At 42.1% G+C, this 60,948-nt stretch overlaps 2 long non-coding RNA genes across 2 annotated transcripts; both read left to right on the plus strand.

Annotated features, from left to right (window-relative positions):
• The first annotated feature begins 16,703 nt into the window (after positions 1 to 16,703).
• On the plus strand, positions 16,704 to 28,979 carry LOC117502128. Its single transcript, XR_004558190.1, has 3 exons — positions 16,704 to 16,833; positions 22,445 to 22,450; positions 28,967 to 28,979. It is a non-coding gene; the product is annotated as an uncharacterized LOC117502128 (long non-coding RNA).
• Positions 28,980 to 40,760: 11,781 nt separating this feature from the next.
• Positions 40,761 to 60,132, plus strand: LOC117502157. The gene is made up of 3 exons (XR_004558200.1): positions 40,761 to 40,842; positions 41,972 to 41,979; positions 60,122 to 60,132. It is a non-coding gene; the product is annotated as an uncharacterized LOC117502157 (long non-coding RNA).
• Positions 60,133 to 60,948: the final 816 nt, after the last annotated feature.

Here is a 60,948-nt window from a genome sequence, read left to right on the forward strand (position 1 = left end):
GGTGGTGGTGGGCCAGCAGTACCTCCTCTTCAGCGGCCCACACAACAGTTCAGCTTAGTTTAGTACGTTATCGGTCTAAAACTTATCGGACAGTAATTCATTGGAAGATAATTAGTCCGATGATGGTTTTTAAATTTATCTAAAAAGATAATCCGATAATGAAAACATTATCTTCGATAATTATCTGTTATCGGATTATCGGAAGTGTGCCCACCACTGCCTATAAATGATAAATGTTGTATGGTTTTCTGAAGGGTGTAAAAAGCCATATTCATTGGTAAAACATCTTGATAATGATTTTATCATATACAGTGGTCCCTCGTTTATCGCGGGAGTTACGGTCTAAAAATAACCTGCGATAGGCAAAATCCGCGAAGTAGTCACCGTTATTTTTTACAATAATTATAGATGTTTTAAGGCTGTAAAACCCCTCACTACACACTTTATACACTTTTTTCAAACAGGCATTAACATTTTCTCACTTTTCTCTCCTGTGTAAACACTCAAAGTTCAAACCTTAGTAGAAAAAAAAATATAACGTTTTCCTATAAATAATTATGATGGCTTTTAGAACTAACAAATTTAATTTTAACCATCAACCTATGAGGTTGGAAACATAAGAAATTATTAATAGTGACTCACCAGTATTTCACAGTTCCTCTGACCGCGCCTCTTCGTTGTGGCGCTGCTCCGCTGTCCGGATTGGCTGATTACTCGGGTGGTATGAAAAATATTACCTGTCCACGAAAAGGGTGTATTGCTATTTATTCTTTAGTGTTTTATCCAATCATATTGGCGTATCATTTATAGGTATATGATAAACGTACATACACAAACATATGCCCATTTTAACATGTATGAAAAAGGGATAGGAAGAAGTAAAACGTATGTAATCGTACCCCTTCTCCAGTGTTCATTAATTACCATTGATAATTGTTGATGTCAGAGGAGAACGGGCAGACTGGTTGACTGGGTGACTGTGTGACGCCATCATGTCCATGTGGATCAACATCTCTGAGGAATGTTTCCAACACCTTGTTGAATCTATTCCATAAAGATTTAAGGCAGTTCTGAAGGCAAAAGGGGGTCCGACCCGGTGCTAGCAAAGTGTGCCAAATAAAGTGGTCGATGAGTGTCAATTGAGAATTTAAAAATTTCAGTATATGTCTTTATAGTTTCCAGAATTGTACAAGCTCTTATGATATTCTATTCAGGCTCTCTGTATGTGTGAAGAGAAGATGATGTTACTGATACAGAAAACGTACAGTATTTCAACACAATCCCATTTTAATATCATGCACTGACATCTCTACCGTGGCTTACATGGGGGAAAAATCTGCATGATTTTTGCAGTAGAAAGTGTCTTTTTAACAAAGTATTAATCTTTCATTTTCAGTCCCTTTTACAGCAGCACAAGCTCAGATAACATCTGTATTAATCTGTCCCTTGCAATGACATTTAACCACTAAAACATAAATCAACAAGTCAAACTGTACTAATCTTTCCTGTCTCGCCCGGACAATTTCTTCAGTGGAAATCAACATTTTATAATTACTTCTTGTATGCATCTGTTAATCCCCAAAACGTGAATCAGCAAACCATTAATTGCAAAACGTGAATACTGAAAAAAAAATATCTCCCAAAACATGAATGCAGATCTCGCAAAATGTGAATATCATTCATGATATATATGTTTTTTCAGTTTAAGTAGTTTATGGATTTCAGTTTGCAGGTTAATTACTGCAGGAAATCTTGATCGCAAACCCAATCTCCACAATTTTTTTTTTTTTTTTTTTTTTGCGGGGGTTACTACAGCCAGCAGCTTTTGCTTCTGGTGTCAAACACCTGGCCCCGCCCCACTGGGTGTGTCCCACTCCGGGAACAGTGTCAGGTGAGGACTTTGAGTGGGACGGTCCACCTGTCAAACTCACAGAGGACAGAAACCTTGTGAAATTGTGAAAAACTTTGGAAATTTTTTTTATCTGTGTCTGGTCCAATCTGCTCAAAACCTGGCATGCAGGTTCAGCTGGGGGTCGAGCAGTCTGTACTTCATTATCATCCTGATTGGGGCAGAACACTGAAAGTTATTGGGGTCAGAAAAATACCTATTTTGCTTTCCCTACTGGACCTAGCTGAGCCAAATTCGGTACATAGGTTTGGCTGGGTGTTGCCAGGTACATGCTTTAATTACCACAGAAACAGGCTGTGACCCTGAAAGTTATTGGGGTCTGAATCATCTAAACATATACATCTTAGTGTTAAGGCAAAAATATGGTGTTAACATCACCAGGCGAGATCACTGTGTTAACCTGTCCTGTCACACCCCAATAAATTCTGAGGTATAAATCAGTAACTTGGCACAAAAAATGCAAAACACTTGGCGTTCATCTGAGTGAAAAGGCAAAAATATGGTGTTAACATCAAAATTATCAGTGAAGATAAAACATTGCAACAGAAAAAGAGAGAAATTATTCTATTCAGGCATTTATTTTCTTCAACTTATGTGTGATTTCAGAAAGGAGGACAGAGCACTTGTCGGAACTTGGTTATGTGAACTGTAGGAATGAAGGGGAAATTCCGATCTGTGTGTTTAGACCACAGTCGCGTTGGTAGATATCTAATACGTATCTGATGTATTTCCACATATGCACAGGGCCCAAACTTGATCTGATAATGAGCAGTGCAATGTGCATTTTTTGCATTTCATGTTTTCTCTGTGCATATTTGATACGTGCCACATGAGCAAAAGATCTGAATCGGCTCACTTGTACGTGGTCGTGTAAACGCTGAAGCAAAATTTAATGTGCGTGGTTAAAGATCCGTCACTGTGAAACATGCATGTAATGAATTTGCTTTATTGTCACAAGTACGGCTGTAAACACGTCAGTTTTATTAAATCTAATTCTCAGCTTTGGTGAATGAATGAGTGTACCCGTTCAGTGTTTCAGCTTGTTAATCATGTCTTTCAAGATTTTCTATGTCAAAAAGAAAGACTTTGATGTAATTCTACCCTCTGTATACTAAAGAGAATTTTGTGAAGCATCCAAAGGAGTGCTGAGTTGTAATTTCCCTCATGGAAGAGGAAAAAATAAACTTTCTCTGCTATAAAAGCTGGTGGCCACTGGGTTCACTGGCACCACATCCATTAGATCGAAGCCATTTATAATGGCAGACAATTCATTAGACAGCAGAAAGCAATCAAACTAGGTATCTGTAATTAACAGTCATCTCTCCAATCGCCTCCACGCCATTAAATACCACACCGATATCTGGGCCTTGTATCCCCATTATGCACTACTTAATTAAAAACGCAAATGAACGTAGCTCTAATTACCCATTAATTGACATGGAACCAGACAAAACACTGTGCATGTGCATGCATGTGTGGGTGTGTGGGTACGTGCACATTTTTGTGCATCAGAGCAACATGACTAATGGATGAACCACTGAGTCGGAGAGACTTTATGCAAAAATAAATTACTGTGAAACACGATTAATGAAAACTTTGTTAATGTCAGTCAAACTTAATGCATAGTCTGAGTGTATTAACGGTCGGCACAGATTAATCAAGCACTTGTAATTCCATCCACTGTTATATTTCCTGAGAAAATTGTAAATGAGGTAAGACATTCTCCTGTAGTGGCTTTTTAATAGACATTAATCATTTTATGACTTTTTTGGTGATATGACCCCAGGATGGATTCTGGATGTTGTTTATACTTCCTGTTATGGAACATGTTTGCAATTACATTTCCAAAGAAGATTTAAAATTTTAGTTTTGAGGGCGGGAGAAAAAGTATGATGTACATCGGCGGTTCTATAGTGAGCCTCAATGGGGCTTGTAGCCACCCATTTGCCATTAAGCAGCTAATGTTTTCAACCTCAATTTGTCTGACTTATCTGATCCTACAGTGCAGCCAGGTTGTAGAACATATACTATATTGTTTAAGCATCACCAGTAATGATGTAAAAACACCTTGCAGACATCAAATGAGTTCAAATAACTTTTAAAAAAGGTACAAAAGATAATCACTTGAAGTGGAGGCTACTGTGGGCACAAGCTCATTGAAAGTGGATTATTAGATAAAGATTGCTTCTCAATTTCTGCTGTAATATTCATATGGTAGGGTCAGAATTTTGTGTAAACAGGAAGGCATGGGTTCATGTTGCCTTGTATCAACAATTCAACTGGTGTAATGGTGTCATGGCAATATGGACTAAAATCTCCTTCCTACATGTTACTGAAGTGAGGAGGCTCAATAATTAAGCCCTGAGGAACCCCTTGTCTTTGTTTGCTCAAATTGATGGCAACTGTCATGGTCAGCTATGTCAAATGAAGTGTGAAACTCTCATAATATAAGTGCTAATATTGTTCTAGTCTGTTAAGATAAACTGAACTGCCCTTGTTTCATCAGTTTCTGTGTAGTAACCATTAAATGCACACTCTTCACACTGAATTCATGATTCATGAGTTAGTGATGGCTTTTGCAGATTCCTGTTGAAGTGACAGATCATCACTATTTGGTAGTTTTGTTGAAGATCATCAATGCCAAAAGGATAAGGGAGGAATATTTGAGGAAAAGAGGGATTAGACATCATTGTTGTTGGAGAGCAGGGTTTATCTGAAGATAGTGTATAATACAAGAGGACTGGAGTTCATAGTAAGACTAAAACTGATTTGTAGATTAATGAATGGGACTCTCATCTAGTCCTGCACTCACTAAATGGCACCACTTTCTCCTTAAATCAGACATGACATGTTAAACAGCCATTATTGGAATAATAAATGTGAAATAAAGCACTGTGCAGAAGGCAGTCAGTCCTCATGCTAAGAAGAAAACAGTGGGTGGGTGCACAAGTGATTGATTGAAGCCAAACACAAAAGCCGTGAAGCAGCTGTTTGCTCTATGGATCACGTGTGCCAATCACCAGCAGATCTTGTTCTGTTCAAACACCAGCTCACATGGGTCTGTGGGCTGCAGCAGTGTCTATGTAGCCCCAGGTAACAGTCTAAGATATACCCCGTGCCCAAGCGGTCTAGCCTGTTTTCTACTTCAGGCTAGTCCCATTTATACCCCAGCCTATGAGTTAGACTAGGCTATTTCATACCTTGCCCCCATCCCAGCACACACTTATTCACTCAACCTTTGAGGTCAAAAGATACTTGTGAAGAGCTTGTGGACATGAGGTCCCTGGACAGAGGTCCTTGGACATTAATCCCATTTTAGCATCTCTTCACTGGCTTCCTGTCTCTGTGAGATCAGATTTTAAGGTCCTGCTACTGGCCTATAAAATTGTTCACGGACTGGCACCACCCTACTTGACTGATGCATTTAAACCCTACGTACCGGCCCGGGCTTTGCGTTCACAGGACGCAGGATTGCTTTTTGTCCCTAGGGTGAATAAAAAGTCTGCGGGAAATAGAGCCTTCTCCTATCGTGCCCCGGTCATGTGGAATGATCTCCCTGCGTTGGTGAGGCAGTCGGACTCTGTTGAGACTTTTAAGTCTTGATTGAAGACACACTTGTTTTATATGATTAACATATTGTTTACTTTGCTTTTTACTCTTATAATTTTTTTACCTTTTTTACTTTTTTATTATGCTTTTAATCATGCTCTTTGATCCTTTGATTTTTCATTGTTGAGTTGTTTCCTGTGAAGCGCCTTGAGGCGATGCTGTCTTGATTTGATGCTCTATAAGTTCAATAAATTTAATTGAAATTGAGGTGTTTGGTGGTGCTGATGACTTTGCAGTAGAAGAATGGTCCAAGTCTTCAGGGTCCTGGTGCTTCCTGTCTTACTGTATTGTTTTGAGACCAGGATGTTCACCAGCAACCTAAAGTGAAGACTGGATGTTTTTTGTTTTAGGTCTCTTTGGAGGATCTTTGGGAACCACTGGATTGACTTTGTGTCACATGAACAGTTAATTAGGGAGAGTCAGATGAAGAATTCCACTTGCATTGTGAGGGAGCCTCAGCGACAACATTTTGGTCATGTGATGAGTTTCTCTGAGCTTGATGCAGCACATCTCCAAAAGGAACCACCAAAGCCACACCCGTATTTATCCTGGCTGTGGCAGATAGATGGCTACTTTCAGAAGGTGGAGATAGACTGGCTGTCTGCCTAGCTGGTTGTCAACCGTGACTGAAGGCAGTTCCATAGTGTGGTGGATATTGTTGTGAAAGTGTAGTGACACGGACCCACAACAGGGGGCGCAAATGAACGGCCAATAGATGAGCCAAAAAGTAACAATTTAATGTTGTGAAATGTGCACAACGGAATACAGACAATCTCAGAATATAATTACAGTCAATCCACAAAGGTGACGTGTGGGCAGGCTCGAGGATAGAAGACGTCTGTCCTGAGAAGAGCCGGAACCACACGATTTCCGCCGCCACAGAACCTGGTGAATACTGGAGCCGCCAAGTCCCGAATTCCCAGGTGATCACCGTCCCCGACTGTCAGATCTGGTACTGCTGGCGAGAACAAAGACAGTCAAGTGTGGGTGTGTGTACACCCAGTAACAACAACGGTGGGAATGCCACCTCCACCTCTCACTCAATAACTTGCAGAGTACTGTAGATTCCTCAGGGGAAAAGAGTGCCTTCAGCGCTCTCTCAGCTTTCACCGACGGAGGTACCGGTACTCCTGCAAACACTCACAATATACAAATATTGTAATCACAAACGGCTGAGGATATTACCTCCGATGAAGTACGATATCTTGGCGATGAGGTGGAGATGACGTCTGGGTTTTATGGAGTGCGATGATGAAGAATGAGTGACAGCTGTCAGGAGTTAATGAGTGACAGCTGTCACTCCCGGCTGTGTCCGTGGCGGCAGCGCCCTCTCGTGCCTGAAGCCCGCACTTCAGGCAGGGCGCCCTTTGGTGGTGGGCCAGCAGTACCTCCTCTTCTGGCGGCCCACACAACAGATATAGCAATGTGCAACACCAGCTCATGCTTCCAGACCAACATATACCCTGGGGTAATATGTTATACTTGGCCAGGCTATATCTGGGTACAGTTTGGCAGTAGGGTTTTTCTCGCCTGCTTTGCACGGCTCCCTCTTTCTTGTAAAAAGAACAAGTTTTTGACATTCTTTTGGAATTTCCACAGTCGGTAAATAGCTCCTAAATCTATTAGGATTTCGGAGAAAATCAAATGTTTCGTTCACTCGGCTCCCCGAGCTTCTCTGTCTTGTCTTTTACCAGCCCGTCTTCTGTTGATTTTCATGCTTGTTTGTTATTTGAGATCCACTCTGTCAATCTGTCAGATGTCTTTGCCTATTTTTCATTCTTCATTCTGCTGTTATCTGAAAGCCAAGCGAGGAAAAAAAGACTTTTAAAAAATGTATATCCATATTTGTCAATGTTATCTTGACACGAAAATGATTAATTCATGTGTAATAACAGAACAATTGAAGTTTAGATGCAAAACCCAGTAAGTCCTTTCTTCAAATGGAGAAAAATGCAGTTGAAAATTGAGATTTAAAATAAACCCTATGCGGAAATGCACACAGACTTTCATCAATAACATGAAAAAAGTTTGTTTAATCACATAAAAATACAAATAATGAATGTTTCTGAGTTCAATGGTACAAATATTTAATTCGGTGAGAGATGGAATGTTCCATCTTTCAACAAATTAAATATTCGTTCCATTGAAAGATTGTGAAAACATTTATTATTTGTTTAATATAATGGTTAAAATAGATCCTTTTCATTTGATATTATATTAATTTATAAACAACAGAAAAGGAACTTACATTTTGGTCTTGTGCTTTGACATCAACAGTCCAACATGAACTTTAAAGAGTCCAAAATTGTTTTTAGTCAACCTTGAAAAACAATTAGATAGTCCATATAGAGGGTTTTCAATCACGTGACCGATTTGGTGCAGGACAGGTGCCGTCTCCATTCTGGATTACAAGGAGGCTGGCGCGTGATAGAAAAATGGAGAGAATGTACGGTTATTACGATGCTTTAAATCCTCGAGATAAAGCTATTTATCATGATAGATGTGTAGCAGTTGGTTCAGTGGATCCGTATCTTATACCAGATAGTGAATTTAGTGGTGATGTAACGAACTGTCCGACAGTGTCACACTGCGATATTGTGAACTATAGGAAGCTGCCGACCAGGTCAGCCTTGCCGGCTTCCTGCAGAGCATCACAGCGGAACTCTGAAAGCGGAGGTCGTCTTGAAGACCTGACCGATTTCTCTCACCAGGCACTAGAAGGGCAGCTTGTGGATCAGCAGCTCGGTGCTCGAGGACCACAATGTAAATAAGCATCCGTAATGGAAGCATTCTTGTGTTATCCTCGGCAGTATTTTTAAGTATTCTTATATAATTTTATTGCTGAATAAAATAAAATAAAATTCTAGGAGCAGTGGATTTCTGTTAGCGGTGGATCTCTCTCAGCGCCACGGTGCCGTGAGGCTTCTTCACACCGACGTTGAAGCTTCTGCAATTGTTCGCCAAATGCACGTAGCGTATCACAGCGGCCACCGCGTCGTAATCCAGAATGGCCGCGGGACACAAAATGATGTGACTGATACGTCACATGAAAACCCTCTATACTTAAAAAAAAAAAAAGTCTGTGTAATTCCTCAGTCCAGCAAAAAAATCGCATCAGAAATATGTCCAGGTTTTCATCCTAACAGCTCTTCATGCCTCCAGACGGTTTACAGAGTAGTGGATTTGTGTGTGTGTGTGTGTGTGTGTGTGTGTGTGTGTGTGTGTGTGTGTGTGTGTGTGTGTGTGTGTGTGTGTGTGTGTGTTCGAAAATTAGCACCATCCATTATCTTGTGAAGAAGTAGCACCATCAATTAGCTTTTGAAGAATTAGCACCATCCATTAGCTTGTGAAGAATTAGCACCATCGATTAGCTTGTGAAGAATTAGCACCATCCATTATCATGTGAAGAATTAGCACCATCCATTAGCTTGTGAAGAATTAGCACCATCCATTAGCTTGTGAAGAATTAGCACCATCCATTAGCTTGTGAAGAATTAGCACCATCCATTATCATGTGAAGAATTAGCACCATCCATTAGCTTTTGAAGAATTAGCACCATCCATTAGCTTGTGAAGAATTAGCACCATCCATTAGCTTGTTCAAATTGTCATCCTTCAGCAAAACAAACTCTGCCATGTTTAGATAAGCGCTGCCCCCACTAGTGTGTGCGTGAGCGGGGTTTGCAGCGTGCACTGGTACAAAACGTATGGAACCAAATTTGCACGGTAAATGGAAGGCAGCACAAATTGGATGAATATTCCATGTCACGTGACATACAAAGCACCAATCAAATGACAAGGGTCCTCTCAGCTGTTATATAAATATATACACACATACATACATACCCACAACACAACAATAAAAAACATTAAGTTCAGGTACAGAAACAAACTTAGAGATGTGTTGAAACAATCTATAGAGGTAACAAGAAATGATTGGAAACACAAAAATGTGCATTCACTTGTTTATGCCAAACTGTAAGTGATTGCTAAAGAATCCCATTGGATGGGTGGGATGTGATCAGATATAATTCGAAGATGCTAAAATTTTCCTCTTACCCTTGAACAAACCCACCTTCTCTTCTCTCCATCCAGCTTGTGAACTGGAGAACTTTGATCTCTGCCGGTCAATAACCCAGTACACCAGAAGGCGCGCCTGGTGGGCAAACCTCATGCTCTCTTATGTGGCTGACTGCCCATCAGTCCGGCCTGTCTGCAGACACAAAGTGAAGTCAGGCACAAGAGGCTTAGTGTCCCAAAACCCAAAGTCTGAATTCCGGCTTCCAGCTCTGGGAATGCTATGCTCAGGCGTTAAGTCAACTGGGCCTCATCCAAGCTGAAATATTTGGATGGCCTGGGTTCCTCTGGCAGAGCATCATAGGACCTCATGTCAAAAACAAAAATTTGGGGAGGAGAAGAGGGGTGTTTTGAATGTGGGGAAAGTGCATAAGCACATTTCAACACCAGTTCCTTCATTCTGACGCTTCATTTTTACAAACTTACTAACCCAGTGGTCTCAAACTCAAGCCAAGGAGGTGACATAGGAGAAACTATCTTATGTAGGCTGTTATGAGACAGTATAATAACCTTTGGAGAAAATATTGAAGTACTGTGCATCCAGAAAGTATTCACAGCACTTTATTTTTGCCACATTTTGTTATGTTACCGCCTTATTCCAAAATGGATGAAATTTATTTTTTTCCTCAAAATTCTACACACAATACCCCATAATGACAATGTGAAAAAATTGTATAAATTAATGGTATTAATGGTGGGTCACAGCTTATTTAATGTCGCAGGTCTCATGGAAAGTACAGTTTTTATTTATTTTCTGCATTATACAGAATTGCAGCACTAACCCCAAATGTCTGTCAAGCATGTAAGACATAGAGAAGGTAGCTGAGTAGATAAGGAGCTGATCTTCCAATATGTATACCTGGTCTCCAATCTTGATCATGCTACCTTTCTGTGTTCTTGGACAAGACACTTAATCTACACTGTCTTAGTCCACCCAGCTGTGAATGGGTACCAGCCTCGGCTGAGGCAATAGCCTGTGTCAGAGTGGCTTCCCCTCTAGGGGGAGTTGTAGACTCTCATCCACTTGACACTACAGAAGAGACAGGTACTGGCACCAATGGGCCTCAGGGCCTATATAGGACTACTTCATTCGCCTAGAACGCTTTGAGGTTGGGCAAAGTATACTCCAAGTGGGATAAGTCCGACATCCGTTTTCTGGAATGCAGTATTAGTCTGTCAGTAACCTCCCTCTTAACGAGAGCGAAAATAAGCAAATCTCACCTGCTGGGACCATCACCAGCCTGACCGGTGATGGTCCCACATCTGATCCAACCAACTTTAAAAGACATGTCTAACATGCGTTTGCAGCATCTCTGTATCTTGACAGAATATCATGTGTACCACCTTCTGCAGATCTATCATATGATGAACCGTTGTCATGACGACCAGGTACTTCATGCCACTTGCTGATGAATTGAGGATTTCTTTTCTCTTCCAGTGTGTAAATTCATCCGGACCGTCAAATGTCTTTAGTAATTGCGCGCCACTAAAAGCATTACAGTATATAATGTTCGAGCAACACATTCTCATTTGGAGGCATCTGATAGTGACATTCTGTCAGAGCAGTTTGGCAACAGTAAATCTATATAAACACTTCCTCGCTGTGTCAGGAGAAACATGACAGGAAAATTAGAGGGAGCACTCACTGCGTGATGTTTGATTTGTTGGTTGTGGTTGGGATTTTGGTAAAGTTTAGGATTTCCGGTGATGGATGACCCATCAATTAGACCTCTGTTGATCACGTTGATAAAACTTCTATTTCTACCATTTTTTGACCAACCACACTTGGGGCAGAGGCAACGGATGCACAATTTTCATCACGTAAACAGCTCTACTCACTGTGTGCCTGTGACATGACTTAGTTTCAATGTTGCTTATAGGTTTTGTTCATCAATAATGTAAATAAAGTTCAAAATGAGCTTGGAAAAAAAACCTGTCATACTCAGGCAAACTAACCAATAAAAACATGGGATTGGTGCAACTTTGTGTTGAGTCAGAAAGTCACAAATTTTGCTGAGCATGCCCCATCCCTCTAAGACAGGGGTGGCCAAGTTGGGTCCTCGAGAGCCACATTCCTGACACTCTTAGTTGTCTCCCTGCTCCAACACACCTGAATCTAATGAAAGGCTCATTAAAAGTCTGCTAACGAGTCTTTCATTGGATTCAGGTGTGTTGGAGCAGGGAGACAACTAAGAGTGTCAGGAATGTGTCTCTCGAGGACTGAACTTGGCCACCCCTGCTCTAAGACAATGAAAACCAGGGTTTCACCTCTCTGTGACTGTCCCAACAGCTATCTGATGAAACAAGTGCTGACCTTCAGGAATAACTGGGCAACTTTTAGCCGCATTCACAAAGTATGACTATTTTTGACAACCCTGTGGGTCACATAACGAAGGTAGAGCAAGGTAGTTCAGTGGAGAGGAGTTTGGCTACCAATATGTAGACCTGGCTTCAATTCCTGATCATGTTACCTGTCTACGTCCTTGGGAAAGACACCTAATCTGCGTTGTCTCAGTCCTCCCAGCTGTAAAAGGGGATGGAACATAAATTCCAAGCCAAGGGGGAGTTGCGGGCTCTTATCCAGTTTAGGCAATGGTATCTGGCAATATCATCAATGGGCCTCAAGGGCTATATAGGACTTATTTGTTCTTCTTCCACATCCCAATCCTGAGGTTCCACTGGAATGACTGTCAAATGAACAGTGACTTTGGGAGAGTCAGATGAGTAGTACTTGTACTTGTACTGTGAGAGATTGTCAGGTATACCATTTTGGCCATATGGTGCGTTACTCTGGTTGTGATCCACATGCCTCAATGTTGAGTATCCCAGCAGCTGGAGAATCCCAAGGGGATGCCCAGGTGTCACCTGGGTGCAGCAGATAGATGGTTATTTTTGAGAAGTCTGAATGGACCAGTTGACTGCCTGAGGGTTTTCCATCCAGGACCCATGGCAGTTGTGTGGTCATTCATGCTACCACCAACATAGCAGGTTAACCAAAGATGCTCAGATTATGTTACACAAAGCCTTGTTTGATTAACTGTGATTGCATGTCCATAACTGCTGGTAATCTCATACATATAAAAGAGGATTGCCTTGCGTCAGTGAAAAGCTGGATTATCAGGCTCGGTGTTGACAACTGACTGGACACAAATGCAGAACACAAACTCACTGATCTGTAGGCTTAACTCTTTTACTGGGTTGGTTAGCGGGGTCGGTACATGGTAAGGCAGTCAGACAAGAGCAGAAGTACAACAATCATCAGGCGAGAGACATGGTTGAGAAAAACTAGCAGGTGGTCAAAAACACAATGAGGCAAAACAAAGCAAGGCAATGGTACAAGAGAAGGCTGGAAAGAAAACTCAAGGCACATCGATCTGGCAAAGGACCAGAGCAAAAACAGAGTCTTAAATACACCCAAGTGATGAGCAGCAAATCAAGGACAGGTGTGAGGGGAGGCGACTAGAACAGGGGAGTGATCAGACAAAGGAAAACGCCCACCACCAAGAGAAAGACAGAGGGAACCCAAGCAGAAACCAACAGGCAAAGAACCGACAACACCCAAAAATAAGACAAAATGTACAATAAAACAGAGCATAAACCCAAAACCTGACATGGATGTCCAGCAATTTCTTACTTTTAAACTTGGACAAGACCGAAATGATGGTTCTTGGTCCAGCGAGACATCGGCGTCAGTTTGGTCAATTAATGCTTAACCTAGATACATGTGTCATACATCACACTGGCGAAGTGAGGAAGCTTGGGTGATTTTTGATCCTATGTTGTCCTTTGACCTAAACCTGCGAAATATAGCGAAGATTCATCCCATCCTGTCTATGGCTGATGCTGAGACTGTTGTGTTTACTCTGCTGATAGTCAGAGATAGCCCAAAATACAGGCAGCAAAACACAAGGACTATGTGAGGAGCTCGGTGTTTTATTTACTTAAGTGTCCAATGTGATAATCCACCCAAACAGTACAAAAAACAGTAGCCCGCACCTCCTGAGCAACAGGCGTCATCAAAATGCACATGAACAGGAAAAACATGCGGGGAACGATAATTCAGGAACGGTAAAGTACTCACAGATTTAGAGCGCAAAGACCAGCAAAGGCACATGAAAGAACGTAGCACGGGGAGACAAACTGTTCTGAAATAATAACCGGTGCAAAACTAAATAATCATCCTCATAAAAATAATGTGGACAATAAAGTGAAAGCCAGACATTAAAATATGATAACCAGCAAACAGAAAATAAATCCCGGAAATAAAAGATGTATGGGACAAAAAATGCAAAACATTAAGAAAAAACAAGGTGACTAAATACGATGACCATCAGACATAACTTATAACAACAGATGTGGACTAAAGAATAAACTGTGCGCATTGGGAGCAGGTGGATAACAGAGGGACTGACAATTATATTAAAGCTAGTGGCAAACCCATAACGGACTAAAAAAAAAGTGTAAATGAAAAAAATAACTAATCAACCAACTGACATAAGGGAAACACAGACATGGAAAAGAATACTAAGGGTGCGTGCAGCAGAACAAATCAGAACCACAGCAAAAACAGTAATCAAACATGAATGACAGGACATGCCTACATACCTCAGGAACATGAGGAGACACACCTACACACTAGAACTGAAAATAAGGACATGACAAACCCCAATAACAAATCTAACTACAAAACACAGCCAAAACGGGCTGATAACTGAACTCCAACAGAGACCCTGATTCATGCGTTTGTCTCGTCTAGATTGGACTACTGCAATGTTCTATTTTCTGGTTTACCGCAGTCCAGCATTAGGGCTCTCCAACTGGTTCAAAATGTGGCTGCTAGACTCTTGACAGGAAGTAGAAAGGTCGACCACATTACACCCATTTTGGCTTCTCTTCACTGGCTTCCTGTCTCTGTGAGGTCAGATTTAAATGTTCTGCTGTCAACTTATAAAATTATTCATGGACTGGCACCTCCCTACTTAGCTGACCTAATCGAACCCTATCTACAGGCCTGGGCTCTGTGTTCTCAGGGCGGAGGGACTACTTTGTGTCCCAAGAGTGAAATATAAAGTCTGCGGGTCATAGAGCTTTCTCTTATCATGTACCTGTTTTGTGGAATGATCTCGTTGTGTCAATAAAACAGTCAGATTCTGTGGAGACTTTCAAGTCCAGACTTAGGATGCATCTATTTTTCCCAATCATATGGCTAGCATATACTGACATAGTGTGGTACTATGCTTCCTATCTCTTTAAAGTAATTTTATTAGCAACGGAACAGGTCTTGGGCTGTTTATCTAAATATTATTAAACTTTATCTAAATGTCGTGTCTGTTAGTGAAGCTTAGGGCTAGCGGCCGGCAATCACCGTAGTAAGTTCTCTGTTTTCCTGTTGATTTACTGCTGATGAATTATGCCTTAGGTGTACTTTTTTCCAGCTGACTGATTCTGGTATTGTTAAAAATGTTTTTTATTACTATGACCTAAGCAGTGGGTCACCCCTTCGAGTCTGGTCTGCTTGAGGTTTCTTCCTCAAATCTTTATCACTGTCACCTGTGTGCTTGCTCTAGGGGTTGGTAAGGTTAGACCTTACTTGTGTGAAGTGCCTTGAGGCAGCTTTGCTGTGATTTGGACTATATAAATGGAATGAAATGAAATGTCTCTTCTGCAGACATAACTATCAGTGTAGTGACATTTTTAACACTTTTTAATGTTTTGTGCACGCTGAACAACAAAGCAGAAGCCAAAGCCGTTACCGTTGATGTCAATGTTTTATATCTTACTCTGACACACGAAGCCCGTCGATGCCCATTTAGCGAAACATACTCGCTTTCACTCAGGTTTGACATTTAGAAAACCCATAACAGTCATGGTCATTGCCTGTAAAGAGCAAAGTGATGGTGGTGCGTAATGTTAGACCACTGTGCAGATCACCAGAACACGCCCCGTCTTCACCACACAGTGATAAAAATGTGTTTATACACAAATGCGCTGTTTGGGGTGGGCATAGATTTATTGTCTCCACACTAAATAAACTGCAGCCCCCCCATCCTGAGTGTCACCGCAGCGGCTTCACCTGTCACCTGCCACCCTCAGGAACATTAAAACAAACAGATTTTTATATGCAGATGCTTCCAGCTATTATTCTACATTTTAATGTGATGTATGTTTGTGGTCTCCTGATGGTAAATGCAAATTCAAACCACCTGATGCACAGCACATTGTGAGGGACAATATGTCCTTTTTGCATGTTGGACACATCTTGCCTTTGTGCAGGTATTTGTTGTTTGTCCACTGGTAGATGCTTTTCTGGCCAGTACTGCAGTGCCATCTAGTGGTTAGCAGCTGTAGCATCAGCACTGATTAAATGTCTGAAAGTAATAACCAGCAGTGCTGCAACAAAAAGGTCAGACGTGGGAGCCTGAGCCAGTACCTCGTGGTACCATATCCATCACACTATGGAACCACATTGGATCCTGAATGGCAACCATCCAAGCAGAGAACTGGTGCATCGACATCTTTCCAAAATACCTTCTATCTGTTGCAGCCAGGTGTCATGTGGGTGTCCCCTGGGCCTTATCTAGTTGTTGGCGCCCTCAATACTGAAGCACCTGCATGCTGGATCCTGCACAGAAAAATGCACCACCTGGCTACCACTCCTCATCTGGGACATTCCAGCAGTACCCATGGATCCAGCGAAGAGACATAGTACCAAAGATATACTGGTTTGAGTCCAAGTCTTACAATCATACAGTAAGACAGGAAGCACTTGCACCCCAATGACTTGGACCTTCATCCTCCTGCAAAGCTTTCAGAGAACAAAAACTAATTTATTGTGACTGACTTATTTCTATTTTTATTTGATAATGTGACAACATAAGGGCCAAAGAATGTCTTAAAATAGTGAAATTTGAGCTGTATTGACATTATAACAGTAAGTATTGTTATGTATGCGGTACATTGTGATAGCCTTGGAAGAAATACCCTGTGCACTGCCTCAAAAGTTCAGATTTGTTGAATTTTGATTGTGTACCACAATGACCTTTGTGCGACCAGCAAACATACGCTCATAGGCCAATTTATTAGGTACACCTTGTTAGTATGGGGTTGGACCCCCTTTTGCCTTCAGAACCGCTGTAATTCTTCATGTCATAGATTCAACAAGGTGTTGGCAACAGTCGTCAGAGATGTTGGTTCATACTGACATGATAGCATCAGCCAGTCGCTCATTCAACCATTCTGTACAACTAATCTGTACATTCTCCTTTGACATCAACATCAACAAGGCATTTTTGTCCACACAAATGTCACTCACTGGATATTTTTTCTTTTTCAGACCATTCTCTGTAAACCCTAGACATGGCAGTGTTCTATGCATTTTGACCTCGGTTATATCAGATGGTTGTCTAATCACAACTTGACTTTTTGGGTTTTGCAAATGGCTTTTTTTTTACATATGAAAAAAAATTACATATTTTACAAAAGCACATTTACTTGTAAACATCAACACACACCTCACATTAATGTCTTTGGTTTTACATAGAATGAATGAGTCAACCAATCAGCGTTAGCGGAGGCTCATTTTACCCATAATCCCTTTGGCATCTGTGTGTGTTTGTTACAAAACTTCAGAATTAGTGCATTATTTAAAATAAAAAATTATGTATTATATTTTAACTTTGTACAAATTACAGAATTGTCATTAATGTAGTTGTTCTATACAGAATAATTTGATTTATAAATCAAAACCATAAGTCAAAACTGCTTTATTTTCCAAGACCTCTGCCTCATAGCGGAACTGCTGTATGCGGTTAAGGGTTTTTTTTTTTTTTTTTTTTTTGTGAGACAACCTGGTGGTCAGGCTCCCTTTGGTAAGGCAGAGTAAAACATGTAGCAAATAGGAGCTTACAGCAGGTGGAGCAGTCCATAAAGACAGCAGTGGTGATTCATTGTTTGGGTTTGTGATTGCGGTGTTAAAACTCAATTTTGAAAGTTATCGGTTATCAGTTAGCTGTAGCTTCCGGTAAATTTTAGGGTGGTTTATCGATTTAGCTTTATAAAAGATAACTTTTCAGTTAGCTGCTTAGCTGTTATTGAAGCTAACGTTTTGGTTAGATGTGCCCACCACTGGTCATGATACTCTGGGAGAAAGCCTGTTTGCTGTTTTTACAGGCTGCTTGAACATGTAGATCTATTTCTTACATTGGAAAATGTCAGAATACATTATTTTCAGAAGATAATAGACTTTTTTCTAATGTGCCAGAATCGTGAGAGAACTGTGTGAGGAGCTCCGTGACACCGCTTGGCATCTTCTTTGGTGGAGTAGACTATAAAGATGTAATCTTGGAAATCATTCCGCAAGTGATGAGTGCCCTGTTCATTTTTTTTCCTCTTTTGTATTTTGTTCTCATCAGTGGAGCTGGAAGGCTCTATTTTTATTTTACTTTGACAGAGTCTGTCTTGATGTGTATGAGTCTGTTCTGGAACAGAACAGCACCGTGCACCTCTCTGCTGTTTTTCAGGCACGCAGATGTATTAAACAGTTATGTTCACGATGGATGTGCACACGCACTAAATTTTGTCACAGTGGAAAGCAGCTGCTGTTTTTACCATGACTGCATCAAAATGAACAGTTATCACTTAAAAATGAGTCATCATAACACAACATGAAACATTCCAATTATTCTGCAGCTCTGTTCCATTCAAGCGCAGGGATGTTTTGTTCAAACGCTGTCAGAAACACTCAGATGCTGTGTTTTGGTGCAACATTTCCTTTGAAATATACAAGAATGGAAATAATGCACGCCGCTATCCAGCACCAAAATCTCAAAGAATGAAAGTATGTTACCTCAAGAATTTTGATTTCCGTTCTGCCATTTTCTTCATAAAAACCTCCCTGTTCCCTGTCACAGAGACTGCAGCATTGTTTTTAGCCTCTGATCTGGTCAATCCCGTGACAGTCAGCGTCGATCAAGTCGGGTGTGCCTCGGCCTCCGTGACGCTCGGCGCTGGCGTGCCTCCTCTCTGGATGGACTAGCGATCACAGGGCCCCACACGTTGGGATGTTTTTCTGGCTGCTCCTTCTTGCCTACATGGGCTGCAGTCACCACCAAGACGAAACAAAAAAGGCAGAGATCGTCCTCTGATCATTGGGCTTCGTGTAACACTTGTGTTTTGTCATGGTTTGTGTCATCTGGATGTAAACAGGACAAAATAAAGAGCTGAAGTTGTTTATATGAAATTTCCCTGAAAAAATGGGTTTGCACACGGTCAGATTCCCACCAAGTCTCATGCTAAAACATCACAAAATGATGCTGTAGCAACATTTTTCGATTATCTGGGGAGAACCTGCGGTTTTATATGATAGAATAATCGGAACTTGGAAACACATTTTGACAGAAATCCATTTACAGATGGAGGTTTTGCAGCCCTACATACAAAGAAAAGACGTATATACCACAATCAGATAAGAACGGTTTATGACAATCTTGGGTAACATATGGACAAATCAACAAACATTCTAAATAGTGATAATACCACAATCAGATTATCTTAAACTTAAGCCGGTGTCGCCAACCGAACAGTCCCCCTAAAAATCGGTCCCCCCGATGACGCTGTTCACCGATTATCAACCTTGTTTCTGCTTCAAACTGCACTCCAGTCATCATCTATCTCAGGGACAGATATCTGAAGCTTTCCACATAAATTCAGCATTATTTCATCATAAAGGCAGCGGAAGTGATCAGAGCTAAACGGCTAAACGAGCTGCTAGCTGATGCGTTCAGTGTGCATCGGTCATTTCAAAGTGTCACAGAATTTTGCCTCGTTTCTACTTAAAACAGCCTTGTTTCTGCTTAAAAGTGACTTTAGAATGATTTAAGAGGTTTTATCTTTATCATCTGATGGTTAATAATCCCATTAATCCATTTGATTGTGTTGTGTGGGCCGCTGAAGAGGAGGTACTGCTGGCCCACCACCAGAAGGCGCCCTGCCTGAAGTGCGGGCTTCAGGCACGAGAGGGCGCTGCCGCCTCAGGAACAAGCCGTGGTGACAGCTGTCACCCATCATCCGTGACAGCTGTCACTAATCAACACATCTGGTATAAAAGCAGGAAGACACCTCCACCAAACTGCCGAGATATCATCTTCATCTGGAGGTAATACTCTCAGCCCTTTTTGTGAGATCTATAAATCTGTTATTGTGAGTGTTCGCAGGAGAACCGGTCGTTTTTGCGGAGGCTGTGCAAGACGGCGCTCCTTTTCATCTGAGACCGCTGCAACGTGTTGAGTGAGAGGTGGAGGTGGCATTCCCACCATTGTTACTGGGTGTTCACACACCCACCCTTTGACTGTCTTTTGCTTTCTGCCAGCAGTACCAGATCCGACACGCCAGGAAGGTGGCCACCTGGGGACTCCGGGACTTGGCGGCTCCAGTATTCCTCGGGTTCAGGTGGCGGTGGAAATCGTGTGGTTCCGGTTCGTTTCCAGACGGGCGTCTCTTATCGTCGAGCCTGCCCACACGACACCTTTATTAATTGACTGTTGCACATTCTGAATCTGCTGTGTTTGGTTGTGACATTCACAACAGTAAGTGTTATAATTTGACTCCTTCCATTGTCCGTTCATTTACGCCCCCTGTTGTGGGTCCGTGTCACTACACTTTCCCAACAGGATATCTCGGCCAGCGTCATGGACTCCGAGGGGCGTCACCAGGCTGTTGAACAACCAATGGGAGAGCAGGGAGCGCAGGCATCTGCAGGAGGCGTGATTGGTGAGCTACAGCATATTCTCACCGCCTTTACGGCTCGGATGGATCAAATAGCCGAGCAAAACATTCTCCTGAACCGCAGGGTGGAGGCTCTCTCCGCGCAAGTGGCAGCGAGCGCTCAGGGCGCTGCTGCAGCTCCTCCTCCTGTCGATCCTGTGCTAGATATTAATGTTTCAGTGGTGGTTCAACAACCCCTCCCACCATCCCCTGAAGCATACATAAGCCCTCCTGAGCCGTACGGAGGTTGTGTGGAGACGTGCGCGGACTTTCTTATGCAGTGTTCGCTCGTCTTCGCACAACGTCCCGTCATGTACGCGTCAGACGCAAGCAAAATAGCTTATTTGATCACTCTGCTTCGGGGAGAGGCACGCGCTTGGGCTACGGCGCTTTGGGAGCAAAATTCACGGCTCCTTCACACATACACTGGGTTTGTGAGGGAGTTTCAGAACTGTGTTTTGATCACCCTAACAGGGGAGAGACCGCTTCAACCGTGCTGCTGTCGATGAGACAGGGACGCCGGAGCGCAGCCGCTTATGCAGTCGACTTCCGCATCGCGGCTGCGAGGTCCGGCTGGAATAATGCTGCGCTCCGCGCCGCCTTTGTAAACGGACTGTCGTCAGTCCTAAAGGAGCACCTAGTGGCCAAGGATGAACCGCGGGAATTAGATGGGCTTATTGATCTCGTTATATGGTTAGACAATCGGTTGGAGGAACGCCATCGGGAACGAGACGAAGGACGTGGCCGGGCGCGCGCCGTCCCTCTTCCTTCCGGGTCCGAGAAAGGTCCGCCCTTCCCATGCTCCCTGGCCTCTACGTCCCGTGGGGCGACAGCTCCCCCTGCTGATGAAGCTATGGACACGAGCAGGGCCACATTTAGACCACCTAATAGACAGAGGAGGTTTCCACGCGGGGCGTGTTTTGTTTGTGGCTCAATGGAGCATCAATTGAGCGATTGCCCCGAACAGTTAAACACCAACGCCCGCCCCTACAGACTGGGCTTAGGGTGGGCCAAAAAATTCACGTGGGACACACACATATTGCCGCACGACTCCCAGTTACAATCCTTAGTGGGGATTTAACCCTTCAGGCCTCAGCACTGGTAGACACAGGGTCAGAAGGGAATCTTTTAGACAGCAGATGGGCCAGGGAGGTAGGACTCCCTCTGGTCGCGCTACCTACACCATTGCAGGTGCGAGCACTAGATGGCACCCTACTCCCTTTACTCACACACAAGACACCACCAGTAACTCTGGTAGTGTCAGGGAATCATAGGGAGGAGATTGAGTTTTTTGTGACTCCTTCTACCTCCCGTGTGATTCTGGGGTTCCCCTGGATGTTGAAACACAATCCCCGGATTGATTGGCCGTCCGGGGTGGTGGTACAGTGGAGCGAAACCTGCCATCGGATGTGTTTGGGATCCTCGGTTCCTCCCGGTTCCCAGGCTAAGGAGCAGGGCCAAGTTCCCCCCAATCTGTCGGCGGTGCCGGTTGAGTACCACGATCTTGCTGACGTTTTTAGCAAGGATCGGGCACTCAGTCTTCCCCCGCACCGTCCATATGATTGTGCCATCGATTTGTTGCCAGGCGTGGGGTTCCCGTCCAGCAGGCTGTACAACCTCTCCCGACCTGAGCGCGAATCGATGGAGACCTACATCCGGGACTCCTTAGCTGCCGGGCTGATCCATAACTCCACCTCTCCGATGGGAGCGGGTTTCTTTTTTGTGGGAAAAAAAGATGGCGGTCTTCGTCCATGCATTGATTATCGGGGGCTGAACGAGATCACGGTTCGCAACCGATACCCGTTGCCTTTGTTGGATTCAGTGTTCACCCCCCTGCATGGAGCCAAAATCTTCACAAAGTTGGATCTTAGGAACGCATACCACCTAGTTCGGATCCGGAAGGGAGACGAATGGAAGACGCCATTTAACACCCCGTTAGGTCATTTTGAGTACCTGGTCATGCCGTTCGGCCTCACTAACGCCCCCGCGACGTTCCAAGCTTTGGTTAATGATGTCTTGCGGGACTTCCTGCACCGATTCGTCTTCGTATATCTGGATGATATACTCATCTTTTCTCCGGACCCTGAGACCCATGTACGGCATGTACGTCAGGTCCTGCAGCGGTTGTTGGAGAACCGGTTGTTTGTGAAGGGCGAGAAGTGTGAGTTTCACCGCACTTCTTTGTCCTTCCTGGGGTTTATCATCTCCTCCAACTCTGTCGCCCCGGATCCGGCCAAGGTCGCAGCGGTGAGAGACTGGCCCCAACCTACAAGCCGTAGGAAGCTGCAACAGTTTCTCGGCTTCGCAAATTTCTACAGGAGGTTCATTAAGGGGTATAGTCAGGTTGTTAGCCCCCTGACGGCCCTGACCTCACCAAAAGTTCCCTTCACCTGGTCGGATCGGTGCGAAGCCGCGTTTAGGGAGTTGAAACGCCGGTTCTCGACTGCACCGGTCTTGGTGCAGCCCGATCCTGGTCGCCAGTTTGTGGTTGAAGTGGACGCCTCTGACTCAGGGATAGGAGCCGTGCTATCCCAGAGTGGAGAAACCGATAAGGTTCTTCACCCGTGTGCCTATTTTTCCCGCAGGTTGACCCCAGCAGAGCGGAACTATGACGTGGGCAATCGAGAGCTCCTTGCGGTGAAAGAGGCCCTTGAGGAATGGAGACACCTGCTGGAGGGAGCGTCTGTGCCTTTCACGGTTTTCACTGACTACCGGAACCTGGAGTATATCAGGACCGCCAAGCGACTGAACCCCAGGCAAGCCCACTGGTCACTGTTTTTCGGCCGTTTTGACTTCCGGATCACCTACCGCCCTGGGACCAAAAACCAAAGATCGGATGCCCTGTCCCGGGTGCATGAACAGGAAGTCAAGACCGAGCTGTCGGATCCACCGGAACCCATTCTCCCGGAGTCCACTATCGTGGCTGCTCTGACCTGGGATGTGGAGAAGACCATCCGGGAGGCCCTGGCACGGAGCCCGGATCCCGGAACAGGGCCGAAGAACAGACTATACGTCCCACCAGAAGCCAGAGCTGCCGTTCTGGACTTCTGTCATGGGTCCAAGCTCTCCTGCCACCCAGGGGTGCGTAGGACCGTGGCTAGTAGGTCCGTTCTGCGCTTCTGGTGGGCGTCCCTGGAGACTGATGTCCGGGCTTACATCCAGGCCTGCACCACCTGCGCCAGGGGCAAGGCTGACCACCAGAAAGCACAGGGACTTCTACAGCCACTTCCTGTGCCTCACCGCCCCTGGTCCCACATCGGTCTGGATTTTGTCACGGGCCTCCCGCCGTCCCGGGGACACACCACCATACTCACGATAGTGGACCGTTTCTCCAAGGCGGCTCACTTCGTGGCCCTCCCGAAGCTCCCGTCGGCCCAGGAGACGGCGGATCTCTTCGTCCACCATGTTGTCCGGCTGCATGGGATACCAACAGACATCGTTCGGATCGCAGTCCCCAGTTCTCCTCGCAGGTGTGGAGAAGTTTCTGCCGGGAACTGGGGCCACTGTAAGCCTCTCTGTCTGGGTATCACCCGCAGACTAACGGACATGGTCGAACGGGCCAACCAGGAGTTGGAGCAGGCCCTCAGGTGCACGACCTCCGCACAACCCGACGGCTTGGAGTGAACATCTGGCCTGGATCGAGTACGCTCATAACAGCCAGGGTGTCCTCTGCCACCGGCCTCTCCCGTTTGAGGTGTGTCTGGGGTACCAGCCCCATTTGTTTCCTTTGGTTGAGGGAGAGGTCGGTGTGCCCTCGGTCCAGGCCACCTGCGGAGATGCCGTCGGGTGTGGCGCACCGCACGTTCGGCCTTGTTGAGGGCCCGGACGAGGGCTAAAGCCCATGCAGACCGTCGACGGTCCCCGGCCCCTACTTACCAGCCCGGGCAGGAGGTGTGGCTTTCCACCAAGGACATTCCACTCCAGGTCGAGTCCCCCAAGTTGAAGGACCGATTCATTGGACCCTTCCCCATCCTCAAGGTCCTCAGTCCTACCGCAGTGAGGCTCCAACTCCCGGCCTCACTGCGGATCCATCCGGTCTTTCATGTCTCCAGGATAAAACCGCATCACACCTCGCCCCTCTGTGCACCCGGTCCAGCGCCGCCTCCTGCCCGTATTATCGACGGGGAGCCGGCTTGGACAGTTCGCCGGCTCTTGGACGTCCGTCGAATGGGCCGGGGTTTCCAGTATTTGGTGGACTAGGGAGGGGTATGGACTCGAAAGAACGCTCCTGGGTGAAGAGGAGCTTCATCCTGGACCCGGCCCCTGGCCGATTTCTATCGTCGCCACCCGGACAAGCCTGGTCGGGCGCCAGGAGGCGCCCGTTGAGGGGGGGGGTCCTGTTGTGTGGGCCGCTGAAGAGGAGGTACTGCTGGCCCACCACCAGAAGGCGCCCTGCCTGAAGTGCGGGCTTCAGGCACGAGAGGGCGCTGCCGCCTCAGGAACAAGCCGTGGTGACAGCTGTCACCCATCATCCGTGACAGCTGTCACTAATCAACACATCTGGTATAAAAGACGGAAGACACCTCCACCAAACTGCCGAGATATCATCTTCATCTGGAGGTAATACTCTCAGCCCTTTTTGTGAGATTTATAAATCTGTTATTGTGAGTGTTCGCAGGAGAACCGGTCGTTTTTGCGGAGGCTGTGCAAGACGGCGCTCCTTTTCATCTGAGACCACTGCAACGTGTTGAGTGAGAGGTGGAGGTGGCATTCCCACCATTGTTACTGGGTGTTCACACACCCACCCTTTGACTGTCTTTTGCTTTCTGCCAGCAGTACCAGATCCGACACGCCGGGAAGGTGGCCACCTGGGGACTCCGGGACTTGGCAGCTCAAGTATTCCTCGGGTTCAGGTGGCGGTGGAAATCATGTGGTTCCGGTTCGTTTCCAGACGGGCTGTTGGGAAAGTGTAGTGACACGGACCCACAACAGGGGGCGCAAATGAACGGTCAATAGATGAGCCAAAATATAACAATTTAATGTTGTGAATGTGCACAACGAACATACAGACAATCACAGAATATCATAACAGTCAATACACAGAGGTGACGTGTGGGCAGGCTCGAGGATAGAAGACGTCTGTCCTGAGAAGAGCCGGAACCACATGATTTCCGCCGCCCCAGAACCTGGTGAATACTGGAGCCGCCAAGTCCCGAATTCCCAGGTGATCACCGTCCCCGACTGTCGGATCTGGTACTGCTGGCGAAGAACAAAGACAGTCAAGTGTGGGTGTGTGTACACCCAGTAACAACAACGGTGGGAATGCCACCTCCACCTCTCACTCAACACGTTGCAGTGGTCTCAGAGGAAAAGGAGCGCCGTCATGCACAGCCTCCACCAAAACGACCGGTTCTCCTGCAAACACTCACAATCACAGATTTATAAATCTCAAAAAAAGGCTGAGAGTAGTACCTCCTATGAAGTATGATATCTCGGCAACGGGTGGAGATGACGGTCTGGTCTTTATGGAGTGAGATGATGTTGAGTAGATGGGTGACAGCTGTCAAGAGGTAATGAGCGACAGCTGTCACCCCCGGCTGTGTCCATGGCGGCAGCGCCCTCTCCTGCCTGAAGCCCGCACTTCAGGCAGGGCACCCTCTGGTGGTGGGCCAGCAGTACCTCCTCTTCTGGCGGCCCACACAACACGGGCGTCTCTTATCGTCGAGCCTGCCCACACGACACCTTTATTAATTGACTGTTGCACATTCTGAATCTGCTGTGTTTGGTTGTGACATTCACAACAGTAAAGTGTTATAATTTGACTCCTTCCATTGTCCGTTCATTTACGCCCCCTGTTGTGGGTCCGTGTCACTACACTTTCCCAACAGATTGCTTTGGGTGAAGAGACTCCATCTCAGACGTGCTGCTGTGGTTCGAAATGACACATGCACAGCAGAGGTGGGCAGATCGATCCTAATATTGATAATATCGATACCAATGCTGGTATTGATATTGAACGATCCTTGTGTAAAAAGATCAATACTCAAGCTTTTTCTCTCCTGCACGCACTGACTGCTGTGGATGCAAATTCATCAAAGTCTACTCTCTGTAAGAGCAGCGCTGCGCTGTGTCACACAACACGGAGCAGCACACCCTCCCCCCCGGTCTTTTGTTGTTGCGCCATCACATGGCTCAGTGGCGCCAGCCAACAGCCATGCAGGTAGGATCAGTCTGGTCTGCCCACTCAGCGCTCTCCTCGAGTCAGCCCTCTGCCTCAGGAGATTTTGTTTTAAGTTGTGTTGAGTGATATTTTTTTAAACAAAAATGTTGATTGTGATAATAAAGTATTTTGTTGTCACGTACAATGTTTGGCGAAATTCTATCCTAGGTCTTTTGGATCCTTTGGATCTATGAAGCTTAAATATGAAAAAGTATCGGTATCGGTATCAATATCGGCGATACTGGGCCTGTATTTACTTGGTATCGGATCAATACCAAAATTCCCAGTATCACCCACCTCTAATGCACAGATGCAAAAGGTGGACTGATTTTTAGGGGCAGACCATTTGACCTGAGACACCAGTCTTGGATAATATATGAACTAACAATTATGTCAAGAAAGGAGTAATAATATCACATTCAGAAAATGTCAGGAGTCTCATGGATAAAGTATGAGAACATGAATAAGCATATCAAGGAGTGATAATACCACATGCAGAAAACCTTAAACCCAAGACAGTCTTGGACAAAGTATGAGCAAATTAACAAACATGTCAACGAGTGGTAATGCAACTCTCAGAAAACTTTAAAAACCGAAAACGATCTTGGACAAAGTAAAACCTTAAACCTTTTGGACAATCAGACTAGATTCCTTAAAGCAGGGGTGGGCAATTAATTTTTACAAGGGGCCACATAGGGAACCTGAATTATGTCCAAGGGCCACACCATCGATAACTCGGCTGTCTCCCATTACAAATTTTTACAAAAAATTACCTATTTAACAGCTTTTATAGGTCATTTTTATTATTGTAATAATATGTAAATATTTAAATATACCTAAATAAACCTCTCTAATGATTTGCAACACACAAGCTTGACATTTTTAATATATGTAATAATAATCACAGACCTCATGAGGGCCGGACAGAGACATGCAAAGGGCCGCATGTGGCCCCTGGGCCGCAGTTTGCCCAGGTCTGCCTTAAAGCCACGATAACCTTGGATATCATTGCATCACGCTTCCATCATCCACACAACGGCATTCAGAGAATTTGAGAAATGTGGTAATGTATCTTCTTATCAATAGTAGTTTGGAACATTCAGTGGAAAAAGCAACATCAACAAAGAAATCTAGTTTCCCTTACTGGAATGTGTGACAGGCTGACAGTTAGCAATTAATATAAATCATCAAGATAAAGAAAATCATTTGAAAGAGCATTTCCTTGGAATTTCAAGAATATATACACACATACACATCATGGGGAGGTAATGATCTAATGGTTGAGACCAGAGGATTCTCGGTTCAAACCCCAGCCAGACCGGAAAATTACTAAGGGCCCTTGGGCAAGGTCCTTAATCCCCTACTTGCTCCTGGTGGCAGCACCCTCACATACTGTAAATGTGTGCGTGAGTCTGTGTCTGTGTGAATGAGTGAATGTGAGACATAATTGTCAAGTACTTTGAGCTTCTGATGCAGATGGATTAGTGCTATATAAATGCAGTCCATTTACCATTTTTACATTTGTCTTCACAAATTTATGGATGAGTAAAATAGAGAGAAAAATGACTATGTGCAAAAATGTCAAAAAATGTCAATTGCCATGGAAACGGTCATGACCTTGACCTTTTACAGCAATGCCAATATCATAATTGTGTTTGCCATACGCAGAAACAAAGGAATCCATATCTGATTTGTTGTCATACCATTTTTAGATTTTATTTCACTGTTCTGCATTGGTTCGTACGCACAATTTTCTCAACCTTAGTTTACATTATGTGCAATAAATTGCAACATCTACTCTTCTCAGACAGCCATCACATATCCATGAGAAAAAGTATGGTATCCTTTGTCACGTTTTCTGTAACGACTAACCCCTCTGACTGACAGTCGAAGAGCGTGCTTCTCCATCTTTTAAGCAATATTTCTCAAGAATGTGTCAAATTTTTATTCACTGGATGCAATGTTGACACATGTTGGTTAATATACAGTAAAATATATATAAATTTTCAGATGCAGCTATTTGGCTGTTATATAAAAATTTGATGTCTGAAGTAAGTGCAGCAAATGTGAACAAGATAATAATGGTAAGACTCAAAGCAAAGAAGAAAAGTTAAAATAGCACCACCAACAATTCTAGGGTGGTAAAGAGCTGCACAATCCAGTGCACCACACAGAACACAATATTCAGTTCACATGCCTCATGTATAGAGCAAGGCATACGTATGGTGCATCCAGAAAGTATTCACAGCACTGCACTTTTAACGCATTTATGTTACAGCCTTATTCCAAAATGAATTCAATTAACTGTTTTTTACACACACAATACCCCATAATGATAATGTGAAAAAGTTTTTGTTTTTTAGGTTTTGCAAATTTATATATATATATATATATATATATATATACTAAGAAATCACATGAAGCACAAAATTGACCTTAGCTTTATCCAGTTTCCACTGACCTTCTTTGAGATGTTTCTACAGCTTAATTGGAGTTCACCTGGGGTCAATTCAGTTGATTGAACATGATTTGGAAAGACACACACCTGTCTACATATAAGATCCCACAATTGACAGTGCATGTCAGAGCACAAACCAAGCATGAAGTCAAAAGAATTGTCTGTAGACCTCCAAGACAGGATTGTCTCAAGGCACAAATCTCGGGAAGGGTACAAAAACACTTCTGCTGCTTCGAAGGTCCCAGTGAGCACAGTGGCCTCTATCATCCATAAATGGAAGAAGTTCAGATCCAGCAGGACTCTTCCGAGAGCTGACCGCCCATCTAAACTGAGCAAGTGGGGGCGAAGGGTCTTAGTCAGGAAGGCGACCAAGAACCCAATGGTCACTCTGAGTTCCAACACTCCTCTTCCAGAAGGCCAACCATTTCTGCAGCAATCCACCAATTAGGCCTGTATGCTAGAGTGGCCAGACGGAAGCCATGCCTTAGTAAAAAGGGACATGGCAGCGCACCTGGAGTTTGCCAAAAGGCACCTGAAGGACTCTCAGACCATGAGAAACAAAATTGTCTGGTCTGATGAGACAAAGACTGAACTCTTTGGCATGAATGCCAGGCATCATGTTCATCACCTAGCCAATACCATCCCTACAGTGAAGCATGGTGGTGGCAGCATCATGCTGTGGGATGTTTTTCAGTGACAGAATCTCTGAGGCTAGTCAGGTTGAGGGAAAGATGAATGCAGCAATGTACAGAGACATCATGGATGAAAACCTGCTCCAGAGCGCTCTTGACCTCAGACTGGGGCGATGGTTCATCTTTCTGCAGGACAATGACCCTAAGCACACAGCCAAGATATCAAAGGCGTGGCTTCAGGACAACTCTGTGAATGTCCTTGAGTGGCCCAGCCAGAGTCCAGACCTGAATTTGATTGAACATCTCTGGAGAGATCTGAAACTGTCTGGACACTGATGCTCCCCATCCAAACTGAAGGAGCTTGAGAGGTGCTGTGTAACTGCCCAATGATTGGTGCACCAAGCTTGTGGCATCATATTCAGGAACACTTCAGGCTGTAATTACTGCCAAAGCTGCATCAGCAAAGTATTGAGCAAAGGGTGTGAATACTTATGTACTTGTGATTTCTTAGGTTTTTTTTTAATAAAAGGGGGAGGTCACCGGGGCCCTTAGGTTGAAACCGCGCATGTGCGAAAACACACACACACGGTCAGCCTTATATATCACAATCTGCTGTATATACACTCAACAAAAATATAAACGCAACATTTTGGTTTTGCTCCCATTTTGTATGAGATGAACTCAAAGATCTAAAACTTTTTCCACATACACAATATCACCATTTCCCTCAAATATTGTTCACAAACCAGTCTAAATCTGTGATAGTGAGCACTTCTCCTTTGCTGAGATAATCCATCCCACCTCACAGGTGTGCCATATCAAGATGCTGATTAGACAGCATGATTAGTGCACAGGTGTGCCTTAGACTGCCCACAATAAAAGGCCACTCTGAAAGGTGCAGTTTTGTTTTATTGGGGGGGGGATACCAGTCAGTATCTGGTGTGACCACCATTTGCCTCATGCAGTGCAACACATCTCTTTCGCATAGAGTTGATCAGGTTGTCAATTGTGGCCTGTGGAATGTTGGTCCACTCCTCTTCAACCTCTGTGCGAAGTTGCTGGATATTGGCAGGAACTGGTACACGCTGTCGTATACGCCGGTCCAGAGCATCCCAAACATGCTCAATGGGTGACATGTCCGGTGAGTATGCCGGCCATGCAAGAACTTGGACATTTTCAGCTTCCAAGAATTGTGTACAGATCCTTGCAACATGGGGCCGTGCATTATCCTGCTGCAACATGAGGTGATGTTCTTGGATGTATGGCACAACAATGGGCCTCAGGATCTTGTCACGGTATCTCTGTGCATTCAAAATGCCATCAATAAAATGCATAATCCATAACAGACGTCTGCCCATACCATAACCCCACCGCCACCATGGGCCACTCGATCCACAACATTGACATCAGAAAACCGCTCAGCCACACGACGCCACACACGCTGTCTGCCATCTGCCCTGAACAGTGTGAACCGGGATTCATCCGTGAAGAGAACACCTCTCCAACACGATCTCCCTCAAACCTTGCGACATCTGTGGCATTGTGCTGTGTAATAAAACTGCACCTTTCAGAGTGGCCTTTTATTGTGGGCAGTCTAAGGCACACCTGTGCACTAATCATGGTGTCTAATCAGCATCTTGATATGGCACACCTGTGAGGTGGGATGGATTATCTCAGCAAAGGAGAAGTGCTCACTATCACAGATTTAGACTGGTTTGTGAACAATATTTGAGGGAAATGGTGATATTGTGTATGTGGAAAAAGTTTTAGATCTTTGAGTTCATCTCATACAAAATGGGAGCAAAACCAAAAGTGTTGCGTTTATATTTTTTATACACACACACACACTACATCACAATGGGCTCCTGAGCCCATGTACCAAGTTTGATTTTTGATACATCAAAGCAATTTTGAGATATGACCTCACTTCCTATTTGGCAGCCTTGCCACCAAATTCAATTGTCTATGATGAGTGAATGCTTTATATATATATATAGGGGGAAGTTGTAATCAAGTGAGGAAAAACAATCCAGTTCATCATGGGACATTTTAGGACTTTTGGACCTTTAATTTCCTGACCAGGTGGGACGGACGCGACCTAAACTGTACCAGTCTCTTGTGTCAAGGGAGTGTCAGTTACAATATTCTGACCATGTGGCACATTTCTCTGTGCATGATCATGCAGATGTCTCAGTGTTGAGGGCGCAGAGACTGGATAAGGCCAAGGAGATGTGCACTTTCCACCTGGCAGCAGCAGATAGATGGTTACTTTTAAGAGGTGTGGATGGACTGGAATCTGCCTGGGTAGTTTCCATCCAGGACCCAAGGTGGCTCAGTAGTGTGGTGGATGAGGCACGCTCCAAGACCTGACCTCTGTGGTTAAGCCCCACATGACCACGGAACAAAACTCGTGCAGACACCAGCCAGTGTCATGGGCTTTAAGTCAAAGTAAATTCAATTCCATTGTGCTGAGACATGAAGCAGATAGACAACTGTGTGTTTTTATGAGAGTTTAGGAATGTGCACGCATCTGTGTTGTGCAAAAGATAAATTTTGGCTTTAACAGTGACAAGCTTAATCCCGTGCCTTCACTCTGACCGCCAGACACCCCTTACATACACACAGAAACACACAGAGCAAACATACATCGTTTCTGTGGGGTGATTTTTAAGATGAACAGACATAATATCGTCACTTAAATTTTTTCCGGAGGTGATGCATCCTAAATATCTGTAATTTTAACCGGTTTCAGTGCATCACATTAAATGAGAAGGACCTGCTGCTGGCCACAGCTCTCCATCTTCATAGAAGACTTTTACAGGCAATAATGATGTGATGTATGTGCAAACCATTCCAGTGGATGGACTTTACAGAGCAGAGAATCCAGATTTGGATTTTTGTGACATACGTTCCAAACTCACAAACCAGCCATTTCAGACTGAAATTTTGTTTAGAGAACAGCAGTTTTCTTCACAAACAATTGTGGAACTTTGAGGACATCTAACCTGAAATCCAAAATATATTTAACTGTTAAAAGTAGATTAGCATTTTTGCACAATAAGACCCCTTTAACAACCTGTTTTGATCTTTTTTGTGCTATTTTACGCTAGCATTCAAAAAGCAGAGTTGTTGAGATTAAAAAGACAGTTTTGTGTGTATTTGAAATGCAGTCTGAATGCCCCTGATATTTCCACATTTATAACATACATCCAGTAGAGGAGGCCCCATTCTGCTGAGTGATGCACCTGTTCCTCGTCACAGTGTGTGCAGTTTTATGCAACATTATCAAAAACTCTGCATGTGTGCATGCACTGATCAGAAATGCACCCAGACATACAGAGGCCACTCTTCACCCTTTCAAAATAGTTTATGTTCCCAGACCCAACTGACCAAGCAGCTTATTATTTGCAACTGTCCACCAGGTGGCAGTAATGGTCTTTTTTAATGATTCTCTGCTCAACAGGCCTTTGTGTGTAACAGTACCACTTAAAGACTTCATTTTCGTTTTTTGCAGCTACCCTGTTATTACACATACTATTTTCACCAGCAGCTTATTGTTATTACTTTTAGTTTTCTTCTTCTACTGTTTGATGGGTGGCAATAATCCACCTCAACTTCCTGTAACTGAGCCAATGTTTATGTCAGTTAAGTGGGAACTACAGTACAGATGGGTCATGGGGTCATTTTCATCCAGACCGAGACCTCCTCCTTTTGGTATAGCACCAAATGCTGGACCTTTGATCCTGACCACGGTCCAACGCAGCTTTCACAACGGCTAATTTGGCCCAGACCAAACTGAACAGTCCAACAGTCCAGACTACAATGAAATAGGTGTGAAAACAGAGTGAGGTTTCCACCCAGTTGGACGTGCCCAGCAAAGTGTTTAAGAAGATAATCAAACTACCTCAACAGGATCCGTTCCATGTAAAGGAGCGGCGGATCTACTCTGAAGTCTTTCCACATGTCAGAGCTCTGTGGTGATTTATAGACAACAATGGGAAGGAAACTAAATTTAGCTGCTGGTACTCCGTCTCACGCCTTCAAGCAGCACATGACCACAGGTGAGGATTAGAACATAAATCACTTCAGCTTCAGCTTCTGAATCAGGTTTTTCTTCACCATTACCGTTGACACCTCAAAAATCTACACTGCTTTTATGGATTTGTGCATTTCTTTAGAGCCAGTTGGACAATGCTGATTCCCAGTGGCAGGCACAGTACCGCTAATCTGCTAAACCGTAATTAACAAAGCTAATGTTTTCGTTAGCGGATTAGCTTTTCAGCTAACTTTGAAAACCATCAGCGGACCAGTTATCTTCCTCTAAATTTAGTTCTGCTAACTTTCAGTCCACTAACATTGTTTGTTTTGCTGGTAAAGTGAGTAAATTTAATGCTCAAAAACATTTCTAAACCCTAAAATCATACTTGTTAGTTCCTGTTTATGAAGGCAGAGAGCTAGCTAACACTTCTAGTTCACAGGTCAAAGCGCAGAAGCTGTGCTGTTGTTGCAACATAGAGCCAAAAGAAGTTACACTGTGGACAAAAACAGTATGTACGTAAGCAGCTCAAAAGTCAATATTTTTATTTATTTCTTTTTTGTGCATTTGTTTCATGTTTGTGAACACAATACAGGTGAGCCGTAGCTCCGTTAGCGCTTTATAAATATATAATATAAAGTGTTACTTCTAATACTGTGATTTACTGCTTTTGATAAAGATGCTGACAGTGTTTGGGGTTTTATTTTTTATTTATGTGTATTTTGTGTTTGTCATCCTGCCCAGCAGCCCCTGCGGCGCTTAAACTCGAAACTGGCTCATCGGCAGCCAACAGTGTAATCCCATGCAGTCAACTAAACACTAGCGGTAACTTCCTGTATTTTTTTTTTTTTTTTTTGCGATTTAGCATTATAAAAGTTAACTTTTCAATTAGCGGTTTAATGGTTATAGAAGCTAACTTTTCAGTTAGCTGTGGCCACCACTGCTGATTCCTGCAGCAACTGTAAGAAAGCAAACATTCCGTTGAGAACATTCCTTTTGGTGAGATACACAAAGACTCTCCAAATGTTGTTTCTTGCCATCATTAGTGCTATCTTCATCTCTATGTGTAGATAATACATGCCCAAGACATACTTTCCAAGTTTTTCCCTCCTTGTCTCGGTCCCACCCCTGGAGCAGTGGGCCGTCAGAGGCCATCTTGGTCCATCTGCCTCCAGGGGTAGTCGTTTGATCTGACGTCAACTTCAGATTAGATTCCTTCATATTGCATAGAAGCTCCTGTAGTCACTCACAGAAGGGTGAGTTTCAGGGGTAACTTGAATTCTGGCTTCAAGCTGGTTGCAGGATTAACATTACATTTTATCGCATGGGTTAAAGTTCTCCGTCCCGAAAACGGATTTCCGTCATTTGGAAAATTTATCCACATATATGTGTGCACACATGGTGTCTTGCGTGTTTTGGGGCCGAAATATGATACTCTCACTGTCAAAGCACATCCCATTCTGTGCTAATCAAAGCAGGAGCAATGTTAACGTGGATGGCGCAGCACCACGGAGGAAGGGACTGTGTGAATTTTCACTCCTCTCCGCTCTGTTTACTGCTTGCCATGAGCCACGGTTCTTCTCCTCCCTGTCTTTGTGGGAACATTGGCACACCTTCCCCAAGTACAGCAGGGCGTGGCTTTGCTTTGAACCAATGAAGCAATGCTTCAATCTTCTGCCTCTGGGTTCTTTGTTTTATTTCGCTTTATCTTATTTTTTCCCCACAAAAAACCCTAAAGAGCATATGTCTGTGAGTAATCTTTACCTTTTTATGTTAAAACGACCTGTTATGGTCTTCTGAAACATTTGATAGATGTATTTTATAACTTAAAAATGAGACCAATGCTAACGCATTAGCATGTCTATGGCGTTCTCAGTGTTAAAGTTAGCATTAAGCTGTTCGCATCTCAGCACATTTGTGCACATTTGTTTTCTGTTTAATAATTAACGGCTCAGCGTTTGTTGTGGTAAAAGAGTCAAATGTATTACAAATTGTATTTTTTATTTATTTTTATTTATATATTAATAATAATAGCAGCAATAATAATAGTAATAATAACTAATAATGCTACAATATAATTTTAGAGAAACAGACAAAAACAACCTGATAAAACAAAACACAACAGAAAAGATAAAACCAACTAACAATGAACATAAATAAATAAATAAATAAATATAGAAATAAATAACTGTTTCCTGTGAACACCTAGTGACTCTTAAACCTCCACTTCATCTCTGTTTTATTTAAGTTTAATGACTATTTGTTTCGGTTAAACCACATCTAAGCTGTGTTTTTACACAAGAAAAAAAATAAATAAAATGCAATAAACTGCACATTTGGGTCTTTTTTCATGAAAATATCTTATTAAAGATCACATATTACACTTTAGTCAGACCTTTAAAATACTTTTGTGGACTCTTGCTGTAATATGTTGTCAGTGGTTGAGATAGTTACTGTAGGCATCTAAAAATGCTCATAATCGGGTTAAACCTGACGGAAATCTCTTTGTGGTGTGTCGGTGATGTATGTATGTGCAAAATAAAACAAAACACTACTCCAGGTATGTTTTTGATGAGAATATAACATCATAACTTTGTTTCAAGGTCAAACATTGATGTTGCGTGATAAAGGCCTCTTAATAATAATTCTCTTAAAGAAATCATGGCAAAACTCACATGTAAGTAAAAAAGTCAGCCACACAGCACCCTTTTGGCGCATTTACCGGAATAGAACTGATCAAAATACTACAGAAGACAAAGAATTTTTACTTGACAGTTTGAAGTGAGTTTTCTTTGTTTCAGTGGGCTTCATACCCATTAAAATTCACTAGAATATACAAAATTTGACTTGCTCTTTTAAAAAATTTCTGGGGGTGATCCCTCAGACCCCCATAATTAATACTGTGTTTTTACTTCACAGTTTAAAGTGAGTTTTTTTTATTTCAGAGGGCTTCATACCCATTAAAATTCACTAGAATATACAATATTTGACTTGCTCTTTTAAAAAATTTCTGGGGGTGATCCCTCAGACCCCCATAATTAATACTGTGTTTTTACTTCACAGTTTAAAGTGAGTTTTTTTTTTATTTCAGAGGGCTTCATACCCATTAAAATTCACTAGAATATACAATATTTGACTTGCTCTTTTAAAAAATTTCTGGGGGTGATCCCTCAGACCCCCATAATTAATACTGTGTTTTTACTTCACAGTTTAAAGTGAGTTTTTTTTTATTTCAGAGGGCTTCATACCCATTAAAATTCACTAGAATATACAATATTTGACTTGCTCTTTTAAAAAATTTCTGGGGGTGATCCCTCAGACCCCCATAATTAATACTGTGTTTTTACTTCACAGTTTAAAGTGAGTTTTCTTTATTTCAGAGGGCTTCATACCCATTAAAATTCACTAGAATATACAATATTTGACTTGCTCTTTTAAAAAATTTCTGGGGGTGATCCCTCAGACCCCCATAATTAATACTGTGTTTTTACTTCACAGTTTAAAGTGAGTTTTTTTTTATTTCAGAGGGCTTCATACCCATTAAAATTCACTAGAATATACAATATTTGACTTGCTCTTTTAAAAAATTTCTGGGGGTGATCCCTCAGACCCCCATAATTAATACTGTGTTTTTACTTCACAGTTTAAAGTTAGTTTTTTTTATTTCAGAGGGCTTCATACCCATTAAAATTCACTAGAATATACAATATTTGACTTGCTCTTTTAAAAAATTTCTGGGGGTGATCCCTCAGACCCCCATAATTAATACTGTGTTTTTACTTCACAGTTTAAAGTGAGTTTTCTTTATTTCAGTGGGCTTCATACCCATTAAAATTCACTAGAATATACAATATTTGACTTGCTCTTTTAAAAAATTTCTGGGGGTGATCCCTCAGACCCCCATAATTAATACTGTGTTTTTACTTCACAGTTTAAAGTGAGTTTTCTTTATTTCAGAGGGCTTCATACCCATTAAAATTCACCAGAATACACAAAATTTGACTTGCTCTTTTAAAAATGTTGTGGGGGAGCACCCCCCCCCCCCACAGAATCAAGACTACACCCCGCCCCCACCACACTTTTATGTACCTTTATGTTCAGGTTTTGTATTCTTTTCATTCTTTGTCTCTCTCTCTCTCCTTAGAGACTATTTAAATTAGATTTGTATACTGTATAATGTGTTTATTGTATTTATCGAGGAAAAAAGAGTGTGTGCCCCCACTACGCCACATTTTAGGGAATTGCTGGCATTGATTTTTGCCAGGAAAAAAATTCAGTCATATGAAAATTTATTGCTTTAACCCGTGTTTTATCATCATTTAAGCCCCTTTCACACCGGACCAATGTAGAGTTGCGTACTGCAGCATACCAACTATGCTGAGTTTATGCAGCCCTACAGCGAGTTTATGCAGCCTTACATGGCAATACGCTGAGGGATGCAAAGGGGTTCACGAAATGGACGCAAAAAACATGTTTAATTTTTTCACGGCCTTTCACGGCAATGTTGAAGGAGTCTGCACCAGGTGATCTTTTGTAATCCGTGGTCAAGGTTTATAGCGCCTCTGTTGGCCTCATGGATTATCAGCAGCTGTGTGGTCCACTTCCATCTGATGCACACAGGCACCTTTCTGACCTCTTTCAGTCGTGTGCCTGGAAAGTGATGAATTAAGGTTCTTAGACACAGCAGGGTCAAGTTACCTCTGATGTTGACACCAGTTCTGGTGCCTTTATCGACCACTTACCACAACCATAAGTACACACTCGACACACACACTGTAGTCCCACAAATGTCAAAAAAGTTTGATTCTTTGGCCATACATATCATTACATCAAGATGTGAAAAGGAGAATTGTCTTTCTCTAATTTGTGTCATCAGTCACCTTTGGAGTGATGGACCCGTGTTCCTAATCAGTCAGGTCCACGAACATCTAACGTCTACATTTATGTATTTCACACTACAGCTGCTGGCGCTGGATCTCACAAAATCTGTTTCTCCTTTGGAACATTGGTGAAGAAAGAAGGTGTGAAAACTTTTTTATTGCATATCAGTAATAATCTTTTTTTTTTTACATAAAATAAAGGATTTTGAGTTAAGTTCTGTCAGCCCAGCTCAAGCCTTGCTGCAATTCTTTAAGCTATAGGGAAACATGGACTACTGCCCACATGGATCACATAAATCACATGTTTAATCTGGAACTAATCATGGACATTGACAGACATTAGTGAAAGAATGTTTTATCTCTTTATCTTTTTTACCTTGGTGTAAAAGATTCTGCTCCCACATACCCACATCCCACTTTTTTCTTTTTATTGTTGCTGTTTGTCAGTGAATTTGTTTTCAGGATATTACAAAATCCATGAATGGATTTCAATGCAAATAGAGTCAATATTGAACCTATTTAACGTTGGTGCAGATCTGGATCTGGATCGTGGGGTGGGTCTCGCGTTTGACCTTTATGCCTTTGATCTTGATGCTGCTTTTGATTATTGAGTGTCGACGTCTGATCTTTATTGCTTTCATCCTGTAATCAGGACTGCAGAAGACAAACAAATGACAGTGACAATATTGAGATGAGGATCAAAGTTCAACATCAAAGTTTGGCAATCATGATCTATGTTTTCCACCCAAAAAAACTAAAAACTCAGCCATCAGGATCAAGAGTGAGCATCAAGGATACCATGGTTTTCTTACCACACTTTGGTTCAGAACCAGATAATGATCTGGATGTTGTAGTCAAAAATACATTTTGACAGTGATGATCCAAATTAGCAGATTAAGCATTGGAATTTGGTTTGGGCCTTACGTTTATGATAAATGGACTTTGGACACTGGTGGCAGTGTATGCTCTATGAAGTTCCCTACTTTAAGAATAAGAATAAGATCAACTTTATTATCCCGAAGGCAATTATTTTGCAATAGTACCGAACAGTAAACAGTGAACATTTTATTTTATACAATAAGTACAACAAATTTATGCAAAATGAGTAAAGACATTTTCACAAGATGTTCACCAATATTGCACATAACTGAGGAACTGAATAACTCTGAATAGCCCTGTCCGTTATGTATTCATCCTGCAGTCTGATTGGCACAGGCAGGAAACACCTCCTGTGGTAAAGGTGGACGATACTGGGAATTTTGGTATTGATCTGATACCAAGTAAACACAGACCCAGTATCGCCGACATCGATACCAATACCGATACTTCTTCATATTTAAGCTTCATAGATCCAAAGGATCCAAAAGTCCTAGGATAGAACTTCGCCAAACATTGTACGTGACAACGAAATACTTTATTATCACAATCAACATTTTTGTTTAAAAAACACAACTTAAAACAAAATCTCCTGAGGTAGAGGAGAGCGCTGAGTGAGCGGGCCAGGCTGAGCCTACCTGCAAGGCTGTTGGCTGGCGCCGCTGACAGCGCAACAACAAAAGACCAGAGGGGGGAGGGTGTGTTGTTCCGTGTTGTGCGACACAGCGCAGCGTTGCTCTTACAGACAGAGAGTAGACTTTGATGAATCTGCATGTGCAGCAGTCAGTGCATGTGGGAGAGGAAAAAAGTAGCTTGAGTATCGATCTTTTTACACAAGGATCGTTCAATATCAATACCAGCGTTTGTCCCGGAGGCTGAGCAGGTTCCTCAACATCCTCCTCTCTGACACCTCCACCACTGACTGCAGCTCAACCCCCAGCACAGAGCCAGTTTTCCTCTTGAGCTTGTTGGGTCTGATTGTGTCAGCTGCCTTCAGCCTGCTGACCCAGCACATCTGCAACATATTTTTGCAGACATTGAATGGAGTCTATTATTATTATTATTCAATCAATATACTTTATTGCAGACTCATCTACATAGCATAATAACAATACATAGCGATCCATAGACTCAAAACTATATACAAATTCTAAAACATCAGTTAGCCAGAGCTGATATGTAACAGGTTAAACAGGTGTTTTGTAATTCAGGATACGTAATAAAGCATTGCCACAATTATACCATTCTTGGAGACCTCCAACCTTGACATAAATTTATAGATGAGCTTCCGTATGACTGCTTGACAGCACTGTACAAGACCCGTACACAGTAGACTTGTACTCTCGTACTTAGATAATCATAGAAACATCTTTAGCAAGTTGTGATAAGACACATACAGTCTGTTCATGGAGGCTCTTTTGTAGTTCCACCATAACTGCGCTGTGTACAATGGGGAGCGGTATGACCGAAATAGGGTTAATTTGACGTCCCAAGAACACATACGGAATTTGCGCAGTATAGCATTTCCCTGTGAATAAAGTTTTCTCATCTGTCTTCCAATGTCAACATTGTCAGACAAGATATTTAGTCTTGTCAATTTCTTTCACAATCTCACCACACATCTTGAAATTAGGCATTGTAACGCCTCTTAGAATCCTTGATCGAAACACCATTACTGCACTTTTCTTAGTGTAAAACTTCACATCATGTGGATCACCGAATGTCTCACATGCCTGAAGGAGCATCTGGAGCCCACATGCAGATGGGGAGAATATAACCAAGTCATCTGTATACATTTAAATGATTTACCAGCTTTAAATCCAGTCAACTCAAAAAGAAAAAAAAGTTGCATAAGTCAAAAATGATTTAATCCTAGTCTGGATCTAAATTGTGCATTAAAAAACACATTACAAAATGGTACGATTTTCAAAATAAGATGACATGTTGAAAATCACATGCGCATATATATATATATATATATATATATATATATATATATATATATATATATATATATATATATATATATATATAAAATATGTGCATTTTGAGGCTCAGCTGTCTTTTGGATGTCACATTTTATAGTTGCCAGTTTTTCTCCAGCAACAGCAGCTGCTGCGCCGTTGATTGAAAAAGCATGAAACTCGCATGTACAGCCTCACCCAATAACACTTCACTTAACTCATAGCATGTTAAACATCACCGATACACCAGTGACTTTAGGGAATTAAATCGCACCAGAACTGATTGTGGTAATTTTGAACAGCTGGAAAAATCAACACTTTGTTTCACGTGAAAATCTGCAGAAATCATTGTAACATCGACTAATTGGAGGGAAACTGTAATACTGCAACAGTGCAGCAGCGTATTCCAAGATATGTGCACAAAGAAAAGAAAATATAAGTCACCTCTCAAGTTGTGTTTGAGTGAAAAGGTTCTCCAAATGACAGAGAAGACGAGAAGCTTTTATCTGGTTCTACTTTCTGTATGACGATTTTAAGCATAATTTTATTGCGGTAAGCAAAATAACACAACGAATGCTTAAATGTGGCAAAATTAAACAATGCGCACAGCTGTGCATGTGCTTATGTTTATTGTGCAACATCTTTATAAAGTTGATGAGGAGGAGGAAGATGGGACATGATTTCCTAGTGGATGCAAAGACTGTGGCTGAGAGACAAAAAGACGAGATTGGACAGATATGTCAAGCAAAGCAACCAGTTTTTTAAATGAAATTCCTTTGCACCTGTTTTCAGTCTGAGTGAAGTGTATGAGATAATAGTTAAAAACATGATGTTTGACTTTAATAATGTCCTTCAACAGGATGATGAGTCACGATGAAAGATAGCGTGTCGTTTCCTCTTTCGCCCACAAGTCTGGAAGTGATTTGTGTCCTTTTTCAGATCAGGAAGGTTTGGTGTCAGTTTGTTCAGTAAACGACGGTGAAGCATCTTCAACGCAGACGCCATCTTTCCATCCACATATCAGGGCGCCGCGGAGAGACGAGGCAGTTGGAAGTTGCAAACACTTCTGGCAGCTCACAGCTCAGGTATGTGTGGTGAAGAAAAGAAGGAATTAAACGACACTGAGGGGAAATGAAGCAGCTCTCGGAACTAAACTGAGCTGAGACTTATTCAGGCCCCCTCAGGGGAGCCTGGTTCTTTATGGTTAAACACACAGACACACACTGCGTTGGCAGATTCAACACGATGTTCCTCAGTCTGAGCGGAAATCCGCATCTTTATTGATCACTCACATCACGGAGGAGACGTCGCAGCGTGCCAAACCAAACACATGGCATCACAACGTGGCACAAGACAAGACCGCAATACCAAGCAGCTGTGAAAGGTACTTTATAATTCCACATAGATAAAGACGTGTAAATATACGTCAAATAATATAATAATACGTAAAATAAAAGTGAAGCCCATCTTAATGAGATGTGGTAGGAAATAGTTATTTACTTTGCAATTATTAGAGGAGATCGGCGATTATTTCATCACCTATGTCCATTTCTGTCCAAGATGTCCGAGACGACCACAAGCTGGTCAGGGAAGAGTTGGTTTAATTTTGAGGTAAATCCTAAATGTTGGCAGAACCTTTTTAACATTTTTTAAAGCATTGTCAGATCAGTCAGGCTGCTGTGAAAATGAAAAATATAACACAATGCTAAAATGCCCTCGGACATATACGCATTGTGTTCTTTATAATTTGCCATTGTTTAGTTAATTATTAAGATCCTATTTTACAATTTGTACAAGTTCAATAAAGCCCCTCTATCAATCAATCAATCAAAAACGATATTTATGTTTTAACGGCGTCTGCAGGAGGCCTTGCATGTGCGTGTACATGAGCTTTTGACAAGAGCAGAACTTGTGTAAATCAAAGAACATTTGTAGATCACCCTCTGTGCATTTGCAGGTATTAATGAGACAAGTTTAACTCCATAGGAAGTTAGCTTTGAATTAGCGGACATTAGCGTGCATGCTAACATCAACTAATTGTCTTGTAAATCATTTCAGAGGTGTTATTAGGTTCCAAAAACAGTTTTCAGTTTTAGAAGTCTTTATTTCTCAGTAGCTTTAACATAATATATGAGAAAAGTGTTATTCCTAGCCAAAACCAACGAAACATTCGCAGCTAGCGACACCAGGAAGTGATGTCACCACAATAACGTCCACAAGATCATACCATAAAAATAGGAACAGAATGTGAATTTTTAACCTCTTACAATCTCTTAAAATAGTTCAAGGTCTGTGTCCTAAGAATGTTCTCTGTGAATATCGGCCTGGGGTAATGATAATGATTCATGATGTAACCTGGAAAAACAATGGGAAAAGCACATCTCTCTGACAGAATAATAATAAAGATGAAGACCCTTCAGTGTTACAAGGACCTTTGTGTATATAGGATTAAGTTCTTCTACAGCAATAGATATGTTCAATGAAAAATATGTAAAAATAAATAAAACAGAACCAATGAAACAACAAAAAAAAAGTAGATGGAGATATATCACATAGGCATATGTAGATATAGTAATTTTTGCTACAAAGAATAAAAAAATGTGTAATGATAATAACAGAAATAACCACAAAAATAATAATTGTTTTTCAGAAATGGTCTGCCTTGCCATGCTAAAGTTAAAATTAAAAAAAAAATTACTTTTGGAAATTTTCTGCCTTGCAATGCTAAAGTATAATAAATACATCTTATTCAGATTTTGTCATAGTGAGCCTATGGGTAGAGTGCCTTTATTTTAGTTAGGATTAATCAACAATCTAGGTCAGATTTGCGACCCCATACTAACATAGAAATATAACACAATGCTAAAATACCCTCAGCCGTATGAGCAATGCAATGTGTTCTTTATTATTTGCAGTTGTCTAATTAATTATTAAGACTCTATTGTCTTACATCCAATTTGTACATGTTCAATAAAGCCCCTCTATGAATCAATCAAAAACAATATTTATGTTTTAACGGCATCTGCAGGAGGCCTTGTGTGTCTGTGTGTGAGGTTTTGATAAAAGCGGAAGTTGTGCAACTCAAAGAATATTTGTAGCTCACCCGCTGTGCATTTGCCGGTATTAATGAGACAAATTTAACTCCATAGGAAGTTAGCTTTGAGTTAGCGGAAGTTAGCATGCACACTAATGTCTACAAAATGACTTGTAAATGACTCCAGAGGTGATATCCAGTTTCAAAAACAGAATTTTTTAGTTTTTAAGTGTTAGTGTTTATTTCTTGCTAGCTTTTACATAATATATGACAAAGAGGTTATATTTACACACAAATGAAACAGTTTTGCAGCTAGCTACCAGTCTGTGACATCACCCTCAATTTCTATTTAATCCACTAGATGGCGAATGCAGCCTGTGAGCTGTTGCCAGCAGCTGCCATCTTCTTAGCGTTATTTCACATCGTCAGTCATTAGATAAAATAGAAATTGATGATGTGCTGACTTAAACTTGGGTTAAAGTGATCTGAAAATGCTGCTTGTGCAGCGTTCAGGTGCTGTGACAAGCTGACAAAGGAGTATCAGCTGGTTAAATAAATAAAAAATAAATAATAATAAACTGTCTTGTGAGCGTTCATAAGTGTGTATTATATGTAATATAAATGATGTGGGGAAATGACTAAAATTGCTGAATAAAGGTTAGAAAATCACTTATTTTTTTGTGTCGACCTGTATTCTGTAAAGTAGTGACTTCATTTGTACTGCCTGAATGATTTGTTGTAAGAAATATCACACCATTTGTTTAGTGATTCAGTTATAAGTCTCACTTTCGTAAGTCTCAATTTATCTGTTTTTAATTAGCCTCCTTTTTTTTCTTCACATCAGGTTTTCCATCCTGAGATATTCTGTAATACATGCTTTTATACCACTAAAACATTCTTGGCAAGCCTTATTTTAACTCATTTTCAGTGGTTTTAGATGCATTGAATGCAAGAATAATAAACAAAAAATTAGATTTATGTTGTAATATATGTAAGAAGTTATTTTTTGCATGTTTCTGTCAAAGTCTAAGTTAACAAATTAAATAACTTTGAAAATGTTAAAACACATTAATATTTAATGGACATAGCATTTACTCTTCTTCAAAAATGACACACAGTAGAATGTTTCCTGTAAATTTGAACACTGACAGCAATAGGACTGGACTGATGCTGAGCACATGAGACGGATGGAGGAACAGATGGTTGCAAAGTTTTTGCAATACCTGATGGTCATATTTGATGATGTCGGGTAAAAATAAGCCATATGATATCATAAAGACAAATCCATGCCTGCTCAGGTGTAAGGAAGACATGCACGTTCTCGTGAATTTCACAACTTTTTAAATGACTGTAAAGTTACAATTCTTGCAGATGAAGAAGCTGCAGCCCTCCAAGAGGCATAAAAACCAGGACTGGAACAATAAATGAGAATCAATCAGTCAATCTGCAGCATGGACATCAGTCTCAAAGCTGAGCTGCACTGTACAGCTGTCAGTGGATGATAAAAATACTCGTAGAGGCTGTTAGGGGGAAAAAAAGAGACCATCACACTGCTCCCAACACCTTTCAACAGATATGAGACAATTAAACAGAGATGTTGGGCCACACAGAGAGATGGAAGGCAGCATGTGGATAGAATCACGCCACAGCTCCATGAGGAGATGGAATAAGCACCTTCCCCACCGCACTCGCTTCGTTTAATTTATCTTATCGAATGACTGAAAGAGCTTGCAGGCATGCGGGAATCCAGGCAACACAGCAGCACACATTAACACCTTTCATCGAGGATAAAGCACAACAGAATTTACACAGAGCTGACCGGGCCATTTGTTTTACACTGGAGATAAAGTTTGTCCGCTGTATAAGACCCGCTCACAGTGCCACCGAGGCGGTGCATTATCGGCACAGTAGTGCCACGCCGGAGCTGGATCAGAGTTCTGAGTTTCCAGGCAGAAGCTGGATTGTATCGGTCACTTTATCCAGCTCCAGTGTGACAGCGAGTCTGTTGTGATATCACAAGAAGGTGCCAGTCAGCATACACCCCGTCAGTAAAACGCTCTGTGCACGCTCGCTCTTTGCTCTCGGTTTTATTTTTAGGATTTGACCCTTGGCTTCACTTTTACATGAGCTGCTTTTCATGCACTGTTTCTCCTTTATCATACGTATCCCACTAGGACACTGGCTGACTTCTTGTTTCCCGTTCTGTGCCACAGTTTGTTTTGCAACAGTGGACAAGCACAATCTAACAGGTGCACGTGGCGGGCGGCGCACGCTTTGATGTTGGTTTTGATCTTGTGTGATCTTCCGTCCCCTTTTGAACAAAAAATAAATAATTAAAAATAGTCAAAAACTCAGTTGGGACAAAACCTGCTGAAATGAGTGAAGGTCAGCCAAAGACAAAATGTTCTGATTTTCCATCAAGGTCACAGGTCAAGGTCAAAATTTGTGTCCAGTGCTTATATATCAGGTACCTTAGTGGTATAAGGAATTGGGCAAGACACTTCATCTATATTGTCCCAATCCACCCAACTGTAAATGGGTACTGGCCTTGAAGTCCACGGGCCAAGCTGGTTTTCGGTACCACGTAAGGTGATGAAATGACACTTAGAATCCAGCCTCAGTGTACCATGGCTGACACAAAACTGTACAATAACCATCCCAGGGTGGTAGCTGTAGCCAGCTAGGCGTCAATGAAGAATTACACAGAGGTCAAAATGCTCCAATCATGTGGAAAACTATACCACATGAATCATAATGATTCCTAAAAGGTATAGTTTGGACTATCTATGACTGAATATTCTGGAGTTATGGGGTAAAAACTACAGAATTGGTGTCAAAGGTCAGTTCCAGTTTGTACCACTTGAATTATGAGGGAATGTCATCTACAAAATTATAGCCAAGTGGTGTGTTTCTCTGGTCGGAATCTAGCACATAATTTGACCATTGAGAGTCCGTACTCACATCCACAATATACAGTGGTATCAGGGGATCAGCTCCTTCTAGGCCTGTATAGGACTATAGAAGCTAAATAGATTGGAAGAGGTGAAGTTTGAAAGTTGGCAGTATTTAGCTACTCTGCACCCAAAGGAGCCATCTGGTCTTTCTGACTGTTCATCATCAACCAGAAGAGTTGAGGCTTCTTTGAGTGACACACCCTCCATATTATAATATGGACTGAGCCATCTGTGTCAGAAGTGCATCACTGATTGAACTTTACTATGCTGCCGCTGTAAGACATATGGTCTAGTCTTCTGTTTCCTTTAGCATGACGATCACATTCAAACATTTTAAAGCCATGCCAGTACTCATCCAGATTCCAAACTCCAAGTTATGATCTAACAAAAAGATTACTGCAAGCGTTACTTTTTCACCTCGTCCTGCCATATGGATGTTTAGCCTGCCGTCATGTCTTTTGAATGTTTCAAGCAAGCCAGTTTCCCATGAGCTAACATAAAACATCGATTTAAAGGCCTCATTCTAAGAGTGTGAAGCCACAAAGCGAGAGCTGGAATCCGTTAGGCCTTTTGCTATAGTTACCGCAACTTTTTATTTTTAAATCATCATCACGATGACACAATTCTTCAGAGGTTGAGTCAAATGATAATCATTTGTCTACCCAATCATCAGTCTGGGCTGAAACCACAATGCCACAAAGGTACACTGACAATCATTAAAGTCTCTTTAGATAATGACAGTTAGATTAGATAGAACTTTATCTATCCCTTGGGAAGACTCCCTCAGGAAAATTGAGGTTCCAGCAGCATAGTATAGCAGCACACAGGGTAAGAAGCACACAAAGCATCAAAAGTGAATGTTAAAAAAACAAACAAACAAAAAAAACACAATTTGCAAACATAAATATCAATACCAGACATACTGATTATGACTGGTTTACTGGCTACTACTGTTCCTCTCCTTCCCGTCCCCTGTCTTCCTGTTACTCCTCTGAGTGAGGAGTTGTACAATCTGATGGACTGAGGGACAAAGGAGTTTTTCAGTCTGTTGGTCCTGCATTTTGAAGGAGGAGGAGGCTCCTCTGGTTGCAGATGACAGTGTGCAGAGGGTGACTGGCATCGTCCATAATGTCCAGCAGTTTGTCCAGTGTTGCCACCAGAGAGTCCAGTTTCATGCCAACCAGTTTGTGCTGTAATTGAAATTAAAATTCTTATTTTTATTATGACATGCTGTAATTCCACTTGGTAAAATCAAAAGCTCTGCAAAAGGTAGAAAGGACAGCTGATTTACAAGATCATGAGATGCTCCCAGTGTGGTATTGCCGAGGACTGAGTTATATTCTGAGTTGGTCGATCCTACTGAAGCATCTACAGTAAAACTCTGTAGCCTGGCGTTACACAGTCACACAGGAAGATGATCTGCCACTGTGGTATCCAGAACAGAAAGGAGATTGGTCAGACCTAAATATTGGCAGTAAGGCAAAATTGGATTTAATAAGCCATCGAGCAGCCATCATCTCTCGCTATCCATTGTTGAGAGCTTTCCTGGAACAATTCAGAGGACGAAGGTGTTTACCACAAAAGTTCTTCTTGTCGTAGCATGTTAAGAGCAGCAGGGGCTGATTGTGGTGTTGACAGCCTATGAGAGGTGCAGGGGAGTAGAAAATCCACTGTGTGATAGAGATGATGTGCGACTTGTGCCATGCACGTCATCTTAGTTATCTGTTTGGATCGTCCGAGTGGAAAAACCGCAGGTGTGGAATCTGGCACAAGTGCATCATTCAGAAGACTTATGGCAAGTGTTTTATGGCCATTTAATGTGGTTCTGTTACATGTAAGAACATTTTTCAGCTTTTAGTTTGTAAAACTATCAAATAAAGGTGCCATAATGGTATATGTGGCACAAGTGTCACAGTGCCAATAACCCAGTGGTCATGGACCCACCGGGGTGCTGGACTAGTAGTTATCCTGGAATGTTACCAGTTCCATGGCCTTGACAAAGATTAAGTACTTCATGACTTTGACTGCTACTCAGTCCCTGGACCACGACAAAGCTTTAGTATTTGATGACCTTGACTGTTACCTGGTACCTGGACCATGACAAAGCCTCTGCATTTGATGATCTTGAGTGCTCCAGGGTCCCTGGACCACAATGAAGCCTCAGTGTTTGATGACCTTGACTGCTACCGGGTCCCTGGACCATGACAATGCCTCAGTGTTTGATGATCTTGAGTGCTACCGGGTCCCTGGACCACGACGAAGCCTCTGCATTTGATGACCTTGACTGCTACCGGGTCCCTGGACCACGATGACGCCTCAGTGTTTGATGACCTTGAGTGCTACCTGGTCCCTTGACCCTGACAAAGCATTTATATTTGACGACCTGAATGCTTCCTGGTAATGAAAACAAAAAGGCTATGAAAAATGTTTTCAGCATTTCTGACATCTTTGGCTTATTAAAAGTCACCAACGTCCAAAGCAGCAGTTCAGTGGGAAACGAGGTCCTTTGCCACGAAATCAGATCTTTGGATAATCCGTATGGGTTTAAATTCCACTGCAACGTGAACAGACGTCATCTAAAGAGTCAACACCCCTCTCCAAATTGACCACAACTATGTTTTTAACCTGAGGTAAATTACCCACAATGCTCCATTCTTTTCAACTACTGCCATTACGACAACATATTGTTAAAAAAAAGGCTACACATTACATTCAACAGCAATAACACATATCAGGTTTTCCCCTTCAGCCACAATGTTGGATGTGTCAAGGATATTCAACAGCTTGTGGATATTTTATAGCATAATTATAAAGTTATACATCAGTCATTTGTGCGTAAGGCACACCAATAGAAAGAAAAAAACCTGTCACCACTGAATCCAAGCATCAGAAGAAGAATTTGTGATGGAGAAAGCTTCTCGCGTCTCACTCAGAGCACAAGAAAGCTTCCCCTGGGATCCAGTTGAGACTGCACAGAGTCTGCAATGAACACGCCACAGTGAAGCACCATGCACCTCCAGGCCCGGTTCTGTTAAGTGTTCCAGCACAAGAAGCAACAAACAGAAACAGCAAGATCTAGAAGTTGGTGGAACCCCGATGTCACAAGGGTCGTGTACCATGTGGTGATGCTTTGGCTGAATTAGCTTCAATTTATTTTTACATGGTAATAGTGACTTCAATGCGTGACACGTTCATAGACAAATACTCAAATTAGTATTAAGGACCCTTGCTTGTGTGTCCTGGAGGCGAGGAACGAAGACCAGTCATTGATTGTGTTTAGTGTTGGCCTCCTGACCTGTACAACACAGTGACATGATGTAAACCATTGGCACGTTTCTGGTTTTATTTGAGGTGACAGACCTCCTCTGAACATATACACACCACAGTCGGGTTTGTTCTACTTCTCCACCCACCGGCTCACAACTTCGCAAAACGTTATTCATGCCAAATTATCACAAATATGACATCTCTGATCAGCAGGTGAGGAATTCACCTCCTACCTGAAAGCTGTGTTCAGGTGTTTCTCTGTGCAAAATGTGGAGAAGGAGGAGAAGGATCTGGTTTGTAGCACAGTCAGTGTTTCTGAGTTGCTTTTAAACATTTTCAACAAACTTTTTCATTATTTGAATTTTGTGATCATTATCAAGTCAAGCATTGCAGGTTTATCAGAACCCTTGAAGTCAGTGTCACAACTCGTAGTGCCTTGAATGGTTTCTTGAGGCTTTACAACAGAAATAAACATGTTTCCAGATGGGTACAAAATTGTTTTGGTCTCTATAGCTAGTTCCCCCCTTCATGACATCTATTCCAGGGGTGAATATTTATATAACTCAAACATTTAGGCAATTGAAAGCCAGGAAGGTATTAATCATTGCTTTGAATGACAGGTAGCGCGTCTGCCTCGTCTAGTGAGACGATTCTGGGCTCTGCTAGCAACAGCTGCTAGCTTATGTGGACTTGATTGCATTTGTACTTTCTGAGCATTTTAATTCAAATATCTGAGATAATGTGCAGTTAATTGTACTAACAGACCATCTAAGAAGTCTGTGCTCCAGTATTTGAGTTAAATTTTAGTATTATTTACTTTGTACATTAGTGGCATTAACACTCATTACTGATAGCTTGGTGACATTAGCTCCAGTGAAAAATGCTAATGTTATTGAGGCAATATACCTGTCAGAATTTTTACTGTTCACATACAAACCACCTATTATGAACACCTTCAACCAGTTCAAAAAGCTTGGAACAAGAAAAAAAAACAAAAATACCTTGTAAATACGTGAATGCAGATACTGTATGTGTTCATAAAGTGCTTTACAATAATGCCTTACATTCACCCTGATATCAGGGTGCTGTCATACAAGGTACTCACTACACACACCAGGAGCAACAAGGGGATTAAGGGCTTTGCCCAAGGGCCCTTCATGATTTTCCAGTCAGGTTGGGATTTGAACAAAGGATCCTCTGGTCTCAAGCCCAACGCTTAATTACCAGACCATCACCTCCCCTAAAAACTAATAAACTAAGTGAATCTCAGTCACAACACTGACTTTTTGTGTAGATGAACTAATTGATTTCTCCAAGAAAACAAGCTTCATTTCATTATTGTCTCATTTCTTCACGCTCACTTCAGTCGCGCTAGACTACATGGATGAGTTTATCTACTGATCTCACTCCCTCATATTGAGCGCAGTCTGTCAAAAATCATTTGTGTTAGATTGAGGGGTCCCTAATGTGGTGAAAGGCAATGAGAAAAACATGAAATCACATAATTCCTCCTAATTACTGCAGGAATGCCTGTCCAGATGGGGGAAAAGGCCAGGTCAAAGAAGAAGTGACAGCGATCAGCAACATTTTCAGAACAGTTCGGTTTTGCCTTTTGTGTGGTAATATCCTTCAGTGCTTTGTGAAACCGCTACAAACACAGACACATGATGAGAATCCCACACAGGAAAATATGTAAATATACATTTCATACAAGAATACTTTCACATGGAACTGTATTCATCGTACTTAAGAGTGTAACTGAAGACATGCAAATTAACCTGAAGTGTTGACACTATTCTGTAAAGCACGTTATTAACCAGACTGCAGGCGATGATGGATTTTTTTTTTTTTTTTTATGAAGGCTTTTAGTATATGAATTTAGAATAAAATTTTTAAAAATCTGAGATAATTTACTTCAAGTACACACTTCTGCAGATTTAAAAGAAGCATACAGTGTAGGCTAAAATTAAAGGTGGGCGATACCAGGAATTTTGGTATTGATCTGATACCAAGTAAATACAGCCCCAGTATCACCGATACTGATACCGATACTTCTTCATATTTAAGCTTCATAGATCCAAAGGATCCAAAAGACCTAGGATAGAATTTCACCAAGTATTGTACATGACAACAAAATACTTTCTTACCACAATCAACATTTTTGTTTAAAAAAATATCACTCAACACAACTTAAAACAAAATCTCCTGAGGTAGAGGGCTGACTCAAGGAGAGCGCTGAGTGGGCAGACCAGACTGAGCCTACCTCCATGGCTGTTGGCTGGTGCCACTGAGCCATGTGACGGCACAACAACAAAAGACCAGAGGGGGGAGGGTGCGCTGCTCCATGTTGTGTGACACAGCACAGCGCTGCTCTTACAGACAGAGTAGACTTTGATGAATCTGCATGCGCAGCAGTCAGTGCATGCGGTAGAGAAAAAAGCTTGAGTATTGATCTTTTTACACGAGGATCGTTCAATATCAATACCAGCGCTGGTATCAATATTATCAATATTAGGATCGATCCGCCCACCCCTAGCTATAATACAATACATTGACCGTTAAACAAACTGTTTCTGAAAATTTCTTTACATTATGACAAACATGCCAACATAATGTGATTGAGAAATACATTTAAAATTATTTGAAGTGTTGGTGAATTCAACTGATGACACATCTGAATGATATTCACTTGATATTTTACATTTCCTGCACTTTACATGTGAATTTGCAGACCAATCCATACAGTTATGGTCGTAATGGGAACTTCTGACTATCCTTGGGTCCACTAGTCCTAGGGCCCACTAGTCCTAGTCTTAAGGAGAGCATTTTGAAGTTGTTTTTACATTATGGTAGGATATATGTTGCATTAAATTAGGTTAAGTAATGTTAGAAAAATGTGACAAAAAACCCATGGTGAATTACCAGTATTTGTTGATTGTCAATGGTACGATTAAAAGGTGACTAATGGTGTATGTCAACAGAATCATAAGTTTTATTGTTGTAAATTGAACTTTAAAATCAGTTTGGGGCTGTAATATATACCATGAAATAATATAAAAAGATTAGGACCAGTGGACCCTCCCTGGTAGTAATGTCACTAAGTGCAGTGGTTAAGCCATATTTAACCATGTTACATTACAAACACTGGTGCTTCTTCAGTTCTACGGATTGTCCTGCTGACAGTTAGTTATCTGGAAGTCAAGGGATTTCCAGATGTGGAGCATATAAGAAAACAAACAAAAACAAAGAACTGCTAAACATGTTTAGCGCTAGCCTATGCAGTAACATATTAGCAGTTAGCATATGCCATTACACTAAGAGTCCAGAACAATTAATGCCAATCATGAAATGTAAATAGCATTAGCATATACCATCACACTACTGGTTACTGTCAACCAATGTAGGTGCTACCTAAAGTTTTTTTGACAACCACTGTTACTGTTGTCGAATTTCCAGATATATAGTATATGTCTAAGAAAATGGCCTAACAGTGGCCTAAAACCTGATTTTTGCTTCTGCAACTCCATAACTCCGTGGCCACGCAATGATGTTGACTTGGGCATGACCCTTTCAGAGTTCTCCGTCTAATTGGTGAGTGTCGTAATGCAATTTACCACTGAAATAGTAGGGGGCCCAATGTGGAGAACAAGGCCAGGACTTCCTTTCCACCTGCACTGCCACTGTTCCTGGTTCTTTTTTTTCCTAGATTTTGTCCTCAATGAGCTTCTTTATACAATCATTAACCTCCAAACCAATGTTAACATGCAATTTCCCTCTATGAATTGCAGGTCATTTGTGAGTCTTTGTAGTTTGTTTACTCTGTCTTGTAAAGTTGGCCGTATTTGTGGACTTTGCTTCCTCTATTTGATCCATGATTGAAATATAAATGGGTGTGTGCACTGCAAAAACTTTTAAAATATGATGGGAGAGGAAAGAGTGAAACTGAAAAAGTGACCAAACAGCCCTTGGCGGTCCCCGTCATTTCAACGCGTAATTTTAGTTTTTGGGAGGTGCACGTCAGTCAGGCTACGGAGAGGGGCTCAGAGAGGGTTCACAGCGATGCAGGGGGCTCTGCAGAGACAGAGAAGCATATATCAAGCTTAAGTAGTTGTTCACCCCTTTGAGTCTTATCTGCCTGACGTTTCTTTCTCAAAAATATGCCAGAGGGAGATTTTCCTTAAGACTGTCACTTATGTGCTTGCTCAGAGGGGTTGGTAAGGTTCGACCTTACCTGTGTGAAGTGCCTTGGGGCATCTTAGGTTGCGATTTGGTGCGACATTAATGAATTGAATTGAATAACAGTAGTTAGCATTAGCATATGCAGTAACACTTTAGCAGTTAGCATTAGCACATGTCATTATCATAATAGTGTTCCGAATGGCTGCCAACAACCACTGCAAATGTGTACAACCTGCACTTTCACATAAACTACTGTTAACATTACCCTCTGTTCACATTACACCATATGCTAATGCTAAACTATATTCACAGTTGGCATTTTCTTTAAGTTGTTAGTAGAGATAGAGGGAATCTTGAATTCCAAACCTCTAGGTTATGCACCTTTTGATGTGGCAGACCCAGACCCCATTACTCCTAACACTCGCTCAGTGGGAAAATGGACTGCATTAATGGGGTGGCATGACTCCGCTTTGCCACAGGTAGTGTACCCGGATTTCCTTAGTAGAAAATGGTGGAGACACAGTCAGATCCTAATTAATCAGTTTTGGAAATGCTTCAAGCAGCACTATCTACTTGCCCTGCAGACTTGTCACAAGTGGATGGAGGATATGCATGATCTTAAGGTGGAAACTGTGATCAGGTTGGTAGGCTCGCAATCTCCAAGAGCGTTGTGGCTGGTTGGAACTGTCAAGACCACCCTTCATAGTCAAACATTCCTTTTCACAACAATGATGTCTAGTGTAAATAGTGGTATAACAGACATCTGGAATTCCCAGTTATTCCTGGAAGTTTTTAATCTGTTCAACATAGGTTGGAGGTTGATGGACCGAGTCTTCAGAGTTCTACTGCTACTTGTTTTACTGCAAAAAATTAATACTGAGTGCTTTTTAGCACCGCTGCAAACCAAATCTTACACCATTGCTCCTGGACTCAGCAGCGCCCCCACATGTCTTTGAAATGTTTGGAGGAAACGGACACAAACCACCCAGTACCCAACCAGGGACCTTCCTGAGCCAGCAGTACTCACCGCGTGCTTTTGCGTCTTTCTGACATAAATTTCCCACAAAGCGTATTTCTTCACGGACATTCTTTAAAACAACCGCAGATTGATTTCACAGTCGTTCAGCAGCATTTAGTCACACGCTTTAAGGCAACTTGAGACGAGCTTTTTGGACTTTAATAAATCAAAGCGGTGTTCTCCACGGTGTAAGCTGCATTAACTTTTTATCGCTTTATCACTCGTAGATAATGCAATTTTGAAGATGGATTTTACATCAGGAACAGTATCGTAGTAATCCATCTTCTCTGGATTCTCTCTGTACTGAGCTTGGTACCCGATGCTGCGGACTGTGTGAACATTTTCTGCTCTCGGCAAACTAACCTCGTGTCCATTAAAGGATTATCACAGTGACAGAATCAACGAAACCCTGTTCGAGTCTGCACCGGTATTCACTATATTCACATCGGACTTGTGAGTCTGTGCAGGTGGAGCTTACAGTTGTTCACCTGACTTCTGGTCAAATCCTTCTATACTCCATCCTTCTTCTGTACATGTATGAGTCCGATAAATATAGGAGGGGGGATCTGAGATGAAGCTGAGATTTAAATATCTTCATCTTCAGTCATACGTCATCCTTAGAAATTGCACAGATGGAGGAAAAACAAGAATTCAGCCAGGCTGAAAGCAAATCATACCAGAAGGGAAACAAAGCCCAGTCACAATCATCTCTCTCTCTTTTGTTTTTGGAGGCTGTACACAATTAAGAGTGAGTGTATGTCTGGGAAAATAATCCTTTAATATTTCCATGAATATGAACCAAATATCATATTGTGAGCAGCACGCGTGTCACATCTGTCAAAATATTGCATCATGAACAGGAAAAACAAGTCATATCGGCCTATAAATTGCACTTATATATAGATAGATAGATAGATAGATAGATAGATAGATAGATAGATAGATAGATAGATAGATAGATAGATAGATAGATAGATAGATAGATAGATAGATAGATAGATAGATAGATAGATAGATAGATAGATAGATAGATAGATAGATAGATAGATAGATAGATAGATAGATAGATAGATAGATAGATAGATAGATAGATAAAATAGCAATTGGCCTCTGTGTGCATGTATGCGTTCTTGTGAATGGCTTTGATCACAGACAAACTGGGGAGAGCTGGCATTTGCTGTTTGGTATTCTTATGTGCTTTGGGTCAAGGACGGACACTACAAAAACAGAAAGTTGATAGGACTAATATTTTTGAGAAATTAGGGATATTAGCTATCCAGATTGTGTAATAAAATCTTGGAAAATGAATGGCATGTAGATGAAGTGTGCTGGTTCATATTTTTAAGAACAAGGGTGATGTGCAGAGCTGCAGTAACTACAGAGGCATAAAGTTGATCAGCCACAGCATGAAGTTATGGGAAAGAGTAGCAGAAGCTAGGCTGAGAAAACAGGTGAAGATCTGTCAGCAGCAATATGGTTTCATGCTGAGAAAGAGCACTACAGATGCAATGTTTGCTCTGAGCATACTGATGGAGAAGTGTGGAGAAGGCCAGAAGGAGTTACACTGTGTATTTTTAGATTTAGAGAAAGCTTATGACCGGGTGCCAAGATAAGAGTTGTATAAAGAAGTCTGGAGTGGCAGAGAAGTATGTGAAGGTAGTGCAGGACATGCTCAAGGATAGTGTGACAGCGGTGAGATGTGCAGTAGGAATGACAGTCTCCTTCAAGGTGGAGGTGGGATTACACCAAGGATCAGCTCTGAGTCCTTTCTTGTTTGCAATGGTGATTGACAGGTTGACAGATGAGATCAGACAGGAGTCTTTATGGACTATGATGTTTGCAGATGACATTGTGATCTGTAGTGAGAGTAGAGAGCAGGTTGAGTCTAGTCTGGAGAAGTGGAGATATGCTTTGGAGAGAAGGGGAATGAAAGTCAGTAGGAGCAAGATTGAAACGTGTGGGAATGAGATGGAGCCCAGTGGAATAGTGCAGTTACAAGGAGTAGAAGTGGAGAAAGTAGATGAGTTTAAATACTTGGGGTCAACCGTCCAAAGTAGAGTGTGATAGAGAGTGCAGGCAGGGTGAAGAAAGGTGGCAGGAGTGATTTGTGACCAAAGAATATCTGCAAGAATATCACTCTTTGGGAGTGACAAGAATGGACAGAATTAGGAATGAACATATCAGAGGGACACCTCAGATGGGACAGCTTGGAGACAAAGTCAGAGAGGCGAGATTGAGATGGTTTGGACATGTGCAGAGGAGGGACCCAGGGTATATAGGGAGAAGGATGCTGAGGATGGAGCCACCAGGCAGGAGGAGAAGAGGGAGGCCAAAGAGGAGGTTTTATGGCTGTGGTGAGGGAGGACATGCAGGTGGTTGGTGTGACAGAGGAAGATACAGAGGACAGGGTGAGAAGGAAACGATTGATCTGCTGTGGCGACCCCTAATGAGAACAGTGGAAAGAAGAAGAAAAATGTCAGCTAACTATTTTATAAACACTACCTAATCTGGAGCCCATAGATCCCCACGGGCAACATCAGTAGTCTATACATAGATATATAAAGACATTTTTATAATCAGTTACATGTTAAACCAAATTGCCTCCTTATTTCAGCAGCCGAGTCCAAACCCATCTGGTGAAACAACATTAAAAGTCAATTATTTCGAGTTTAATTAGACACTTCTGACATTTACAGCCATGATTAGAATTCTGCTGCAATATTTATGCTATTTTATGATCTGTGGCAACACACACGTAGAGCATGTGTTTGCTAGTTTGCACAATAATCAATCATCAAACATTGAATCCAGCAATCCACATTTGAAGGTCTTGATTTGACTTAACAAGGGATAAGAAATCTCAAAGAAGTTTCCAAAAAAAATGTTCTTGCATGAAACTCAGTGAATGTGGGAAGCAACAAACAATGGACTAGTTAATTTTGGGGGGGCCCATTTATTGCTCTCACATGTATGAGGTAATTTGAGTGCAACGCATGCTGGCGTAATATCTTTTGTTGATTACATAGTGGAGAAAATAAGCATGCACTGATGTCATGTCCTCGTTAGTCCCGACTGGACGCATTAACACGGGAAAAAATTCAACATGACGAATGGCAGCAAGCTGGCAATGCATTAAGATGAAGAGGGCAGACGACGGTTGCCAGCACAGGAATTAGAGTGCGTAAGAAGATCTACCGGGTCTCCACCAGTGGCCCCGAGCCACATGACTGATGCTGAACAGTGGTCCAAGCAACCTCATTAGATTAGTGAGCAGCTAATTAACGCTGCATCCATGTGTGCAGGAGATCCAGTTACCCTGGTTGAAAAGTGACAAACACTGAGGGAGGAGTGTCACTGAAACAAATGTGTGTTTGTTGCTGAGGCAGACGTATGTGTTTCAGTGAAAGAACAACATCGGATTGTGTAATCAGACACATGTTATGATATATGGAATCATCTACTCATATCAGCTGCATGCTGGTGTGTAGAAGGTTAAAATCACTTTATCTGATGTGGAGACAGTGCAAAGAAAATATTAAATCAAAACTGAGGAATCACTTTCTATTCACTGATTAAGATATTTTGCTCTCAGAGTGTTGCCAGGTCTGCTTACATTAAGTGACTATGGCCTCTTTTTAAATTGCTTACAACTATTGGCAGTGTTCTACTTGTCTACTTGTTGATTTGGATTTCTTCTTCTGGAGAGTGAAGTCACTTCTTGTTTGCACAGGCATGGCTCCTTATTTTACTTGAGATCTGGCAGCAATGTTACATACTGCACCTCACCAAATGGAAAACCCCTCTGACTTCACCCACGGATTTTCTGAGGAGCGCTTTCATGCTATTTGGGGGTGCACATCTGTGAGTGCAAAATAGCAGGGCAGATGTGTGTAAAATATATAATATAATTGTGTGTTTTATGGCAAAAGCACCAACTTTTGCATAGACACAGTATGATATATAATAATACTAAAGAAGGAAGGAGGGGGAGGAAGAAGAGGAAGAAGAAAGAAGGGAGAAGGAGGAGGAGGAAGAAGAAGAAAGAAGGAGGAAGGAGATGAAAGGAGGGGGAGGCGGAAGAAGAGGAAGAAGAAAGAAGAGGGAGGAGAAAAAAGAAGAAGGGAGAAGGAGGAGGAGGAAGAAGAAAGAAGGAAGGAGATGAAGAAGGAGGGAGAAGGAGGAGGAGGAAGAAGAAGCAAGAAGGATGAAGGAGATGAAAGGAGGAGGAGGAGGAGGAAGAAGAAGCAAGAAGGAGGAAGGAGATGAAAGGAGGAGGAAGAAGAAAGAAGAGGGAGGAGAAAAAGAAGAAGGGAGAATAAGGAGGAGGAGGAGTAGGAAGAAGAAAGAAGGAGGAAGGAGATGAAAGAAGGAGAGAGGAGGAGGAGGAGGGGGAAGAAAGAAGATGGAGGAGAAAAAAGAAGAAGGGAGAAGGAGGAGGAGGAAGAAGAAAGAAGAAGGAAGGAGATGAAAGAAGGAGGGAGAAGGAGGAGGAGGAAGAAGAAGAAAGAAGGAGGAAGGAGATGAAAGGAGGAAGAGGAGGAAGAAGAAAGAAGAAGGGAGAATAAGGAGGAGTAGTAGGAAGAAGAAAGAAGGAGGAAGGAGATGAAAGAAGAAGGAGGAAGAAGAAGAAGGGGGAACAAGGAGAAGAGGAAGATGTAAGAAGGAGGAACAAGAAGAAGAAAGAAGGAGGAGGAGGAGGAAGAACAAAGAAGGAGGAGGAAAAAGAAGAAGAGGAAGAAAAAGAAAGAAGAGGGAGGAGAAGAAAGAAGAAGGAAGAAGAGAGAGAGGAAGAAGAAGAAAGAAAAAGTAGGAGGAAGAAAAAAGAAGAAAGAGGAGGAGGAAGTAGAAGAAGGGGAAGAAGGAAGAGAAGGTAAAAGGAGGAGGAAGTAGAAGAAGGGGGAAGAAGAAGGAAGAAGAAGAAATAGGAGGAAGAAGGAGGAGGAACAAGAAAAAGAAAGAAGGAAGAAGCAGAAGAACAAGGAGAAAGCAGAAAAGGAAGGAGGAAGAAATAGGAAGCAGAAGAAGAAGACGACAACTATTTTTTCCATTTTTAAACGATAAAATTTATGTAATTGTGTTTGAAATTCATTAAGCATCTAAGAAAATGATACTTGATTTGTGTCTGTTTGACACA

The sequence above is a fragment of the Thalassophryne amazonica genome, chromosome 20, assembly GCF_902500255.1.
Source record: "Thalassophryne amazonica chromosome 20, fThaAma1.1, whole genome shotgun sequence".
Lineage (NCBI taxonomy): Eukaryota > Metazoa > Chordata > Actinopteri > Batrachoidiformes > Batrachoididae > Thalassophryne > Thalassophryne amazonica.